General features: G+C 32.6%; 4 protein-coding genes across 5 annotated transcripts in view; 3 read left to right on the top strand and 1 right to left on the bottom strand.

Moving 5' to 3' along the window:
* The first annotated feature begins 6,858 nt into the window (after positions 1–6,858).
* LOC7487796 (probable pectinesterase/pectinesterase inhibitor 7) lies at positions 6,859–8,835 on the top strand. Its single transcript, XM_002302690.4, has 2 exons — positions 6,859–7,897; positions 8,021–8,835. Exons 1-2 carry the CDS (start codon positions 6,913–6,915, stop codon positions 8,710–8,712), a joined length of 1,677 nt encoding a protein of 558 aa, XP_002302726.1. The 5' UTR covers positions 6,859–6,912; the 3' UTR covers positions 8,713–8,835.
* Positions 8,836–26,116: 17,281 nt separating this feature from the next.
* On the top strand, positions 26,117–29,079 carry LOC7478848 (uncharacterized). The gene is made up of 3 exons (XM_002302688.4): positions 26,117–26,674; positions 28,009–28,247; positions 28,614–29,079. The coding sequence occupies exons 1-3, from the start codon at positions 26,210–26,212 to the stop codon at positions 28,858–28,860; spliced, it is 951 nt and encodes a 316-aa protein (XP_002302724.2). The 5' UTR covers positions 26,117–26,209; the 3' UTR covers positions 28,861–29,079.
* A 7,770-nt stretch (positions 29,080–36,849) lies between these two features.
* Positions 36,850–39,411, bottom strand: LOC7487794 (60S ribosomal protein L18-2). Its single transcript, XM_002301449.4, has 5 exons — positions 39,253–39,411; positions 39,063–39,152; positions 38,839–38,967; positions 38,534–38,716; positions 36,850–37,227 (listed from the first exon to the last, which is right to left on the bottom strand). Exons 1-5 carry the CDS (start codon positions 39,253–39,255, stop codon positions 37,069–37,071), a joined length of 564 nt encoding a protein of 187 aa, XP_002301485.1. The 5' UTR covers positions 39,256–39,411; the 3' UTR covers positions 36,850–37,068.
* A 31,775-nt stretch (positions 39,412–71,186) lies between these two features.
* Positions 71,187–72,089, top strand: part of LOC7487791 (exocyst complex component SEC15B) — a 3,621-nt gene continuing 2,718 nt past the window's right edge. For both annotated transcript variants that reach the window (XM_024595436.2, XM_024595435.2), the window contains exon 1: positions 71,187–72,089. This exon is cut by the window's right edge. In XM_024595436.2, coding sequence (XP_024451204.2) covers positions 71,464–72,089 — 626 coding nt within the window. In that variant the 5' untranslated portion in view covers positions 71,187–71,463.

Here is a 72,089-nt window from a genome sequence, read left to right on the forward strand (position 1 = left end):
GGAATATGGTTATAAATGCGATGAGAATGAATCAGGGTCATGTCGGTCAATATCCAATTATAGATGAAGAACTTAATGCAGATGCGACCAGGTTTTTTGATCTTTTGAAAGATTATGAGTAACCATTATGGGATGGTTGCACAAATCACAATAAATTATCGGGTCAATGCATAAGTGTTCAACATCCAGTCGGATCATGGGTTGAGTGAGCCGGTTATGACATAATTGTTGAATGGATGAGAAGCATTTAAATTGAAGGGAATAGGCTAAAAAAGAACTTCTATGCTGCAAGTCCATGATGAAACCCCTTAGTCTAGGGTACCGGAAAATTTACATGTCTTCAAACTTCTGCATGTTGTACTACCTTAAAAATGCAGAGTTGACCGAGTGCAAAACATGTGAGCATTCTCGTTATAAACCCATGACTGACAGGGAAATGACTCTTGTCGTACATAGAAAACTTAGATGCTTCTCATTCACACCTAAACTGCAGAGATTATTCATGTCACTAAAGATTGTTAAGCATATGATATGGCACCAATCAAATGATGTAATGGATGAAGTGATGGTGCACCCTTTTTATGGTGGAGACTGGAAACACTTTAACAACGTGCATCCTCAGTTTTCATTGAAGATAAGGAACGTATGTCTTGGGTTATATTCAAATGGATTCAATCCATTCAGGTCATTTTTTGCTCCTAATTCTTGTTGGCCGGTGATACTCACAATTTACAACTTGCCACCAGGGATGTGTATGAGTCCGAACTTTATGTTTTTATCTATGGTCATACCCGATCCTAATAGTCTAAGTCAAAATATAGATGTTTGTATTCAACCGTTGATTGATGAGTTGAAGCAGTTATGGTCATCCGGGCCTTTGACTTATGATATATCTAGGAAATAAAATTTTCTGATGAAGGTAGCTTTGATGTGGACTATCAATGATTTTCCAGCTTATAGAATGGTTTCTGGTTGGAACATGCATGAAAAATTAGCATGTTCATACTGTATGGAAAATAACAAGGCATTCACGTTAAAAAACGATGGTAAAACATCTTTTTTTACTGCCACTGGTAGTTCTTACCAGGGGATCACAAATTCAGAAAGAATAAAAATGACTTATTTATTGGCAGAGTTGAAAGGGATGTTTCATTGCCACTTCTTTTAGGTGGAGAATTGTATAACGTGATGTTGAAGTACAATGACATTGTTTAGTTTTCAATCCGATAAGCAAAAGTTTTCTGGTTTTGGTTTGACCTATAATTAGGTAAAACAAAGTATTTTTTGGGAGCTTCCTTATTGAAAGACCAATCTCTTCTGCCATAACCTTGATGTCATGCACATAAAAAAGAACATCTTTGATAAAATTTTCAACACGGTCATGGACGTGAAGGAGAAGACAAAGGCAATATCAAGGCTAGAATGGATATAGCTTTGTTTTGTCATCGGCAAAATATGGAGTTTGTTTATGTTGGGTCACGGGTCGCAAATCCCAAAGCCAACTTCATCTTAGACAAGAATGCACAGTTACTTGTATACCAATGGCTTAAAAGTCCGAGTTTTCCTGATGGACATGCCTTAAACATATGAAGGTTGGTGAATTTGGAAGAGTGCAAATTGTATGGAATGAAGAGCCATGACTTCCACGTGTTTATGCAAATACTCATTTCATTAGCTTACTGTGATTTATTGTCAAAGGGTATATGGAATGCACTCACGAAGATCAATCACTTTTTTAAATATATATGCTCTAACAAGTTATAGACACAACACAGGAAAAGGCTTGAAAACAATATCATCCAGACAATATGCAAATTTAAGATGATATTCCCCCATTGTTTTTTGACTCGATAGAGCATCTACCCATACATTTATCATTTGAGGTAAAAGTTAGAGGCTCGATCCAATATAGATGGATGTATCCATTCGAGAGATTAGTGTTTACATATGCATTATAATTAAAATTTTTTTTATCTTTCTTAGCATATTTCAAAATATTCATTTAATTCCATGCAGGTACTTATTCAACCTTAAGAGAAAAGTAAACAAATAAGGCACATGTTGAGCCTTTGATATGCAAGACCTATGTTGTTGAAGAGATCTCAACATTTATCTCGTACTATTTCAAGCCTCAATTGAGAACAAGAATCAATCGCGTTCCAAGGCATGAAGATGATGAGGAAGTGTCTTTGAGTGAGAACTTGTTAATATTCTCCCATCCTGGACCCGTACAAAAAAAAGCTATGAGGAGAAGATATTTGTCATAAATAAAATTAAGAAAACATATAATTAACATGTTATTCAATATGTATACTACTTAACATGTCATTATTTTCTAATAATTTATCTTTTATAATATCATAAACTGATACATTGTTGAATTTCTCGCAGGCAACAACGTGAATATTTATTGTCGCAAAACTCATAGCTAACTATATCTCAAATCTTTTGATTAAATTTTCCACGTGATTCAGAATACATGTAAGTGTTGTTTAATTATTCTTATCTCTCGGGATACTTAATTTCATTACACATTTCTCATTAACTGTTCATGGTTGTACTTTATGTACCAAGATTATCAATCGGGAGAGAATGCTAGTGTTACTTTGTCTTTACTAAGTCTGGGTCCTAAAAGAAAGGTGAAGTGCCACAATGGGTATTTCATCAATGGACATGTGTTTTATATTGAAGATTATGAGTATGGAAGAAAGAAATAAAATAATGGAGTTTATGTTAAGGGATCGACTTTTAATGAGTTTGAAGTTGACTATTATTGAAAGTTCGAAGAGGTCATTGAATTCCAATATCATAGCGAGCATAATAAAGTATTTTTATTCAAATATTATTGGTATGACACCACTAACAGAGGAATAAGAGTAGATCATCATCATTGTTTGGTCGAAATTAATTCAAAAGCTAGACTTTACAACGTCAATGATGTCTTTGTTTTCGCCAAGCCATGCCAACAAGTTTATGGCACATACAATTCTTTCTTTAGAAAGGATCGTTCAACAACTGATTGATTGTCCATAGTGAAAACCAAATCCAAGGGTTATGTCGAGGTTGTTCAGGATGACAATGATGAATTAACTATGAGAGATGATGTTTTTCAATTTGGTGAGTTAGTTAATCCATATCAAGTTGCTCTGTCTAATTACTTAAAAAAATTCAAATTTTTATATTGCCGAGAATATTTTTATTGATGTTAATGCTGAGAAGTTTAATGATATTTTGAATTCCAGCCAACATACACAAGTCGATGAAGATAATAGCAACAAAATAAACATACAACATTGCGATGGAGATGATGATGAGTCAATTGACCAAATAAACATACAACATTTGGTCGAATGTGTATTGCCATAAACTATAATGTAATATAATGCAATATTTATGGATGAAAAAAATAATATCATTTAACGAATGCAATTTCAATTTTACAAAAAATAAGGTTTCTATAACAATAACATCGACCTTTAAATTGTCGATGGAAATTCTATTGTTTCAATGCAGTCAGGTTTCCAAACATCTTGAATGGAAACCACAGGTTGATGCATGGTTTTCAAGGATCAAGGTTAATATTAACTTCAATATTTTTTTATGTTAATTTTGATAGTCTATTAAAATTACTGTAATTTTCCTTTTATAAATTTTTACTTAAAGGGAAAATTTGAATGGGAGAGAGCTGATGATGATGGTACGAGGGTTTGGAAGAATCATGCTGTAATTAGGTAAGATCGAATTCAAGATAATTTTTTTATTCCAAATATTAAAATTTTATTTTTCATTTACTTGTGATTTTTTGTTCGAGGCATAAAAGAAAGCCAAAAAATATGCGAAAAAAAGAGAGCTTCTAAGCTAAAATGACATGATAGTTTGGAAGGATTTCAGACTGTCGTACGTCTTAGAGGTTGTATGGGTGGAATACATTCAACATGTGATGTCCGTACATTTCACTCAACGGTCATAGTCTGGTACGGATAACTAGAACTAGCGTGTTCATGGTTCTGTTACCACGTACACCAGTGGCTTCATTACGTTCATTTTGCATGCGAAACGGATGATATGAATTTTTTTATTGCATCTATTTTTTTATTATTTGTTTTATATAAATATATTTAACTGACAATATTTTTCTTATTGCAGGCTATGGTTCTTGGACGTGAGTCAAGCCCAAATGAGCTTTTTGTTGAAACGTATACGCGGTCTTTTTTTTCTTAAGTTATTATTTCCTTGAATTTGATGAATTTATTGTTTTCTTTCCAAGATACATATAACAGCCGGTTGAAAGAGAGATACGATGATGATCCTTCGACCCATCCAGATATTGATCCAGATTTGTGGTTGGAGGCATGATCATCTAATGGGCCCAATAGAAATTAGATACACGAACTCTTTAACACTACAAATGAGAACTTGCAGACGACCCGTAATGCTTCAATAGTTGGATGCTCGTAATCGATTTTGAGCATTCAAACTTCAAAGTTTGTGGCAATGTTAAACCGACGGGTACAGGATCAGACGACTCATTTTAATGATAAGTATGATCAACTCACTTCTGATTATGAAAAATTACCTAGCTTGGTTTCAAATTGAATCATGTGGAAGTTACCTCGAGGTGACACAGTTGACTTGATTGGTCAAAAAACAATCTGGAAAACTAGTAAAAATGTGGTTTCACTTTGAAAAATTTCAAGATAATATCTTTTTTTAATCAACATATTAAATCGACCCGGGATTTGTGACTTAATTCGTCAAACCCGCAACTCGGATCATGGATTCCATTAAGTTTAAGAACTTTCTTTTCTTATACTATTTTTCGCTTAATGATATGATAACAAAAATAGAAACTCACAAAATTGATAACCAATCAAATACCAGGATGTTTATTTGAGTCTAAAATAACTTCATAGAAAACAAACCAAAATAAATTATGAATACCAATTCAAAATGTATAAAATGTTGAAGGATCAAATTGATAAAAAAAAAAGTAAAAAAGAATTTAATTGAAAGAAAAAAAAATGGAAGATGAAATTTAAAAAATAAAACTATTTGTCATTGTTATTAAATCTGCTCGGCCCATGTTTAAAATTAACCCGCATGGGGGTTGATTCTAGGTGACCCAGTCGATATCGCAGGTTCAAAGGTAACCTGGATAACCGATAAAAGAGTGTCTTGACTTAAAAAATAATAATCAAGATGATATTTTTTTAACACTAAGATAACGACATATTGGATTAATTCGGGCTCGCGGCTTAACTCGCAAAACTCACAACTGGGATCATGAACACCACTAGGTTTAAAAATATTTTTTATTTAATTATATGATAACAAAAATAAACATTTTTAAAAATTGAGCACAACTAAATGTTGGGGCGATTATTAAGATTATGATAATATCATAGAAAATAAATAAACATAAATTATATGAAATGAAAATAAATAAAATATTAAAGGATAAAATTGAAAAAAAATAGAAGGTAAAAGAAATAAAAATAAAAATTGATAAAAAACTTTAATTATTCACTTTTATATATGAATAGTAAAGCACTATAAAATTCTTATTTTTTTTTTAGTTTAACGTGGGTGTCCGGGCCAGCTTGCGCGCACCTCGACTAATCCCACGGGCCCCGAAGTTAACGACCATGTAAGCCTCCAGTGGCCATCATATGAGCAACCACAGGGCTCGAACCTGAGACCACAGAGGGAGCAAACCTCTTGGTCCCAAACTCTTACCACTGGGCCACCATCTATAAGAGATGTTATATATATATATAGTAGTGTCTTTTTTTCTATGTTTACATCTTACATAAATCATCCACAATTTAAATATACTTTTTTTAATTATCTCCCGTGAGATTTGAAGATCTTACAGCTTAATGTGCATTTAAGTTTGCATAATCTAACTAGAAGCAATCGGACCGTCATTAACTGGAGTTTTCTGGGCCCAGCTCTCCTAAAAATCTAAATTTCCAAGAGGACTTTAAGATTTTTTCAGCTTATTTGGAAGAATGATTATAGTTATTTTTTATTTAAAAATATATTAAAATAATTTTTTTTATTTTTTAAAAATTATTTTTAAAATCGACACATCAAAATAATCTAAAAACATTAAAAAAATATTAATTTGAAACAAAAAAATAAAAAAAAATTAAATTTTTTTAAAAAATACTTTTAAAATACAAAAACAAAAAAAATATAATTTTCAAATCTAGTAGCCTTCTAGCTGCAACCAGCTTTGTTATCGTAACTATGAGACAGGCCAAACCAATGATTTGACTATAAGGAGATAGAGAACAAATCAATTCTTTGACAATTTACTCTCCCTTAACTTTTGTTTGCAATTTGATTGCTGCCTTCCTTGAATGAAGAGCACTTGGACACTCGGATTCTTCTCATTATATCTACGGTAACTCATTCTAGTAGCAACTCGTTACTGTAAACGAGATGATAATAAAAATTAATTCCAGCTGATTAAAGAAAGAAAGTGAGATAGACTTAGTCAGCTGATTAAAGAAAGAAAGTGAGATAGACTTAGCAGCATGTAGAGAACCGTTGAAGAACGACTAGCACCGAATAGCAAGTGGAGTTAGGGATAGACTACGTTTACTCAGAATACTCCTATATTGTAACCTGCATGGATAACAACATAATGTTCGTGGAAAAATTAAAAAATATTCAGCAAATATCCTTAGGCAGCATAGGAGACCTACGCGTTTTTCAGAAAGTCATGAAAATTGACTTCGTAAAATACAAGATTGTCTGCATACCAGGCAAATATCACTAACAGCCATGTTGTAATATGAATCCAGTCATAAACCACTTAATTTCCAATCCTCTATAAATAAAGCGAACCCATTTACACAATTTCCTCAAACTAGCTACTTATAGTTCCCCTTTGTCCGAAAAATAATGGCTTCTAAACTCATCTCTCTACTAGTAATAGCTGCTGTTCTTCCTTTCTTTTCCTCTCCATCTTTAGCAAATGTCTCTCCAAGTAGTCTTGTCAGCCCTGGAACCCTTTGCAACGACACCCCAGACCCTTCCTATTGCAAATCTGTTCTCCCTAAGCAGTCTACCAATGTCTATGACTCTGCCCGACTTTGCGTCCGCAAGTCTCTATCACAATCCCGTACATTTTTGAACCTAGTTGATAAATATCTCTTACGCCGCTCCAGTTTGTCTATTACTGCAACTAGGGCTCTTGAGGATTGCCGGTTTCTAGCTAATTTAAACATAGAGTTTTTGTTGAGCTCCTTTCAAACTGTCAATGCTACTAGTAAAACTTTGCCCGCTTTGAAAGCTGATGATGTACAAACTTTGCTAAGTGCCATTCTAACAAACCAGGAAACCTGTTTAGATGGCCTGCAGGCCACATCTTCTGCCTGGAGTGTAAGGAACGGTCTCTCAGTCCCTTTGTCTGATGACGCAAAACTTTATAGTGTTTCTCTTGCTTTTTTCACCAAAGGTTGGGTTCCTAAAATGAAGAAAAGGATCACATGGCAGCCTAAAAGCAAGCAGCTTGCATTCAGACATGGACGATTGCCATTCAAAATGTCTGCCAGGAACCATGCAATTTACGAATCAGTCAGTAGGAGAAAGCTTCTCCAGGCAGAGAATAACGATGTAGAGGTTAGTGATATAGTGACGGTGCGTCAGGACGGACAAGGGAATTTCACAACCATCAATGATGCTATTGCTGCAGCTCCAAATAAAACCGACGGCAGTAATGGCTACTTCATGATTTATGTCACCGCTGGCATTTATGAAGAGTATGTGTCCATTGCAAAGAACAAGAGATATTTGATGATGGTAGGAGATGGCATAAATCAGACGGTGATTACTGGGAATCGTAGTGTTGTTGATGGGTGGACTACTTTCAATTCTGCTACATTTGGTAAGAGCTTGATACCTTCGACGTGGTCTTAGAATAGACTAGCAAATTTTATAATATTTAATTACCAAACAATTATATGGACTTAATCTAGCTAATTAATCAGATCTGTGATCCATGTTGCAGCTGTAGTTGGACAAAACTTTGTTGCAGTGAACATAACATTCCGGAACACAGCTGGGGCAGTCAAGCATCAGGCTGTAGCTCTTCGAAGTGGAGCTGATTTGTCCACATTTTATAGTTGCAGTTTTGAAGGGTACCAGGATACCTTATACACCCATTCTCTGAGACAATTCTACAGGGATTGTGATATCTATGGTACTGTTGATTTTATATTTGGCAATGCTGCTGTTGTTTTCCAGAATTGCAACTTGTATCCGCGGCTACCTATGAGTGGCCAATTCAATGCCATCACTGCCCAAGGTAGAAAAGACCCGAACCAAAACACAGGCACTTCTATACACAATTGTAATATTGCAGCTGCTGACGATTTGGCTTCAAGCAATATGACGGTCCAAACATATCTTGGGAGGCCATGGAAGGAATATTCAAGAACTGTTTACATGCAAAGTTCCATGGATACATCGATAAATCCTGCTGGTTGGCAAATATGGAATGGAGATTTCGCACTCAATACATCATATTATGCAGAGTATAATAACACTGGACCGGGATCTGATACTACAAACAGGGTAACATGGCCAGGTTTCCACGTTATTAACGCCACTGATGCTGCTAATTTCACTGTCTCTGGCTTCTTGCTGGGGAATGAGTGGCTACCTCAAACAGCAGTTCCTTTCTCTAGTGACTTGATATGAGCAGCTTCTATGACAAATTGTTACTAGTTCTTTTTTTCTATTCTTTTCTTTTGTCCTTTTCTTGTAGGATATTTAAAGGTTGTAATTGTTTGGTTGTAATTGCATACAATTTTATAAGTACTTAAACTTGCGTTGGAACAAGAACAAAATCCTAGTATACATATTAAACATATAATAGAATATTCAAAATGAATCAACCAAGATGCTAGCATATATCCTAACATGTACTAAAAAAATTATTATACTTGAAATAAAATTAATGCAGAACATATTTGGACGAAGAAATGAAAATGTTGTTGCCAATAATTACACCTTTTATTTTTAAGATTAAAATTGTCACTTAGATGATTTTCTTGCAAATAATCTTTTAAGATTTCAATAACTTAACTTTTAAAAGATCTTATTCACTAAAAAAAAAAATTAAAGATTCACTTTCTTTAAAAGTTTACAAATCAAATGAATAATAACTAACTTTTAAAAGATTTTATTCACAAAAAAAAAATAAAAAATTAAAGATTCACTTTCTTTAAAAGTTTATAAATCAAATGAATAATTCAACTTAATATTTCTCTATAAAGTACTAAAATTTAAACTCTAGAATAAAGAGAGAAAAGAGCAAAAGACTAAGCAAAACTAGAGGCAATAAAAACAGTAAAGAAAAAGGCAAAAGAGCTACAGCAAGATATGCAGAACACCTCCCCTTCAACCATTTTTTATCTCCCCTTCAACCCTTTTTTATATTGACTTTTAAAACCAAAACTAAAGAAAGTTCTTGCCATTTTACCTTAATTATCCACCATAAAAGATAAAAAGTTAGTTTTTGCCTTTAAAACTAGATGATTTTATTTAAAAAATAAAATTGTTCAAACTTTTCATTCATGGATTAGCTAAACAAAAATGGGTGGCAAAAACAATTATGAATTAAAAAATTATTTTACTTCAAACTCAAACTCAAGCAGAAGATCATGTCCAAATCTTGGCTCAAGACTTAAGACTTGAGATGTAAGGATCAAGGTTCGAGCCCAGGTAGTGTTGTTTTGTGCCAAGTGGAGCCAAGTAAGTATATATGTAAGGTTTAAGCCCAAAACCCACTTCCCTTAAGGCCTATCCCCTTTAAATGTTTTGGTGCCATACATGCTCATTTTCATTTTATTTTTTAACTTTCTATTATATCAGCTACAAAAAAAAATTATCTTTTTTCTATGTGGGATATAGAGTTTTGGATTTCACAAAACATACTAACCGAGAGTTTTATGAGAATTTTTTTATCCATAATTTGTTTTAGTCATAATAATGTTTCATATTAAAGCACTTATGTTGGGGAGTAATTTCCAATAAAATTTTAACTCTAAAAATGAGTAAACTCCATTTTTAATTTGGCTTTGAATGTGTTTGTTAACCATGTTAAAAGAAAGTTCTAACAATCTTCCGCATGAATGTTCTTAGTGAAATACTATCATAGTTACTCAACTAATTAATGACACAATATATTGAATTATTTGACTTGTGTAAATTCACACAATAGTATTCATAGAGTTTTCTATCTTGATATTTCTTTTAGTTCGCATGTTTTCTCCCCCAAAACAATTCTCAATACATAAGTGTTTTAGAGAATTCATATTTTTCAAATTTCTCAAGGAAATATCCATGTTTTTTCACTCATATTGGTTATCTTTCATTAGGAATATTCTATTAAACTCCATTCAATATACCTAAATATGAATATATCTAAGAGCATTGTAGGTGACACATTTTTTCATCATATGAATAGGCAAAAAAAATATTTTTTTAGTGCTATTGAGAGTGTCATATGACTTAGTTTTTCATTTGAATCTAGATCTTGGGATCTTTATTCACCAAGGTAGGATTACTATCATTACACTCTGTATTTGATGGCTTTAAGCTCATTTTCTTCAATAAATTATACACAAGCTCTCTCTTCAAACCTTTAGTTAGCAAATTTGTAATATATACATATGACTTTACATAGTTAATAAAAATTATCTTATTAGATAACAAGTGTTTAAAAATATTATGCCTAAATGTTTATGTCTAGAGTTACCTTTATACTTGCTACTCTATGCCTTTATATTGCTAACTAATTGTTGCAATTGACACAAATTATTATTAGCCATAGTTATAACTAATATGGAATATCCTTTAAAAAATTTCAAAACCACTTCCTTTCTAGCTTTATTGAGATTAAGAAACTTTTTTTTCATCATAGGTTTTGTGATGCACATTTTCTTAGAGCATTTTTATGACACAACTGTTCCACCGAGTATGAAGATATATTAACTAGTCGGTTTTGGATTCTTAGTGTTGGATATTCAATTTGCATCACTATACCCTTCCAATGTTATTAGGTATCCAATGTCTGAGTACATCTTAGATTACGAGTACAGATTATTTGGTGTTATATGGTTCATAACATATATCAAACTCCAAATTATTCAAGAATATTCTATTTGGTTTATTACTATATTTTTAGTTTTGAATAGATGTGCACTTATATCCATTGGTGTATTGATACTGCTATTTTCACCTTTAAAAAAGTTGTCAAAACTTTTCTCAACATGATGAGATTAGAACAATACTAAACTATTAGATATCCTAGTAATTTTTATTCCTACTATGACATATATTGTTGTTACCTTTTTTATATACAAAAACAAAAAAACCAGAGAAAACAAAGAAAAATACAAAAAAAAAAATATACAATGGAATACGCATGTAAAAGGCCTAAAAAGGACCCCCTAAGTATGTTGGTGAAAGACTAAAAATCCAAGTAAAAGTTGATAGACCAAAATTTTCAAGATTAGCAAAATTAGCAACCCAAATTTTGATTAACAAAAGGGCCCATTAGTGAAAATGCTTTTTTTTTTTTGTTTTTAAAGACTCAATTTCAAGAATGAAATTGGGATTGCAATCAAATTCTGCAAATACTACTTTATCAAGCGATCTCTGTCTAATTTATGTATTGTCATTAAATAATGTTAAACACTAGTTTTTCGAATAAAAAATAATTAAAAAATTAAAAATAATTTTTATTTTATTGGGTTGGACCTGGTTCAATGTATTTTAAGTTTTGAACCGGAACCGGTTTGGCCGGAACCGGTTTGGCCGGAACCGGTCCAACCGGGACTGTATGCATGTTACACTGTTCATGTTAATTAATTAGCATGAACAGTGTAACATGCATACAGTGTACAGTGTATGCAAGTTACACATACAGTGTATGCAAGTTACACATACAGTGTATGCAAGTTACACTGGCATGCTAATTAATTAGCATGCAGTGCGTAAATATGTTGGCCATTGTTTACTGTTGAAACAAAAGCAGCCGGATGCTGCTTCGCAATTTCTGAGTTTGCAACGCAGTAAAAGGTGGGATCCATGAACAGTTAACAACGTTTTTTTCTATAACCAAACAGATGTTTGCTGCGTTTTATTTCAACCGCAGCCACAGCCGCGTAGACAAACGGAGCCTGAAGTTGACACTATTAGATAAGGGGTCTCCTTGACGAGTACACAAGGCTCTGAGCAGGTATCTTCACATCATCAAGTTTAATGGGACACATTGTTTTCTATCTTTATATGAAACACAACTCCAGTTTTTGTGGGGACTAAGTGGCTGTGTTTCATTCACATATTTTGGTAAAACAATTGTGAGCTTCATTCACTTTCGTTCAGACGTGTTGAACCAAGGACAAGTCTTCTTTTGCTCCACCAGAAGTCTTCAAAATCATAGACCTAAGCTATATACATTGTTTTCATGCTGGAAAATCATAGTCCATTACAGTACTTTCAACTTCAAACTACTTCAAATATTGTATCTTTTTCCCTAATTAAGGAGATCATTCTTCCACCCATGGAAACAGTTAGATGAACCCATAGCTCCTTAAAGTCTTAATTCCAGGTTCAAGGACACGGGAAATGGGTGCCAACTCTCTCACTGGCTCTAATACAGACAGCTCCGTGAGACAATTCATGTTGGGGCATCAAGACTTTAAGGCTTAAAAACTTCAAAAAGCAAGACATGACAATCTTTCTATTATGGATGGGACTTGGAAGTTGGATCTGCACCAAGCACATAGCTTTGATGTTGCCATAATTTCCAAAACCCCATTAATGGGATGAAAAAAGTCATGCGGGCCTAGCACATGCATGGAATTATTGTTATTTGGAAAAAATATGGAGCCTGTTCAATATATCTTTCAAACCTCAGACAGAAAAGTTGATTTGGTTCCTATATATTAATTTCACTTGTCAATACTTTGATCTACATTTTCTCTCTATTCAACCATGAAAATCACGTGCCCTAGCTTTTCTTCTACTCCACCATGTCAATGGCATTATCCTCTCCCACTAATAAATCCATTCAACCATAGAACAACCCTCTTTATAGGCTTTCAAAAATCCTTGAGAGCATGACACACTATCGAAGGTCAAGACTCTTGATCATTCCCCAACCCACATTCAAGACAACATAAAAGTTAGAGGGTACTTCACTCACATCTTGGACCCCATAGAGCCTTGCATGGGATTCAAATTTCCCGCCTGGTTCTGTCTACTCTATCTCCTTTGGAACCCCATTAATTCAAATGCATGAAATCAACATGATATATAAATCTCCATTGATAAGCCACTTTTGCATTATTCTGCCCCTTCTGTCAGGGACATGCAATGATTTAGGGACAAAAAGATGGACCAAGTTTGAGAGGAGAACAAAACAGAATTAAGCGGGCCTGCAATATCATTTTTCATGGAGGGTTTGTTGGTAGATACTTCGTAGATACAGTCATGGGTTTTTTTATATATATAGTTTGCTCCCCTACTTGTTACTGCAAATTTAAGAAATTATTTATGAAGAGGAAAACGTATTATCTCGATTGAGAAAGTGAAATCCCCTGAACATGACAAGAACCTTGCTATAAGGCCTTGCTGCTTACATATTTGTCTTTCTTTCTTCACCAAATAGCATGAGAATAGCTATATGACCGGTGTTCCACCACGGGTTAAATATTTTTATTTTTCATAAAAAAATATATATGCAGTTTTCTCAACGTATTTTATAGTTCAAAAAATATAATAAATCAAAAAATTTATCCACACATATAATCAAATAAACTAAAATTTATGTGCGCTAATAAATAAAAAATTATTAATGACACTTAAAAACAAAACTTGAAAAACTGAAAGAAAAACATAGATCAAAATATTTAATCTTGAAAAATAAGATATTAAATTGATTGAATAAAAAAAAGAATAACATGTATGGCTACACATTAAAAATATCATCTGAAAATAAATATTTTTTTATTTTTAAAAGCATAGTTTATCTATATAAAAAATAAAAACAAAACCATAGATGAACCAGAAAACCTCTTTGAAAATTAAAGACATAACTAAAAAATCAATATTATTTAAAAGAGACCCTTTGAACAAAATAAAAGAGAGGAGGTTTTGTTCATTTTTTCAGTTTTTAGTTTTTTAATTGATCACGTTACTTTATCTCTTTTTAATTACATTATTTAAAGTTATATTATCATGACAGTCATGTCAGACCTAGGCACCTTGGGTTTGACAGCCATATCAGTAATAGATGATGTGTCGCCTGTTTTGCCTAGATTCTGACTACTGTGGTGATCGGAAAATCAGGGCCTATGCTTTTTTGACCCAAAAACCTATTTTGCAACCCATTTTTGACCCAAAACACCATAGAAATCATGACAAATCCATTCATAGCCTTAAAACAAACCCAAAAAACCGCCTAAAAAACCAAACTCAACCCAAAACCAAAAATCAACCCGAGTTCAGATCTGTTTTTTCATAAACTTTTAAGGTACAAAAACGCCTAATATGAACTCCCAGCATCAAATGAAACAATTTGACACAAAAATCTTTCATTTTGGTGGCCTAAATTGGTGCCAACAACAAGTTTCTCTCTCTACTACTGAAATCTGGCAACCCCTCTCTCTCTTCTCTCTTAAAAAGGGACCAAAAAATAAGACTTGTTTGCCTAAAAATAAAGCTTGAGGACCAAATTGAAAAGAACAAAATTTTACACAGTGAAAATGTATAGTGAAAATCCCACGCATTTTAGTATACAAGTAATAAATAATTGACATGAAGGGAAGGATTCACAATATTTGTCGTGATTGTGAAAGTGCATTTTTTTTATACAATGTGGACTTACAGAGTTTTTACTATAGACCATTCTGAAACTTGAATTTGTAGGGTATTTGATTGGCATAGAGAAATGGTGATTTTGGGTTTTCATAGACATATTCTACTAGTCCATAAATACATGTATTAGGTCATTCAAGAAATTTGTTTGGTGCAGATCCCCTTCTAATTATAGTATACTCGTAACTGACTGTTTAGAATCATCTATTATCGTAGGCCCGATAATGTCATGTATGCATGGATGACTAAGATATAGCTCTTGAGCTTCGCCTCATCAAAACCACTTTAAAACGCAAGTTTTATCCGCCTAAAAGTCTCCAGCCTTTTATTCATGCTATGCTTTTTATTCATGCCATGCATTTAATTCATCATTTATTTTATATTGTCAATGTTGCTTACTGTAACGTAAGCCCATATTTTGTGTTACGATAAACAAAAAGCATGTGCGACCAAGCTTTACCCATGTAGAGTGAAAGTAGAATTTGTTAAACACATCCTAGCAGAACCATTGCAGCTCTTAGCACTCCAAAAAAAAGTATCATCAAGTTTATCATTGGAAAAGACATTGGTGCATTAAAAAAGTATCTCAAAAAAATAAATATTGTCATTGCCTTGATGTTTATAGCTGTTGTATAACACCAAAACCATAAATAGATCCTTTGACGTATTGGTAGCTTTTCGAGTAGATCATCGCGTGTTTATTGGGGAAGAATAGACGAAGACTATGATCAACTCCAACTCCTATCAATCTAGCAACTTCATATGATAGGGGGAGGAAGCTTTAAAGTGAAATTTATGATAGAACCTGATTGATTTTAGAGTCAGTGGCATTGCCTTCAGGCTTAATATGAGATGGAAGGCATCCATCCCATATTTAAAATGACCAAGTAAAAAAAATACACATACTACTGTAGAGTAGGCATTGCCAGGTGATGTAAGATATAGCCGAAAAGGTTATCTCATTGAGTGCTAGATTCCAACTCGTGTTCACAGGCACTTTCTATCACTGTCCCTTTTTTTAGCGATCACATTATAAGTCTCAATTGCATCATCATCAATTCAGAGAGCTTGTGGCGTCATTCCACTTCATTCCAGTAGTGTTGATGCCTTGGAGTAGGTTTTCATTGTGTCACACTCTTATAAGATCTCTTTTTATCTTTTTAGTATCAGATCCCAATTTTGATTATGGGTTGTGTGAGCACGTGATCACAAGGTTTGTATTAGTTGATATTAGAACAAGGCTTCGAGAACATGTCATATCCTTCTGAATTTTTCATTTTTCTAGTGTTCGTTAAGTTTTTTTTCAGTGTTTGCCTCAATCCTCTTCTTCTTCCTTGTGTTTGCGGCATATTAGTAAAAAAAATTATTATTTTGTTTTGTTACTTTTCATAAACATATCAGTAGCATGAAATATCAAATTGTCTTTCCAAATGCAAGCTATGAGCTAATAATTAAACTCTTGACTTAGGTGACCAAGGAGCTGAAGGAGGAAGTGGACTCAATTAAGCAACAGAATAATGGGGTTGATCACTAAAGAAGTGATGTTCGAAGGTCTATATAGGATGATAAAACTGATTTTGATGAGTTTGTTGATGATAACATAGATATGGGTGATGATGACTATGAGTTTGCATTTGTGGGCAAAGGAAACAGGTTCGGGCCAAATAGAGCAAGAAGGAATGTAAGTGTTGGATATGGTGGAGTTTTTTGTTAGAGAGAGAATTCCCAAGATTTTAGGCATTGTGAAGATTTAGGTATAAAGTTAGGTACCATTAAGTTGAAAATACTTGTTTTTCGAGGGAAGAATGATCTTAATGCATATCTAGAGTGGGACAAAAAGGTTGAGTGGATCTTTGACTATTATCATTACACAAAGTATAGAAAGGTAAAACTTGTTGCCATTAAGTTTATATATTATGCACTAATATGATGGGATCGGCTTGTTTTGAGTAAGAGAAGGAATGATGAAAGGCCTATTGAGTCATTGGATGACATGAAGGTTATATGAGAAAATGATTTGTTCCTAACTTTTATTATAAATAGCTCTTTTAGAAATTGTAAAGTTTACATCAAGGTTTGAAAAGTGTGAAAAATTACCACAAGGAGATAGAGATTGCAATTATCAAGGCTAATATGGTTGAAGATAGGGAATCTACTATGGTTAGGTTTCTTAATAGGCTTAATAAAGAGATAGCTAATGTTGTTGAGTTACAACACTATATGGAGATAGAAGACATGGTTCATATGGCTATAAAAGTGGAGAAATGACTTAGAAGGAAAGGACATGTTCAACCAGCATTCAATTTGGGTTCTTCATCATCTTAGAAGCCAAATTTGAGGAAAAGGAGGCTGCCCAACCAAAACCTTTTGTCCCTACCAAATCTGAACTACCTAAAGGTAAAGTTGAAGCCTTTACGGGTTTCAAAGGTAAATATGACACTCAACCTAAATGTACTCGTGATTTTAAATGTTTTAGGTATTAGGGGCTTGGACATTACACTTCAAAGTGTCCAAACAAGAAGATAATGGTGATGAGAGGCAATGGTAATGTGGAATTCGAGAGTGACAAATCAGATTGTGAAGACATGCTACCATTGAAGGATTGTATTGAGGATGAATTGGCATTACATGTTGAGGTGTACTTGGTTATAAGGTGTATACTTCAGGTTCAGGTCAAGGAAGATGATAGTGATCAGCAAAGGAAAAACATCTTTCATATACGATGTTATGTACAAAACAAGGTGTGTAGTTTAATTATAGATAGTGGAAGTTATACTAATATGTCTAGTACTACCCTTTTAGTAAATTGAATTTGTGTATTGTTAAGCATACTAGACTTTATAGATTGTAATGGTCGAATGATAATGGTGAAGTGAAAGTGACTAAACAAGTTGTGGTTTTGTTTTCAATTGGAAAATATATTGATGAATTTTTGTGTGATGTGGTAGGGCTGGGGTTATTTAATGACAGATTGGTTTTTAGGATCATTAGGTAGCATTGTAGGCTATAAATAAGCATTCTATCAAACTTGTATTGTTTTCTTCTCTTATTCTCTTCTTCTTTTCTCACAGCAGTATAGAGAATTAATTTATAGGTTTTATTTTTATTATCTCAACTATAGCTCAAGGCTTGTTTGAGCTTAATTATAATTTTGTTTTCAGCTAGGATCCATGACTTATTTGGATTAGGGTTTGGGCTTACTAGTAAAGATTTTGGATCAGTTTTTGTAAGTGGATCAATTCAGCCCACAAAGGTAAATCCATTAGGGTTAATTTCTCGAAACTATTTAAACATATATAAACCTAAATTCCAGGACCTTTGATGAATAATACTTCTGAATTTTTTAATTTAATGTGTGAGAAAGATTCTTACATTCTTTGGTTCTTGAACGAACTAAATCTGACTTTTCAAAGATTAATTGGCTTCGTGGCATCATTCGACTTTATTCCGATAGTGCTGGTGCCTTGAAGCAGGTTCTCATTATGTCATACTCCTATCAACCTCTTTTGGTTTTCTGATATCAGATCTCAATCTTGATCGTGGGTTGCGTAATCACGAGTTTGTGCCCCTTAAAATTTTTATATTAGATCCTCCTAATTTTTATATAATAAGAGGTTTTTAACAAAGTGGTTTCCCATATATGTTTCCCCTTGAAAATTAGAAGGATCTAATATAAAAATTTATTTAAAACCTCTTACTAACATGTACTAATTGAAATCATTCTATATATGATTCATTTACAATTTTGACTCAAATCATTTTTTTTTTATCAATAACTAGATCTAAAATAACAATTATTGGATTAAAAACTTGACATGTTTTCTTATTTATTAGAATTGATAACTCGATGAATTATATAAAATATATTAAAATAATAAATTGAATTAGAGTTTATACAAGTAAACCTTTAACATGAATTAATTTAGTTTTAGGTACAATATTTTTTTAACATTGATAGATGTGATCATCTAATAAAACATCCTACCTTCCTAACTTCTCAACATAAGAAGCTTGTCTATGAATCATTGATTTTATAACTCAATTCATTTATATGAACTATAGAAAGTGACTTAGGTTAGGTATGTTGGAAATTTATTTAAATAACATGGTTAATTAGAGTTCATTTTTAAAGTTAAAACTTTATTGAAATTTAATTTTTAACATATTCTATTTACATAAAAATTAACATGATTAAGATAAATTGTGAGTAAATGAGAAATTAATTTCAAATAACCCGTAGCTGACAAGTTTTGATGAAACCCAAAACTCTTTAAAGAACTATATTCCATATTGGAAAGATACAAAACTTTTCCAGTGTTTATAAAGTGGATGGTTGAAAAGTTAAAATTATATATAAATAGCACTCAAGCTTTTAGAGGGAAGAAATCATCGGTAAAGTGAGCTATGAGCTCAAACTCACATGCGCGCGTGCTTAGGCCTGAGTATGGGTTTGGGTTTATTATAAAATAATATTTTAGGCAACAAAATATTATTTTTTTGCCAACTAAAATTTTGACTTTGGCTAGCCCGTTGTTTGTTCAATCTAGCCCATAAATGTTAACAATCTCTTCCTTGCAATTCTGAACAGTTTTTTCAACTATAAAAATACAAATTTATGACCATTATTTTCATATTTAATTCTTGATTTATGATAGCTAATAAAAAATAAATAATGTAGAAAATAATTATGATTATTACCAAAATTAATTATTCAACTTTTTAACTTCCAAAAACCATTATAAAAAAAGGGTCAATGAAGGAAAAGTTTAATACAATTTTTTTTTCCAAATTTTTACACTCTTCCTCTCCTCAGTTTTTATATTTTTTTTCTTATTATTTTTATTCTTTGATTTTCCTCTAAAAAAACCTAAAGGTTATATAGGTTCATTTTTTGAGAGATAATTAAGTCCATTATTTTAGTTCAAAGACTTCAGTTTGAAAGTGAATTAAATCAAGATGGTGTCGTTGGAATCTTGAGAATTATATTGCAAATATCCTAATACACAAGTAATTAGCAATAAAACCTTAAAGATAAATTATTCATCCCTAACAACAATAAAAAATTCATTACTTTAAAGTTATTTAACAAGTAAATATCATTCTTTGTTTTAATTTAAGCATAGTTAATTTTATTATTAGTATGCATGGTAGGATTTTGATTTTATATCAATTGCAAGTTTGAATATATGCTTAGTATGTATGTTAGTATTCTTTTAGTATATTTATGTTGAAACCATATTTGTCTTGAGTTTAATTTTTGCATGTTTACAAATTTAAAATTGTATGCACTTTAGGCTTTCATTGAATGATTTTTTTTTTATATTTTGTATGCTCTTGTTATAATAAATTTAACATCTTTTCTCATTAGTCTAATATATTTACAAACTTTAAAATTAAGGTGGCCCTTAAACTTTATGTCTTGACTCCACCATTGTATGTAATGACACTAATCATTAATTAGGGTGAATTATTGAGTTTTAATAAAATAATTTTTTATTTTTAAATCACATATAGTATTAATATTTTAAGGAAAAATCATCTTGACGCTCCTAATATTTAAATGTTATAACACTTTATATATTGAGTCAAGTGTGTGCAAACTTAGTCCAAAAAACAATTTCAAAGATATTATAAAAACATAATTATAATTGATTTAATGTTCAAAGTGTCTTATAAATAAAATATTACATATAGACAGCTTCTTTGGAAACATTTTATTTGCAAAAAATGCATCAATAAAATATATTACAAGCCCTCACCTTTCTCTTGTATACTATTTAACTTCTTTTTAAACATATTTGTAGTAAATCAATAGCATAAACACCTCCATCAAGATTGCTAAATGAGTCATTTATATCAAATTATAAAAAAATCTAAATTAATAAACTAATAACATTAAATCATGATTCCCGCATAGACCATGAAATGAACTGAACATAGGTATAATCATGATTCAAACTTGGATTATTGATGATTTTTTTTAAAATAACATAATTGAAAAAACAATTGGCAAAATAGCATAATTTATACTCGTCGCGATTGGAAAACAAGATATTTATAGCATATCGCTATTTAGAATAGCGATATCTAAAAACATTATTAAATGGGAGAGAGAGAGGAGAGAGAAAAGGAAAAAAAAACTCGAAAACACATCACAACTCCAATTTCAACACCATCAATACCATCAAAAAGATCTCGAAAAGATAAATTCAATGACACCAAAAAAGATCATTAATGGTGACCCGAATAAGTCACACTTGCTACAAAAAATAAGTGAGCCACCTGCCACATTAAAATTTAATATTAAATGTTTTTATATTTATATTTATATCCAAAAAATATAACTAACCATACAATTTTTTTTTTCTTTTTTTGTAATTAGAGTTATTGTTACCCACTTTTAACCCCATAAAAAATCAAGAAAAAAATAGAAAAATAAATTCCAAAATACAAGAGGATATACATTAAAAAAGCCTAGAAGATTGTCCAAGTTGGTGGTGGAGGATCAAAATGACAAGTGGAAAAGTTGAAAGACCAAAATATATAAGATTGAAAAAATCGGTAACCCAATTCTAATTGACAAAGGGTCCTATTGGTGAAAATATTTATATTAGCGGTTAAGAAATACAAATTTGGATAGGTAAGGACTTAATGAGAATTTTGAAAGGCATAATTAATTTTATTAAGGACTTGATTCAAAGAAAAATCAATTTTTTTTAGTTAATTTTGGAGTTAATTGGAATAAATTAAAGTCTAAAGACTTAATTGGTTTTGTAGGAGGTTTAATTGGACGAATAAGGGATTTAATTGTTAGAATATTGAAGTTTAATGGGAAATTAGGGACTTGATTGAAAAAAATTCAAAACTAAGGACTAGATTGAAAAAGGAATGTGATTGTAGGGGCTGAAATTGATCAAATCAATGGCAAAATTGAAGAAAGTTGAAAGTTTGATAGTCAATTAAAGGTCCAAGTGTACAAATTAAAAACCAATGACTAAGATGAAAATGGCGCTGAATTTTAGGGATAATGATTGAGTTTGACATATATGAAATTGCATAAAAGTAAGAGTTTAGGAAGCAATTACTGGTGCAATTAAAAGCAATTGAAAGAACAAAAACTAAAGTAAAATTTGTGAAATCCCAAATTAAAAACCCTAGTTTCTAAGGTGTAGCGTAGACAATGCATCATTCAGTCATTATTTAGCTTTTTCTTTGACAATTCTAGTTGATCAAGTAGGCATCTTTAAGCAAATGAATATGACGTCTCCAACCACCTCTAGAACTATAGCCACCATCATTCAATTGTGAAACACCCCCTCTATAAATATCAGTTATTCACATCAAATATTTACATTCTATTTTCCTCAACGAACTCAACAACATCTTGTCCTTGATCAACCATCAATGTATTTTTAAATTCTCGGCTAATCGAGTTGGCACCTTCAAACGAATGAATGTGAAGTTACAAACTTTCAAATTGAGTAAGAATAGATCTAATCGAATGGTATGCTTCTCTTATACCAAGCTCAGGTCGTCTCTAACGATGTTTACATTGGAGTTGCTCCGATGATGCCTCGAAATTGGTTTACTCAGTCAGCCTTGATTAAGATACCCATTTGTGCAAAAGCATTCAACTTTTTCATGAGTTCACACTTTAAAATTCTCAAAGGATTCTTATTAAGGTTCATGAATTTTTTATCTAAAATCAGAAGGTGAAGGATGCATACCTTTGTCTCTAAGAAAAAAAAAAATACCTAGGTAAATTTGTTACAAAATCACCATCCCAAAGCCATTGAAAGATAAAGGTTTCAATTATTAAAATTTGTCCAGAATCCTCTTATTTTGATCAAAGGGCTAAACTTTGATCAATTTATGTTTGAATCCATCAATAACCTTAGCAAAACCCTATAAATACCCCTTGAAAAATGAAAAAAAGGGAGAAGAGAGGAAAAATATAGAGAAACATATTGTGAAAAAATCCTGATGTGAAGGTTCAAGAGCCTAACATAAAAGGTCTAACAAGCTTTGAAAGGAAAAGATAGTGAAAAGAAAAGAAGAAAAGAAACAACAGTCCATAGTCACTAAGGTCAGAGAAGGAAAGATCCTGGTATGAAAACAGCAGTCCATGATCACCAAGCTCAGAGAAGGTACAACCATGTAAAAGTTCAAGGGTGGAATCTATGTGATCTACCTATTCATGTTTTCTTAATGTTTAAACCTATTTTGATGTTGTTAAAGCTTATCTTGTATTTTTTGGTTTGATTTTGGTGTTGGATTAATTTGATGTTTTTCGGTAGAGTTTGTTTTATTTTTGTTCTTGTTTTAAACATGTTTTAGATTGATCAAGCTTTTGTTATGATATTTTGTTTTAGTTTTGGTCAATAATTTGTTAAGGAGGCTTGCACTAAAGGCATAATTCTTGGTTTTGATGCTTGTCTAATTCTGTATTTTTAACCTAATAGCTTGTTAATGATGTATTTGAGGTATTTTGATTGGTGTTTGAATCTGTTTTGTAATAAAACAGTAAGTTGCTTTTGTTTGTGGGTTAATGATTTTGAAAGTATGTTGATCAATTTGATGTATTTTAGTGCAAGTTCATAGTTCATACAAGTATGTTTTGACATTTAGATGTTAAAAATATCAAGTTTTGAACCCAAATAGTATGGATATGTTTGCTATTTAACTTTGATAGTTTTGAATTTTAGAACATTATCCATGTTATTGATGATTTGATGTTATTTGTTAGTTCTTTGGATTCAACTATGCTTAGTATTGGTAATGTAGTTTGTGGGGGACCAAAAACAGCATGTTTCAAAAGCCTAAGAGGCTAGTTCTGGGTTTAACAGTAAGTTGTAAATTTTTTTAGTTGTTGGGTTCGGTTCTTTCATGTTCTTGAAAAAAACATTGTCTTAGCCCTATGATTTGGACCAACTTTGGTCCAACTCTTTGCACTAAACCATTCAGTCAACTTGACTAGTAGATAATATATAGTTTATTTGCATCAATAATAAGTTTCTAGGGGTTTTAATCCTAGAGTTTCAATTTTGAACTGAAACCTATTTTGACAAAATCGTGTGATTCTTTGATAACTGAAGTGAATGAATGCTAGATTATGAATTCTTGCATAACTTCGAATAAAACCCTACCTTTGATTGCATGAAAACTTGTTTGGATTGAGATTTGTGTTTGCTGGGTTCTTGATGAATGTTCTTCATGTTCTTCACAATTTAAGTGTTTGATCTATTTTTCTGTGAAATATTTTATGTTTTATGTTAATTTTAAACTTTGATGTTTTTTTCAATTTAAACCTTTGTTTTGGTTTAGTTTTAAGGTCAAACCTTGGTTTTTAGTTTGATTCATGATTGAACCAGTGTCTTTAAGTCGACCTGTTTGGTTTTGTTTTGGGTAAGTACTTAAGGCTTTGTTTGTTTAGACAATTTTTTGTAAAGGATTTTTTTTATCTAAGAGGGTGTTTGGCAAATACACATTTAAGTTCATTTTGGCAATTTTCTAGGGAAATAAAATAAGGTTTTGCTAAACATGGCCTTATAGAATAAATAAATAAAAAATAAAATAAAAAACCAAAAAATAATTTTTGTTTGTTGCATGCTGTCAAATCCTTACAAAGAATTGCATTTTATTTATAAAATGGAGAGAAAAATATTTTTAGCATTGTTTTAGATTATTTTTTTTGTTGTATTTTTTTTAATTTAAAACAAATGTGTTAAATTCCTTAAGGATTTAACAAATATTTCAATAACCCTAAAAAGTTTAATTCTTGAAAATTAATTGTCAACTTTCTGATATAAATATTGGACCTGCCAGTAGGTTGGTATTTAAGTACCAAGAGTTTACTAGAAAATTCTCAGAATTATTTTGGATATTCACCAATTTTAATTGAAAGTATTTTCATCATAATATGCGAGTTGTGTAAAAACATTTTCGCCTTCTAGGATAGGTTTCTTGTTAGGGCACCTACATGGATTCTTCCTATAAGAATTTACCTAGGCATAAGAGCTTATAATAAATTCAAAATATCAGATTTATTCATGAGCATAAAGCTTTGCTCTGAGTCATAGACGGACCATCGGTTAGAAACCCATCAACATCTTTAAATCATATCCATACTACACAATGTAGTTTACCTCAGGTAAGATGCGATAGAGATGCTAATATATTCCTTAGTCACAACCAATCACTTATCCTGAAATTTTAAATAAAACAAGTTTACTCGGGTCTCCTAATGACCCTGGACCAAATAATTAATTAATGACTCCTTGATCTTGATACGACAATGCTATATGGGACGTGGGATAAAAGTATTCAAATTTTACACCTTTTTTTTATCATTATGTATCACCAAATTTATTTATTTTTTAAATAGTCACACCATTGTTTTTCCTTCTAGATATGAGTAATTGATAAAATAATTATTTCAAAGTTTTTTAATAATGTAATTAAAATTTTAAAAACTTCAATTTTTATTCACTTCTTGTTTCTTTTGAACTAATTTTAAATTTTAATAATTAAAAAACAATATCTTAATAACATTTTAATTAAGTAAAAAAAATCCATAAACCAAGCTCAATCTACTTTCTTATGAGCATCTCCAATAAGAGATGCTATTTAGATAAGCCAAATTGATAATATTGTTTTTTGAATAGTGTAAATATTTTTTTTTTGTTTATGTGTACTTCAATAGTAAAAAACTATTTAGAATAGGCAATTGTATTTTAATATATTTGATACACAAGTATTTTAACAACCCAATATGACCTGGTTGACTTAACGAGTCGAAAAACAACTCCGATGATTCTCAATCAATCAGATATTAAATAATAAAATTGAAAATAATTAATAAAAAAATAAAAAATTGATCCGATTTAACCTAAGTGAACTCGTCAAACCCATGATATGGGTCATGAAACTACAATAATCTCATAAAAAAAAACATAATATAAAAAAAATAAAGGAAAAAAGACTAGTAAAAAATATCATTACAATAAATAATAGTTTTATATTTTTATAAAACATGTAGGAATAATATGGTTTTATAAAAAAATAGTAAAAAGTATTTTATTTAGCACTCCTTGTAACATGTAAAATAAACGTAGGAGAGCTAAAATAATATTTGTTTTTTTTTTAGCTCTTAATTAAGCGTATGCATTGGATATGCTCTTATGGTCGCTTCTTTTTGTCCTCTCGCCCACCGTAGTCTTCGATTCCGAAAAAATAAAATAAAATAAAAGGTAACACCATCACTGACCCAACACTAACACGAAAACAAAATCAAAAGCCAAAAGAGAGGATGGATAAGATAGAGCACCAAACTGTAGCCACAAATGGCATAAACATGCACATAGCATCAATTGGTACAGGCCCAGTAATCCTATTCCTCCATGGCTTCCCTGAGCTCTGGTACTCATGGAGACACCAGCTCCTATCTCTCTCCTCCCTTGGATACCGTTGCATAGCCCCTGACCTTCGTGGTTACGGTGATACTGACGCGCCGAAGAATGTTAGAGAGTACACAATATTCCACATCGTGGGCGACCTTGTAGGGTTGATAGACTCTCTGGGCATTGATAAGGTGTTTTTGGTGGGCCATGATTGGGGGTCAACGGTGGCTTGGTATTTTTGCTTGTTGAGGCCTGACAGAATTAAGGCCTTGGTTAACATGAGTGTTGTGTTTCAGCCCAGGAATCCACACAAGAGTTCTGTTCAGATAAGCAGAGAATTATTTGGTGATGATTTTTATATCTGCAGGATTCAGGTTTGTGAATATTTTTTTTAAAATATATTTGATTTTTTTCCCAGCTTCGAAGCTTCTTCTCTATGGTTTTATTATGTTATTTTGGCTGGTATTCAACTCTTTTTTTTTTTTTATTAATGGCTTTGGTGTTAAAGGTTAATCTGGTATTTATTCAATTATATTTTTATTCTTGTTTGGTGGTTTGTTAATAACAAATGTTACACATATGTTTCATGTAATTGGGTTAGAATAGAATCGCTTTATTGATTTGATAGTTTTTAAAGTGGGAGTTTTGAGCTGTAGTGTATTAACTGGATTCATATTTGGAATATTATGGTTGTACCTAACTTTAGCAGTAATTAGATTCTTATCATGCCCTAAATGCTATTGCTGTCCTTGGATTCTGGTCTTTAAAGTTGAGTTCTAAGTAGTAAAGCAACTCAGTGACCCAGCACAGAGTGAAAAGTAGAGTGGAAAGCTAGTGTCATCTTGACCCTCATGTGAGAAAAAGAAATTTGGACTCTAAGCATATGGTTTCAGACCTCACATTTATAATCCTGCTGACCACCCATGCTAGGTTGCTAAACGGTTTTAATATCTAGACTAGAAGAGGTTTGGCAAAAACTGTCATTTTCTTAGTTCAGTAGTCATCTTGGACTGAAATGTTGTCTGCTTGCCAGCAGATGAGCTCAAGTTTGGATGAACTTGTGGTATTCAGTATCATTTGCGGAACAAACTTACCTTTTCTTGTTAGTTTGCTTTTTCATGTTGATATTTTGTATAACTGTGTTACTGAAAATAATAGTGCTTAAGTAATGGTAGTATAATGAACCCTGAAAAGAATTGTTGCTAAGGTTCAAGATCCCAATTATCACACTTGTGGATTTAAGGTCAATTTGTTTGAAGGAAAGAGATGCGTTCTTTCTTATTTTTATTCTTCTTCTTGATTCAAAAATATCACAAACATATACCGGTGACATCAACTTCCGAGTTTGAAGTTTCTGACATGGTTAAAGGATCCAATGCATGTTATTGCATATAATTGTGAAAATATCTGTGTATCAGACTTCACTAGAATTGCATTTGCAAATTCAAACACATTACACATTTCATACTCTGGAGTTGTCTGAAATAAGGATTTCTCTTGCCCCATTTCTTGCTCTTTGAAAATTTAAGTGCTAAAAGTTTTATAAAGGCTTTACTGAGAATTATCTTGGACATATAGCCTTCTGGAGCACTACTCTTATCATGATATAGTATACATTCTCCACCTGATATTCAGTTGTCTTCTTTAGCTGTTCATGGTTCTGTCTTCTGATTTAACCATCAGAAAAGTTGCAAAAATTGTGATGCAGGAACCTGGAGAGGTTGAAGAAGACTTCGCTCAAATGGATACTGCAAGTATAATTACAAGATTTCTGACCTCTCGTGATCCAAAGCCGCCTTGTATACCTAAAGAAGTAGGATTCAGAGGTATACCTTACAATCCAAATTTGCCTTCTTGGCTGTCAGAAAAAGACATCAACTATTATGCTGGCAAATTCAATCAGACAGGCTTCACTGGAGGATTGAACTACTATCGATGCTTGGACCTGTATGTCTACTTATTCTTTTTATTGACTTTTATACAAATATATGTGAAACAACTCTATGACATTAAGATTCTTGTGCATTCTCATTGTAATTAGACACTTCGCTTGATGCAGGATTAATCTTCCATGTCGTTGTTTGGTGCACAAATCTATTTCACCTCTAATTCAATAACTTTGTTAGTCTCAGCAGAGCAATCAATTTCTTTCACTGTTTCTACTTGCATGTTTTGAACAATTTTTTGTGTTGGCATAGACTTTTGCATTCTGGATTAAGTGACGAGGTTTAAACTGCCGAAGGCATCATAAGGTGCTACTTCATTTCTGGAAGGAATTGATTTCCTCGATTCAATTTTTGTTGCTTGTTGCAGAAACTGGGAGCTGATGGCAGCATGGACTGGGTTACAAATTAAAGTACCCGTTAAGTTTATCGTGGGTGATGTGGACCTTACCTATCATATTCCTGGAGTTAAAGAATACATAAGCAAAGGTGGCTTGAAAAAATATGTTCCCTTCTTGCAAGAAGTAGTTGTAATGGAAGGAGTAGCTCACTTTCTCAACCAAGAAAAGCCAGAGGAAGTTAGCGAACACATATACGATTTCATCAAGAAGTTTTAATCAGCAGTGATATCTCCTGCATGCTTCTTTCAAGTTCTTAATCTGCAAGGCTTGATTGTTTGCTTTTACTGGACGTGATGCTCAACTCGACGGGGTGGCCTTAAAGTTAGCACATAGGTTGTACAAAATAAATAAGCTGACAGTGAATTAAACCACCTGTTCCTGATGAGTTACTGTATCCCATAACAGGATTATTATACTCTTGGACTGTTCTGTCTCTTTTTCATCTCATCTAGAAATAATTTCACGCATTACACATAGGTAAGACGGCCGACAAGCATAGGGTCGTCGGGTGATTGAGGGCCATCATAACCAGAAAATTAATTTTTGCTGACACTAGTATTGTGCTCGTGCGAGATTTTCTGTGTTCTTCCGGTTTTAGCTTCTGGTCGTATTGCTGGCAGTAAATTAACATTAAGCATTTTACTATAGCAATGGTGGAATGTGAAGTTTTTTTTCATTTTGGTCCTCAAGTTTTAAGGATTTTATTATTTTTAATTTTTTTTTAATTTTATCCTTCAACATTAAATTTATTAGGTATTGGATTTATAATTTGTTTTGATTTGCTTTCTATTGAGTTATCACGGTCTCATGACTCGGGTCGTGACTTTTACGGGCTAGTCATGTTGACTCGGGTTATTTTTTGTCCTTTTTTAATTAATTTTTTTCTCAACTCCTTCCTTCAACATTTAATTGATTGGGAATTGAGCTTTATAATTGTTTTTTATTTGCTTTTTATATAGTTGTCATGTTCTCATGACATAGGTCGTGAGTTTTATGAGTTAACCAGGTTGACTGGGTTTTGTTTTTGTTTTTTTAATTGATTTTTTTTTATTTCATCATTCAATATTGGTTTGATTGAGAATTGGACTTTAAAATTTTATTTATTTATTTTCTATAGAGTTATTTCAGTTTCCTAACCTAGGTCGCAAGTTTCGCGGGTTAGCTATGTTTACTCAAGTTATTTTTTGTTGTTTCTTAAATAATTTTATTTTCTCAACTTTATCCTTCAACATTTAATTGATTGAAAATTATATTATATGAGGTTATATTAGTCTCATGGCCCGAGTCATGAATTTGTTCGGTTGACTCGGGTGTTTTTTTTTTAATTTCATCCTTCAACATTATCCTGGTCTCATGATCCAAGTTTGGTAGGTTAACTCATGACTCAACTCATTCTTTTAGTTGAATTTTGTTTTTAATGTCATCATTCAACATTGAGTTGATTGAGAATTGAGTTTAATATTTTTTTTATTTGCCTTCAATGGGGTTAGTAGGGTCTCATGATTTGCGTAGCGGATGTGACAGATTAACTTGAGTTGATCAGAATTGATTTAATATATTGTCGTTTCAATATTTAAAAAAAGATATTGCTTTGATTTTTTTTAGTCAAACTATATTTTTATTGGTTGTCTGGGTTGTCTTTGAACCTGCCAAGTTAACTAGGTCACATTAGGTTAATCTCATGTAGTTTAAATATTTTTCTACTATAAAACATATTAACTACACCTGAATATTTTTTTTACATTAAAAAAATTGATCTGACCCATAGCATAGCGCGAAAAATAATCCAATCAATTGCTATTATAAAGAGCCATGCTTGTCAAAATATAGGAGTTTTTCTTCATGTTATTGTTGTGCCTATGTCTTTATAATTTCAAGTGTCTTATTCAAGATTTAGGGATCAACATTACAGAATATACTAAAATGTATAGGTATTTAACTATAGCAATTTGTTCTCAAACTTTTTTTTTTCAATTACCAAGTTAATGATCATTTTTTATAATTTGTTAAAGAAAGAAAATTTTAAAAAAAAGATGAAAGTGTAAAACAAGGAGAAATCACATTACCAATCTCAAATTCACACAAAACAATACTTTTTAGTTCACCTATCTTTCTTTTTTTCTCCATTTCAGTCCCTTTATTTTTTAGAATTTTACTTTGATTCAAAAGTCTATTTATTCATCTTTTAGGCCCTATATTTGAGAGATGAGAGAGAAACTTGTTGAAAAACAACAAAGGAGAAAGAAATTTATTAATTGGCCAAATTCCAACTACTAAAAATTATGATCTTGGCATCAATGAGTTTCTATTATATGAAAAAGTTCGATAAAAATGGTTTTTTCTTTAAATATACCAAAAAAAGTAGATCGAGATCCATTTAAGTGTGCTTTAATCATTTGATTTTCACTTTTAGGGTGATTTTGGGGTGTTATAGGGTTGGTAAGTTTTTATTGTTTTTTTTCAAGATTTATATTGTGTTTTGAAGGTGTTTTCAAGTAAAAATGAGCTGAAAATTCAGTTTTTAAGGTCCAAAAACTTGGATCCGGTTTTTCGATCACTAAAGGTGCCTGTAAAATAGACTTGTTGGCTTATTTTAAAAAACAAGAAAAGAAAAAGAAGTGGATGACCTGAGATAAATACTCTAGGAGCGATCCTGAGTTTTTTGGTTAAAGCCAAGCACATGGGCTTGGCCCATGAGTGCGTTGCCTCTTCTTTTTTTTTTTAACCCTTTCCATTTCATTAATTGTTTCTTTTAAATTATATTTTTTTAAAAATAGTGATTAATTTTTTTAATATTTTTTTAGTTGCATGATATTTCAAAGAAAATAGTATGATTTGGCTTGAATTGTTTTCCTTTTATATTTTATATGAATTAGCTATATTTGTTATTAACAACAACTAGCTACTAAGATAAAATGAATAAAAAAAATTAAATAAAAAAGGATAGTTGATGAAAAACATTTACAAGTGCATATATCTTTTATTTCAGCTATGAAGATTAGCTTCCCGCTTTAATATTTAATTAATATTAATAATTTTTTTTATTTATCAGCTCATATATCTCTTTATTAATTCTATAAATGAATAACATCTTTTTATTTTTTAATTAAAGAATTATGATACATGAAAACATATTCATAAAGTAATTATTTTATCCTTTTTATGTTTTGATCTTGATGTCATCCACTTCCATTCAACAAAAGAAGTTTCATTAAGGTGTTTTCAGACCTTCATCTTACCATAAAAATAAATCGGGGTTGTGAGAGCTTTGTTTCCGATTTGATTTTGTATTTTTGGACCAATTTAGGGGTGTTATGAATTGAGAAATTGATTTATTAACATTGTAAGAATGTTTATTAAGTCTTGTTAGGTAAAAATAAGTTGAAATATAGATTTCTGAATCCCAAAAAATCAAGCTTGATTTTTCAACCACCGAAATAGTTGTAAAAAACTAGGAAAGTAGTCGATGATTATTACTCATATATTTTTTAATACACATATGACATAATAATGAAAACATTGTTTTTTTTAATTTGTTTTATGATTATGATAATTCACAAATATTAATCAATTTAGAATAAACTAATTTCCAAAAAAGGAATTGCATTAATAGGATAAAAGATGTTGTGCATTAATAGGGTAAATATGTTTTGATGAATTATAATATATTAAAACATGATCATAATGTATTTTTTTTCTTTTTGCATCCCAATCTTTATGTTAACAAATTGCATATTATGAGAGGAGTTTCATTGAAGTATTTTTAGAAATTCATTTTACCACAGAAAATAAATTGAGGTTAAAAGATTATTTTTTCCTATTTGATTTTGTGTTTATGGACTAATTTAGAGGTGTTTTGAATTGAGAAAATAATTTATTGATATTATAAGGGTGTTTATTAGATGTTTTTAGATAAAAATAAGTTGAAAGATGGATTTTTTGGTCCAGAAAACTCAAGCTTGATTTTCAATCACTGGAACGATGGGTGAAAAATAAGAAAACAAACAATGAGTATTATTCATATATATATTTTTTAATACATATGCGACATAATAATAAAAGCATTATTTTTTTAAATTTGCTTTTATAATTATAATTTGGGAAAATTACATCGAGTCTCATATAATTTAGTCATATTTTTCACTTTGCCTACATGATTTCAAAAATTATACTTTATATCTCATAGTTTATAGGTTGTATAGAACTTTACATTTGCACAAAAAAATAACAAAAAAGTTGAAATTATTTACAAAATTGCCATTTTGTTTTAATTAATAACTAAAAAAAACTATGCTATGTTAAAATAAAGAAATTTCCACTATTCTTTTCTTTGTCAAACATAAAACCTTAGCCGCTAACCTCTACTATACTTGTCGGAATCTGGCCACCCAAACCTAAAAAGAATTTGGATTATAAAATCAATTTACATATCTAAATTTAAATCTCTTGAATTCCTAACACTTTTTTAATCCACAATTAAAAGACAATTAGGTCCTCTAAGATGTGGCTGACACTTCTTAAATTTCTTAAAGAAACACTATAGAAAGTGTAATTCAAAATTTGTAAAAATATTAGACTATTGAGTAATGATGTTTTAGTTTATCATAATAATGCATGCCAAACATAAAAATATTTTCAAGAAAAGCCTAGAGTTCATACAAGTTTAAATCTATAAGCATGCAACTCATGACAAACATGCATTCAACAAAACATAATAATAAATAACTAGTATGCAAACTAAGCATATATTCAAACTTACAATTGATATTAATTCAAAGCCTTAGCATGCATACTAATAATAAAAATATTTCTCCTCACTTGTTGAAGCGTTTTAAAGTAATGAGACTTTTATTGTTATTAATGATGAATCATTTATCCTTAAGGCTTTATTTCTCCTCACTTGTGCAATGAGGATGTTTGCAATATACCTCTCAAGATTTCAACAACACCAGATTTGGATGCACTTTTAAATAAGATCTTTGAACCAAAGAATATGAAACTCAAATATCTCTCAACAAGATGAACCTAAGCTATAAATATGGGAGGAAAATCAAAGCTTCAAATGAGAAGAAAACACTAAAATATGATGTAAGAAAGAGTATGTAAAAATCTAAGAAATTTGAGCTGGAAACTCTTCTTTCACCTCTTTTTTATAATGAATTTTGGAAGCTAAAAAGGTTGAATAATTAATTCCTACCATTATCAATCTTTAATTAGTCATCATAAATCAAGAATTAAATCTATAAAAATCAATGATTCTTTTAGTAGGAAAACTAAGAGTTCTTTGAGACTAATTTCTCATTTACCTGAAATTTATTTAAATAATGTTAATTAAAATAAATTTCTAACAACAATTATGTTCATATTTGTAACAATCGATCCTGACAATGTGCCTCGTATTATACAACCACATTGTCAGAAGTACCTCTTCAACAAAATTAAAGATGGAGTTATTGTAGAAATAAATTTTGGTGTTTCATATTGTACAATCATGAAGTTAGAAGTACCACTTTAGCAAGGTTAAGAAAACATATAATGAGGAGAATCTTGATGTTGAATTGGATGTCCTAGATTTGATTACTTAGAATGCAGACGATTCACTTCGATATGCATAAATAATGTTAGACCATTTGATTTTGCTTAGGAAGAAGATAACTACTACTGATGATACCTTAAAAATCCAAGTAGCTTAAGAGGCAAGACTTATGTTTTGGATAATCAGTTAATCTCTTGGTTCTAACAATCTGACTTATTCTTATTAACTATGATGACTAGTAGTCAATACTTGCAAAAGTTCCCTATTGATGAATTTGAAGACTCTCAGATACTTAAGTAAATATATTTTTTAGAGAAAAGACTGATATTTTAGGGAGAGACTTTGAAAATAAATATGTAGTGAAGAATGAAGATTATGAACCTATTTTCATTGAATGATTCATAGGGTCTTTATAGCCCATAAGTCTTGTTTTTTTATGGAAGGGCTGGAGTGTTATATTGCCTTGATAGCATTAATGAGAGAAAAATATTCTTGATTCATGCATTAAAAATAGATAAATATCCATTACACATCATTAATGCGAGATAAGTGGCATGTCCTTTTGAAAACTTTTACACACCTAAGGGTGTATAGAGATGAGTAGCATTGACATTAACATTTTATGTTAAGGGTCATGAGAAAGAAAAAAAATAGAGCCTTACGGCTTAATAATAGAACTAAATAAATCATTAGTTTTACATATATCTGGGCTTGGTGAGATGTTGATCCTAAAAATATTGGTCTAACAGCTCGCCAAACCCACATGTATTTGGGTTCAGCGCATAACTGAGCCTAGGGATTGTTAGGTCCAGCTGCTCATCAAACCTACATGTATGTGAGCTCAGCTCGTAGTTTGAGTTTAGGGATTGTTGGGTCTGACAACTTGTCAGACTTACATGTACATGGGCTCAGCGCATAGCTAAGCTATGAGATTGTTGGATCTGACAACTTACCAAATCCATATGTACATGGGTTTAGAACATAGTTGACCCTAGAGATTGTTAGGTCTGACAGTTCATCAGATCTATATATACATAGGCTCAGCGCATAGTTGAGTTTATAAAGGTTGGGTCATTATTTTATATTTAAACATAGATTTTAGGTAAAATAACATGTATAAAACACATTGATTTGTCAACTATTCTTGTAAATGAATTGGTGAGTTTTGTTAACCAATGTATTGTTTAACATTTTCTAGTTCCACTGGTTCTCTTAAAGCATTTTCAAATCTTGCTAGAAGTAGACTAATAGGTGAATAGTTTCATTAATCTCACTCTAATGTATACATCAATCATTTGAAATCAATTATGTACTTTCAATCTTTTCAATTGGGGGATGTTTCATTGAACAAATTACTTTAAAATAAATATATTCTTTCATGGATTTTGAAAGTGAATATTACGTGTTATCATAGGATTTTTGAAAATTCTAAAAAAAAAAACTCTAAAATTGATTTTCATTAGTTATAGAATCCTAATTGAGAAGGGAAGGGAAAGAGAGAAAAAGAAAAGATTGGAAAAGAGATTGACTTGATATTTTTGTATTTGTGTTATATTATATATAAGAATAAATTTATTTTTTTATATAATTTTAATTTTTAAGTTGACTAATTATGTAAAGTGTAATTTTTTAAACCATAGAGATAAAGTGAAGAAATGACCAAACTACAATTATGATAATTCACCAATATTAATTAATTTAGGATAAACTAATTGCCATAAAAAGGAATTGCATTAATAGGATAAAAGATGTGTTGAAGAAAGAGATTTTTTTATTTTTTATTGATTCTTTTGAATATTTATATTAATTGCCTTTGATTTTTATTAAATGATGTACATTGCTCAGAAAACTATGTTTTTAAGTTGAGAAAAATAGACTAATAAAAAAAATTATACTAGCAAATTATTTTATTTTGATAGAACTTAAATTATTACTTTTAAAAAATTATTGACATATACTTTAATAAAGGAATTTGAATAATTCCTCACAAAACAAGATCATAGATATATATATCTATCACTCAATTTTTCAATTTAATCATAACATTTATTTGCTAATATCTATTTGCATGTATAATTTTATTTGCATGTATAATTTTTTATTTAATTTATTTTTATTTTAAACACACGCATCAATTTTTCGACTCATAATAAAAAAATTTCCTGAAGCTAAAAATCAAGATGATGATTCTCATGTTTTTTTTTGAAAAATAACTTTTAATCCAACTTCCAGCACAGTGCAAGTTGGCTTGTATCTTCTATTTCTTCTGAAGATACATCTTTTCTTTTAACGAAAGAGCAAATCTTCTATTTAAGTTTTCTTGGTCACTTTACAAATTCCCCCCAGTAAACTCAAATTGTATTACACTAATAGATTGTGTATGTACATGAAACTTATGCTTGTGGTAGATTATCTTCAAGTACAATGCTCATCTAGTTTTAGCTTTTAGCAATAACTTCGCAGTGTCCAAGTGCCGTCCAAGATCATAGATCTGTAAGGCCTTGTTCGTTAAGAGCGAACTACAATTATGAAATCATAATTCTTGCATTTAACAGAACTCCATTTTTGTACCAATATCAACTCCTTAGGTTTGCATTCAATAAGCCATCTAAAATGAAAAGAATCATCTCAATAACCTAATCCACATACAGACATCAGGCACGGTAACATTGCTGAAATTCAGAAGTAAACCATTAATTACCAGTTGACAAACAAAATCATTTGCTTAGATCAAAATATTGAAAAGAAACTGAAACCTTTTTAACTTTCTAAAGACAATGTAATTGTTCAACATGAGAAGACAAGGAAAAAAGAGATCAAACAACCAATTGCATATTGCACCTTGGATTTGGAAGGCTGATCTGTATTTTCTGCATGAGGTACTGCATTCAAACCCTAAATCCCTTGCTATTCCTTTTACCCCTAGCCTTCTCAAATTTCCTTCCCTTTGACCGTATGTAGGGCTTTGTGTGGCTGTGTGGCACACCAGGAGCTGGTCCAAAGTGTTTCACAGCCTCACGAGCATTCTTGGGACCTCTGAGGAGAACCTGTAAATTGGACCACGATGCTTAATTCCTCAGAGTGACAAGGCTCCAAGCAAATCAAATTCTTGTTAAACCAAAAAGGAATGGACAAAATCATTTGCACATGCAAAATAGTTAAATAATGTATACCATGGAAGGCATTGAAAACTAGGAGTCTAGGAAAGTGGAAACTATATACATGTTTCAAAAGAAAGCTCAAGATTAATAAGCATATCTTATCATGTTCCTTCCACTGTTCTTGCATCATCTTATATCATCCTAAGAAAAAATAGTGGCAAGAGGAGTAAAAGTGCAACCAGAGCTTAATGCTCAAATAAAAGAGAACCATCTGCACTGTGAACACAGAAAGAGGAAATGGCATCTCTAGGAATTGAACCATCCACTACTATATGGTTGGTAAATGAGGTGGAAGGCAATCTTGTAACCTACATGGTGGATCTAGGAAATCGTTGAATCTACATGAGAAATGCATCAAAAGTACTTACATAACCTGCGAACAAACTTAATTCAAAACCCACCAGCAATGCCAGGTTCATAATCCAAACATCAAAGCATCACAGGACAATCCAAGTTCATCCCAAAATTTAGAAGGATTAATTTGGTGGTTAGTTTTGTAGGGAACTGACGATGTTTACTTCCATAAAGGTGATACATTACAAGAGAGCCATATTTCAAACTTATAGAATTATGAATCTCTTGACAGCAGCAAATGCTTCTTTACACATACATCTATCAAGGATGTATTTTATCTAGTAAATCACAATTCATGTTTGGGAGTTTATAAAGGTGATACATTACAAGAGAGCCATATTTCAAACTTATAGAATTATGAATCTCTTGACAGCAGCAAATGCTTCTTTACACATACATCTATCAAGGATGTATTTTATCTAGTAAATCACAATTCATGTTTGGGATAAACTCCCCACTTCTAACACTACTAGGCTATATCACCCCTTGTCAAATTACAATAAACAGTATAAGAAGCATCTTAGATAAGCCAAACCTTTAGCTTAGTCTTCAATCACAATACTGGTTTCAAGTAACATGACAATAATAATCAAGCTAGACAATGATGGCGCTAATGAATAAAACTAGGGACCCTCAAGCTTTAAAATAAACTCTGCATTGGAACTTCGTATGAGCAGTTTTTAACTCTACAACCAAATTTATGTTCACCATTAAATGCCAACAACATGTTCAAATTACCACTTTTTTAGCTACCATATTTGTGAATAAAGACAACCCAAACTGCAATTCTGAATGCAGCCCATTACATAATTGACAAAAGGGAAAAAAGCAGGCATACCGTGTTCTGACCAAGAGGAGCACGAAGAGCAAGTTGGTCAAAAGTCAAGCATTCTCCACCTGCCTTCTCAATCCTAGCACGAGCAGTTTCGGTGAACCTCAAGGCAGTAACCTTGAGAGCAGGGACCTCATAAACCCTAATATCATCAGTTATAGTCCCAACAACAACGGCAATCTTGTCTTCCTGATTGACAAAACCAATAATATCATTATTGGTATATGTATATACAGAGAGATATATGTAAATACCGAGAAAAAAAGAAGCCCAAAAACCAGAAAGATGTATGTATATAAAGAGAGATGGACCTTGCCCTTCATGAAAGTGATCAAACGAGAGAGAGAAAGAGGAGGCTTGTTGATCTTGCTCATGAAGAGTCTCTTCAGTATCACCGCATTGAACTTGCTGCCTGTCCTCCTCACCAAAAACCGGTACAACTGTTCACAGATACACCCACTTATTTATCATCATTATATATATATAAGAGAAACGGAAAGAAAAACATAGAGGGAAAGAGAGATTAAAACCCTACCTTGACGAGGAGCTTGAGGTAGATATCATCGGACTTTGGAGCTGTTCTCTTAGTCTTCTTACTCTTTCCACCGGCCTTCAAATCAATACCCTGCAATTACGTACATACAATGGAGTGTGTAAGAGAAGATAAGGTTCTTAGCATTTTTTTCCATCTTTATTGCCGGTGAAGGAGATAGGCAGATAGATACCATTGTTGTTGTGCTGTTACTGCTCGACTGCTGGGGTAGAGGCAAATCAAGCGTCCTTGAAAGGGAAGAGAAGCAGCGAGTGGGGGAGGCTAGGGTTTTAAGACCCTTCGGTAAAAACACACGTTTGGGCCGGGCTCTTTTTGTTCACCAAATCTATTCCACGTGGTCAACGGCGTCGTTTCCCGAAGTTTATTGTTTGGCAAAATGACCCTGGAAACATAATGTCGTTTAACACGTGGCAGATTAAACGACAAAAATCCTTGTGAATTCAGAATTTTAGAGAGGATAGGAGAGAAGATTCTTCTTATCTTTCCTTCCTTCCGCTTACGTGGTCCGGTCGGTAGTTGAACTTGCTTCAGCAGAGAGCAGAGAGCAGAGAGCAGAGAGCAGAGCAGAGGAGTGAAGATGGAGAGCAGTAACAGAGCGAAGAGAAAAACATTGATGGTAGTTGAGCTGATGGAGCGGCCATTATGTCACGTATTGCAACTAAAGTATATGGCAGGAGACAAATATGAAGAGATGATTTAGGCGGAGGCATTTTGAAATTATGGGAATACAAAACACAATGTTTTGTTAGATTTCACCTAGATATTAAAAACACACCTTTAACTTTTCTGTTGTTTTAGTTTTGTTAAGGAACATGTGTAATAATGCTAGCTATTCCTACAATTATGGGGCAATTAATTACTATATAAATATATTGGTTATAACAGAATATGAAAAGAAAAAAGAAAAAAATATAATGAGTAGATGAAAGAGCTCTATTTCTATCCACTTTTCTTCTTTTTATTTCTTATTCTTCTTTTTGTTCTATTCTTGTTGCCTGATTTCATCGGCTATTTGTTGAAGAATTTAGTTTCTCAATGGGTTTTTTAACTGTTGGTAACATTTCTATTTCAATCATAATAAATAGTATCAGAATAAACCTTTCTTGGATTGGGAACATGGTTCCTGACACAAGAATAGCTAAGATTAAAATGTTAGAAGATTCCATTGACTCGGCTAAAAAGGAAGCCAACCAAAAGTATGATCAACTGATAACACTCCTGAAAGAACAAGGCCAGAAGCTGGACCATACCACTGACAATCATAGAGCTCAGATTGGGGACATAAAGAATATGATTAGTGGCCTGACACAACAGATAAACAAACATCTCACTAAAATGAGTCGACCTTCAAGATTGACCGTACCAATAAAGGGAGACCAACTGCTTATAAGGTACATAAACCCAAACATCTATTTTCATTGTTTGAGGGGGAATATCTACATAGGTGGTTGTATAAATGCAACCAGTATTTTGAGATAGAAGACATTGATGATTCAGAGAAACTGAAATATGCCTCTTATTACTTAGATGGTATAACCCTTTGCTGGCACTAGAATTTTAAGAGAAGCATAGGTAATCAGAGGGTGAGTTGGGAGGAGTGTGTAGAAGCTCTTTGCTATAGATTTGGGGGGCAAAAAAACCTTGTGGAGGAACTGATAGATTTGAAATAAATGGGAGATTTGGATAGCTATATTCATGACTTTGATATTTTATGGAATAAAGTTGGCATTGAGAAGAGACAAGTCTTAGTCCTTTTCTTATGGGGTCTTGAAGTGAAAATAAAAAACACCGTGAAAATGTTTGAACCTAAAGATTGTAGACAAACCTATAACCTTGCTAAATTGCAAGCAAATACCTTAGCTAATAAACAAACTTCTGGCTACCTATAAAAATACTCAATTTCCTTCACTTCTCACATAATTCAACCTAAAAACATCCAGCAATCAAACTCTACTAAAAACAACTTTACAGCAACAACCAACTTACCCAAAACAAGCCCTTCCAATTAACACTACTCAAAACTCATTCAACAAGAACCCCATTAAACCTACCAAATCTATTAAAAAACAGGAATTTGAAGAACATAGGCTAAAGGGATTATGCTTTTGAAGTGATGAGAAATTCATACCTGGTCATAAATTTAGGAATAAGAAGTTATATTCCATGAGTATTCTAGAGGAAGAGGCTATAGGAGAGGAGATTCAAGAAGAAAGGTGTCCTGTTGAAGAAGTCATACCTCACATTTCATTAAATGCTTTAGAAGGAACTGTGGGGTTCCACATCTAAAGGTCACTAGGAAAATAGGAAAACAAACCCTTCATATTCTAATAGACTCTAGGAGCACTCACAACTTCCTCAACCCCTCTTTAGCTTTTAGGCTACAGTGTGAGTTAACTGCCATCAATCCTATAACTATACAAGCTGCAAATAAGGGGAAAATGGTATGCAAGTTAGTCAGTAAGGGCCTCAAATGGAAAATACAATGGGTGTGCTTCGAAGCAGATATTTTCATAATGGATTTGAGCAATTATGACATGGTGTTAGGCATCCAGTTGTTATCTATGTTATAGGACATTCTATACAACTACAAGCATCTTTGGATGTCGTTTGATTAGTAAGGCCAAAGAGTATTGCTCATGAGGGAGAATCCAATCAAATTTCAAGCTATTAAGCTTAAGCAACTATACTGTTTATTAGGAAATCATAAGCAAGTGGTAGAATTCCATTTATACAATTTAAGAATCCTGGAAGAGGATGCCCATTCTCTTAGTTCTCTAACAATTATACTGCCTCCTTATCACAACAGTGATACCACATTAACATTCTTGCTAGAGAATTACCAAGACATATTTAAAGAGCCTCAAGAACTACCCCCTCATAGGGGTCATGATCATGCTATTCCTTTAAAGGAAGGGAGCCAAACAGTAAATTTACGACCCTACAAGTACTTGGAGCTGCAAAAGGATGTTTTAGAAAAAAAAATGGTAGAAAAAAATATTGGGAACCAGAATTATAAGGCCTAACAACAATCCTTTTGTATCTCCAATGGTGTTGGTTAAGAAAAAAGATTTTGCCTGGAGGTTGTGTGTGGATTATAAGGCCTTGAACAAACTCACCATCAAGGACAAATATCTTATTCCTGTGGTAGAAGAGTTATTAGAGGAATTAACAATTATCTTTTCAAAAATTAATCTTATATCTAGATATCAGCATATTAGAATGGTTTCTAGAAAGGAATTCAAAACAGTTTCAGAACACACAATGACCACTATGAGTTCTTGGTCATGTCATTTAGGCTAACCAATGCCCCAACTACTTTTTAGAGTTTGATGAATAAGGTTTTTAGAGAAGACCTTAAGAAATTCATCCTGGTGTTCTTTAATGACTTTTTGGTGTATAATAAGACACCTACAAATCATTATGAACACTTAAAGACAATTTTTAAATTGTTAAAAGCATATAAGTTGGTTGCTAAGGCAAGTAAATATAGCTTTTGCAGTGAACAAATAGAATACTTAGGTCACATTATATCTAAGTATGGATTTTCTACTGACCCTAACAAAATCAAAGTTATACTCAATTGGCCATTGCCTAGGAAACTGAGGCAAATGATAGGATTTTTAGGGCTTATAGGCTACTATAAAATATTTGTTAAAGGGTACGATTCCATTTGTAAACCTTTGACACAACTATTGAAAAATGATGCTTTTTATGTGGGATTATGAACCTATCAAAACATTTTACTTGCTCAAAGAATTGATGACTAAGCCTTTGATCTTATCTCTACCAGACCTGAATAAATTGTTCATTATAGAGACAAATGTGTCCATGGTGGGGGTGGGAGCAGTACTTATACAGGATGGACATTTTATTATCTACATCAGCAAATCTTTAAGCCTTAAACAAGTAATGTCTATTTATGAAAAAACAAATACTAGCTATCATGCATGCAGTCACCAAATAGAAGCATTATTTGTGGGGAAAACATTTTAAGATTCACACAGATCATGTGAGTCTTAAATATCTCTTGGATCAAAAAATAATTACTCACATGCAGCATTAATGGTTAGTTAAATTGATGAGGTATGATTATGAGATAGAATATGGGAGGGGAAAGGAAAATACAATAGTAGATGCCCTCTCAAGAATTTCTAGTCAAGAACTCTACACAATAGTTGTCTCCCCGGTCTCTTTTAGTATCATGGATGAGATTAAAAGGTCTTGGAAAAAATATCCATACATACAAACCATCATTTAGGACCTACAAGATACTCTAGGGTTATACCCTCATTACACTTGGGTCAATGAATATCTGAACATGAAGGATAAGATTGTTGTAAGACGTGATTTAGAACTACAAGTTAGGTTAATTTCATTATATCATAGCTTAGCTGTGGGAGGACATTCAGGAATTACAACAACTGCAAAGAGTGTGAGGGAGTTTGTTATATTGGAAAGGGCAACAGAAGCGCATTCTCTAGTTTGTTAGAGAATGCACTATTTGTCATAAGAACAAACATGAAAACATGGCCACTCCTAAGCTACTACAACCCCTGCTCATTCCCTATACTCCCTTCATTGACATTAGCATGAATTTCGTAGAAGGGCTACCTAAATCTGAAGGGAAGGATGTTATTATGGTAATAGTAGATCGTTTTAACAAATACACTCACTTCATAAGCCTGAACCACTTGTATTTAACCCTTACTATTGCTAAGTTGTTCATGGACAATTTGTACAAACTATATGGCCTACCACTATCAATAATTAGTGATAGGAATCCAGTGTTTTTTAGCAAATTTATAAGGAAATGTTTAATATTCAAGGGGTTAATTTGCTCTACTCGTTTGCATACCACCCTCAAAATCGATAGCCAAACAGAGATAGTCAATAAATGCATTGAAAACTATCTTAGATGTATAACTTGGGACAACCCAAACCACTGGGCAAAATAGTTATCATTGGCAGAATGGTGGTATAATACAAAATTCCATTCTTTTATCTAACTAACACCCTATGAGGTATTATATGGTTTTCCTTTTCTTATATATGTTCTCTATTTTCATAAAGACTCTATAGTGGAATCTATTGATGATGTGCTGACAAAAAGGAAAGAGATGATTAAACAAGTCAAGATCTATTTTTGAGCTGCACAAAACATGATGGCTCAACTTGTCAATAAGAAGAGAAGTGAAATGAGTTTTTCTGCCGGGGATTATGTCTACATTAAGATACAACAATCATTGGTTCACAGATCATCATAAAAATTATTAGCTAAGTTTTTTAGGCCTTACTTGATGATAGACAAGATCAGAAATGTGGCATACAAGCTGTAACTCCCACCCTACTCTTCCATCCACCCGGTATTCCATGTCTCCCAACTCATGAGGCACATAGGGAACCAACTAGTGTAAAGTAATCTGTCAAATCTACCTTTGACTCTTGACTTGCAACCACAAGCAATACTGGATAGAAGGATTGCAAAGAAAAAGAATCAAGTTATTACCCAAGTGTTAATTTATTGGAAGAGACTCTCACTTGTGGAATCTACATGGGAAATTACTGAGGACATGGTAGTGCATTTTTATCAATTCAACCTTAAGGACAAGAAGGTTGTAATGAGGGAAGAATTGTCACGTATTGCAACTAGAAGTATGGTAGGAGACAGAGAATAAGTGATGATAAAGGTTGAGGTATTTTAAAATTATGACCGTTGCTGGAATAAAAAAAACACAATGTTTTGTTGGATTCCATTTAAGCATCAAAAATACACCATTTAACTTTCCTGCTTTTTAGTGTTGTTAAGGAACACATGTAATAATGCTAGCCACTCCTATAATTCTAGGGCAATCAATCACTGTATGGATATATTGGTTGTAACAAAATATGAAAAGCAAAGAGAAAAAATATAATGAGTACATGAAGAGATAGAGATTCGAATGAATCTCTCCATTTTAATCCACTTTTATTCCTTTCTTCTTCTTCTTTTTGTTCTATTCTTATTGCCGGATTTCATGAGTTATTTGTTGAAGAAACTAGTTTCTCACTAGGTTCTTTAATTGTTGGTAAGATTTTTATTTCAATCATAACACATTACAGTCATCAACAACCCACCTCTCAATTTGTATGGTATCCAATCCATCCATTCACCAAACATATAATGTTTTAAAAAGAATTAACAGGTTTCTTATATAGATTATTTTGTTTCGGTGTTGCTAAGATTTTCATGATGTGTTTGTTGTCTTCATTTAATTTGGCAAGAAATGTTTATTATTGATAAAATTATCCAATATGTTGTTAAAGATAAATAGATTGTGGGGTTCTTTCCTTTGCAAAATTGTTGTGAGACAAACAGATTCTTTTCTTTGAAGTATTGAAGTAATATGATTAGACATAACTTTTTGCCAAAGTTATCTATTTTATTAACATTACTATATCTATAATGTTATAGTTCATTTTACAAAGCCATTAGGGTTAGTTATCTTTTATATATGTTATGGTTCATTATACAAAGCCATTAGGCTTATAGTGGTGAACTCATAGTTGTTGGTAAACCTCTTAATTTCAACCTTTATCTATTCAAAAAATTAGTATCCCTTACTGAATTGCACTCTTTACTTTTAAGCCATGAGTTTAACATTAACAACACTTTTCAGCACCTTTTTATTATGCAAGATAGTGATGTTGAGACCCTCTATCCAACAACATACCTTGCCTGATCCATTGCACCACAACAAAGTCTAGGAGAATCTCCCTCTTATTATAGTAGTGAGCATCCCTAGTAATACTTTCTTTGGTGATTGTAGGGTTTAATCATCATGGTAGAGGTCCAACTGCAATACTTATCATTATTTTAGATCACGATGGCCTTGGAATTAGTCCAACTCGTAATCATGTTTATGATGTCAATTATATGGTAATTGGGATCATTTGGTCACTTCCTACTCTCTCTAGATCAACAATAGAGGCAGATTGCATAAACATAATGCATGTTGTAGAGGAAAAGACTGATGTTGATGCTAGAGTGGTCCCCATAATATGAGATGTTGTACAACCAATAATTAAAGACAATATCTCAGTGGAGAGAGAGGTAATTAGTGTTCTCAAAAGTAGTTGATCCTGTTGTAACCACATGGTATAGGTTAGATTGACTTCTATAGTGTTATTTGTGATGATGGTTTTGGTAGGTTAACCATCATGTCTTACCATCGACAAATTTAAATAATCTTAAGCCAATTAAGAAAGGCTGAACATAGCTTTCCAAAAGATATAGTTCTTGTTTATAACTTTCAAAGAGAGATAGTGGTGAACATGTTAAAGGTTGCATCTGCCAACTCATTAGGGTTGATAGAGATAAGACCGACACCATTAGGATTGATAAAGGGTGGCCGTGTTGAACAATGACTTTTCATGGGTTGTCATGTAGAAAGCATGTCTTCTAAAGTTTCCATGTGTGCAATTATGCAATGGGCTCAAAATAGTAGTTGTATAATAAACTGAAGAAGAGAAATAAAAAAAAAAGACTATTGATGTAGATTGGAAAGATTAACAATTCAAAGGTTTTATAAATCCGGCTCTAATACCATAATAGAACAAGAAAGAAAACTAATAAAGAGAAGGAGAATAAAGATTTTCTTATCATTCATTATGTACATAAATGGATTCGTTTCTATAGAAAAAAAAAGCATGAAACTTCACACATAAATGGATTCGTTTCTATAGGAAAAAAAAAGCACGAAACTTCACTTCAGATGGTTAACAGCTGGTTTGTTATTGATTTTTTCTTGCTTTTATGAGAAATTTAGCAAAATGTGTTCTGCAAAATATGCAAGGATACAAATTCCATAAACTTGGGTTTCATTAAGATTCTACTTTTCAGAATACATAAATGACTTTTAAGCAAAAAGATCAGACAATTTTGACTCTAGTACCCTTTTGCTACTCTCTCAGCTATGTGTTTATAGCATGAGCCAGTAAGCTAGTGGCAAGGATTTTTCTTAATCTATTACACACAGCTTTGGTTGTTTGACACTTGGTTTTTTTTGTTGCAACTCGCCTTTTATTTTCCTTTTTTTGTAGTTAAGGAGAACATCGAGGAGGTTTTGCAAAAAGATGATTTAAAAGCATTAATTATTAATAGTAGACTCAAATAAATCATGATATGTGTTGTTGTCATTGGATGACATTGCTAATAAGTGTGACTATTATCTTGAGTTTTTGAGCAGGTTCAAATGACAAGCTCTCATGAGGCTTTGATTTCACAACTTTTAGACGAAAAGGTTGGATTACACTTTTGTTTGTCTTATTTCAATTGCCTTGAAACCACTATAAGGGGATGAATTGCAATCACTATATGCGAAAGTGCATATAACTTCATAGTTTAAAGGTATAAATTTGCTTTCTCAAGTTTTGGCTTGAATATTGTTGTAGTGGGGTGAGAAAAGATAGGCCTTTTTTTCCATAGATATCATCACAGACACCTTTGAAGGTACTTCATCTTTTTTACTTCATCTGATTTTTTCTCTCACAAATATTATTTCCCTATATTTTCTATGATAATTTTTAAGATGCTCTGTTATGATTTGGATGGAGAATAGCTGAAAGAAAACCATTAGTTGGTGATATAAGTGGCCTTACTTTAGGTGATAGATTGGAGATAACAGATTTTCATCCATCTAGGGGTAAAGTAAAAAGTGTATATCTATAAAACTTTAGCTTATCATATTATTCTGAGATTTCTTATAGATGACATAATTCTTTTTCAAGCTTGTTGTGCACGCATATCATTTTCTTTTGCTCAATTGAGCCTGCTTGAACTTTGGTATGAAACTCTTCCTGGATTTTGAGGTAAATTTGTTTCTCTACATGAAATAACCAATTATTGGGAATTGATGAACTGTGATCTAGTGCTACAACCCAAAGCATGAATAAAGATCATTAAATCGACAATTGACATGGAATTAAAGCCATTTATTGATTGAAATTCAATTACAAATCGTAAAAAAAAAAAAGTTAAATAAGAATGCAGATGAAATCTAGAATCTAAATATAAAAAACAGAATTAAAATCCAGAGGGAGAAACCTGAAGAAGAGATCAGTTAGAGGGAAGTTACAAATGGTCAAGATAACTCCTTTAATTTGATTTTTGTTCCTATAAATTGATATCTAGAAAGGTGTATTGACAGCTAATCCTCTAATGTTTTTTCATGCCAAAATAATTGTTCTTCTAACTGATCCAGGTAACCTAGCTAACTATACCCTCACTTTTTGTCACTTGTTGCTTGTTAAAATTTCTTATAGGCCATTTTGTTTTTGTATTTTATTAGAATGAGTTAGAGTTTCACTGAAAAAGGGAATGAGTATAAGTAAACCTATCTTAATGCAAATGGTGCATGTTATGTATATGGCATGCATTTGGCTATTACCATTTTTATTTAATAGAAAATTCAAAATTTTCATATTTCTTTAACTAACTTCTTGTTTCAGGGACACAACAACTCCCTCACCTTGTGGGCATTCTAAAAGCTCTTGAGATTATATTGGTAGACTGTTCTCGTTCTTTCTCTAAATGAAAAGGCAATAACCTTTTATATAAATTAAGTCTTTATTTTCTTTTTAAGTATTTCATATTATGCTACTTTGATTTATTCTTTTACCCATAAAGTTTTCTGAATCTTCTCCATTTCTCTCTAAATGCCAAAATTGATGAATATGGATAGTGCATAGAGTTCAGGCCTAGTGGATGCCTTAGCTGCTTTATAAGAGATGGTTGATATTGCTTGCAACTAGGCTTTAGATATATACAACTATAAGAAACCTTGGGTTTCTTATCTATACAGAATTGACAAATTAGAGCCGTTAGAAGAAGCTAGGATGATGTTTAATTTTGTTAGACTTTAGGCCTAAAAAGGGACTCTAAACCTCAGGCACCCTTTGGTTTGCATTGATGTCATTGAAGAGGGTGTGGTTTCTTGTCCCAAAGCAGGACTCTAGAAGGTTCTTTTTTCTTTCTTTCTTTCTTCTTATCTATCTTTTATAACCCTATTTTCTATAACAATTGATTCCCTCGAAACTATTTCTCCTTTTTCCTTTTTTGTTTTTTTTTTTTTTCTGGTTTTCATTCAAATTGATTACTTAAACATTACACATCACATGATTGTGTTCTGATGGCATGAGTCGGAGGCTCTACTGGAACTTCGACAATCAGACACTTGCAAGAGTTTGGTTCACTTTGCTTTTTGCTTAGCGTGGAACTGCGAAGGTTTGAACAAAATAAAAAATAGTTATATTATATTGATCAAATTGAAACAAAAGAAATGCTTTTATAATTAGCAAGCAGGTAAAATGTTTTTGGCATCTTGTAACTTAATTTACATGTGTAATTCAATGAAATGATGTTGAATGCACATGTTTTTCCAATACTTTTTTTTGTTTGACTATGTTTGGCAGGTCCTCCAAACGAGTCTAAACTCATGTTTGAGCAGATAAAGAGTCGACTCTTAATTAATTGGTGTTTCTCTTAGAGTATAGCGTTCAAGTCATATTCTAGTTATGACTGAAAGTATGTCACAGTCCTAAACGAAGAAGAAGGATGAGCAATAGTGGCAATTTGAATTTAAACAAGTGACCGTTGCTAAACGCATCGTTTGATAAAATGATTCGCAGAGTTTTATCTATCTTTTTAGTCTTGTACGCACCATTTTATTTTGTTCAATCTCTTAGTCACTAAAGGATTTTCTTTTTTTTAGGCACAATATATAGAAGGAATGGTCTTGGCTATATAATGTAACAAATTTTGTCAGGATGTTATCAGAATTAAAAATGATAAATTGAATGCATTCCTAAAATCCAGGAAATCCCAACGTCTTGCGCTACTTTGTTAACCATTTTTATCTTTCATTATTGCTCCCTAATAGCAATACTTCCATTTCCTTCCTATCCAAGTTACTTCTTTAGTAATAGTTTACTATACTTCCTGCTAGATCAAATCCAGATTGAAACTCTTAATATTCAACTCACTCAAAGTGGTATCAGAGCTGATCTTTGAACTTAAAGGATGGCACCTAACATGAGGTTTCAAGATCTTAAAAAGTTGGAGAACTCTCTATAGTCAGCTAATAAGGAGAAATCTCTAAAATATGAATAAGTGATGAAATTATTGGAAGGGTATGACCAAAAGTTAGAAAGCATCAAAACCAATCATGAAATGAAGATTGATGTGTTGAAGAACCTTATCAGTTGATCGTCATTCCAACAAAAGCTCTTTGACACGACCAAAAGATTGATGTCTTCTCCCAAGTACAGGAGTGTCGAAGTAATAAATAACCCGGCAAAACCGGGGTCGAACCATATGGAGGTTGACTATATAAATTATAAATAATAATAATAATAATAATAATAATAATAATAATAATAAGTTGAAGAGAGCTTTGAGATGTGATATTGATATAAGGATTAAACAATGATAAAAACAATTGTCAGGGTTAGAGGATCCACTAATGGTATTTCAAACAAGTATAGTATAAACTCTTATTACTCAATTGGAAACCACACACAAAGGAGGTTCCAATCGGATTATAAATTGTTAACATGATTACATTAGTTATCTTATTCGAATAATGCTAATACTTGTAAATATTGTCAGGTATTCATGATTATAACTTATGTTAACAACAAATCAAGTTCCTTTCATAGCACAGGTGTCGGTTATACCATACGGTTTGGGCTATGAAAGTGTCAAGTATTTGTTGTACCAAGGTTATACAACATAAATCTAGATTAACCATTTAACAAGCAAAGTATTAAGAGTGAATAAGATAACAAATACAAAACATGTTAGTATCAAACATTAAAGTCCATGTTGAGTTTATACTATAGTTATTCTTACATCATTAGTGTAACCTTTTCACATTGACATAATAAACTTAGCTAAACATAATGAAGAAGAGAAACATAAATAAACAAGATAAGAACATAAATAAGATATAAGTTAACTAAGTAAAGGAAAGAAAATGAAAAGCATAAACAAGAGATTAATATAAACAAAACTTAAGCATTACAAAAATATAAAGAGAGAGCAAGAACATGATCTTGATCTAAAAACCAAGATGTCTAAATGCATGGCAAATGCCTCCTTTTATAGGCTAAAATTTGGAACTATTGATTTGATGACTAATTATTGAGTGGGTGGCCACATCTTGACTTGGTGACAATCCTTATCTTCTTGTCTGAATAAAACGCCATTGCTAACATCAGAATTTGAACAGATTATCCCCATGAAAGTTCTAGAAAATTGTCTCAGATTTCCAACAAAACAAGAATTGGTGCAGTTGTACTTCTAGAACTCGAGATATGGGTTGAACACTGAACAGTGTGTGGGCTGCAGGACAGATTCTGACTTCTCTGTTGATGTTGAGATTTGGACTTGCAAATAGCAGAATTGAGTCTTGAACTCCCATGAATGTTTTAGGCCTATGTCTTAGCTTTCTAGCCATATAAACCAAATTGAAATCCAAGATCTACAGCTTCAGATATGACCCAATTACTGAATAGTGTTCCAGTTTGGACTGAACCAGCATCTCTTTTCTAAGCTTAACCCTCTCTTTGTCTTCTCAATTTCAGTAGTTGAACTCATCAATCAATCCTTTGATTTATGTGATAGGCCTGCATTTAAGATGAACATTTACCATAAATTAAAGGTATCTTATAGTATCAGACTTGTTATTATAAAACATGCTTTAGTTAAGGAGTTATTGATACTTCAAGTGCAAAATGATGATATAAAACCTTGATAAAAATGCACTTTTAAGTATTAATCATTCTTTTCTACAAAGTTGCAACTACCTATTAGAGAATTAAGTGCACACATGGAGACTCATGGTGCAAAGTTGTAACTATATATATAATCATCGGCCTTATAAGGTTTTTAAACCTAAAGGAGACTTCCTAAGTTTTGATGGTGATGATGTTTACAAGTGGCTTTATTAGTGCAATCAGTACTTTGAGATTGAAGAGATTCTAGAGGTTAATAAACTCAAACTAGCAACTTATTATTTAGATGGGATGGAATTATATTGGCATGAAAATTTTATGAGCATGGGAGACTAGGGTGTTATATGGAATGAGTATATTGAGGTCTCATATTGTAGATTTGGTGGTCAAAAGGATCCCTTAGAAGAGCTCAAGGATTTGGAACAAAAGGGTAACTTGGAGGCATATATTCAGGATTTTGATATGCTTTGGAATATAGCTGGTATTACTGAAAAGCAGGCTTTAGTTTTTTTTCTTGGAAGGGTTCGAAGTAAAGATAAAAAAACTTGGTGAAAATACTTGAAGCCAAGGCTTTATATCAAACTTACAACCTAGCTCGATTAAAGGATAATACTCTTTGTCATAAATGCTCCCTACAGGGTCTTACCAAACACTCAACCTTAGCCTTTAGTACAACCAACCAAATAAAAATGATCCCCCCTCAAACATTCCATAAAAATCCATCTTTCCTTGTCACCACTACCTAAACACACATCACAACAAACTAGGGACCACTATAACCTAAATTTCCTAAACAACACCAACACAAAACCTACCAAATCCATACATAATAAAAAAGTTAGATGAAAAGAGGGCTAAGGGATTATGTCATTGGTGTGATGAGAAGTTTATCCCAAGGCACAAGTGTAAAACTAAAAAGTTGTATTCCATGTGCATAATAGATGATGAAGATGACATTGAAGAGAATGACAATAAGAAGGAAGAGTTTAACCTTGAAGCCATGACACCTCATATATCTCTTAATGCATTGGAGGGTACTACTGGGTTTTATACTCTTAAGGTCACATGGAGGGTGGACAAGCATTTCTATTCATTATAGTGGATTCTAAGAGTACACACAATTTCATTAATACATAAATGGAAAACAAATTATAGTGCAACCTTAAGTCTATCAAGTCTCTGACAGTGAAGACTATTAATATTGGTGCTATGATTTGCACTATTATATACAGGGATTTTAGATAAAGAATGCAAGGAGTAGTATTTATGACATATGTGTTTATGGTATATTTGAATAGCTATAATATGGTACTTGGTATCCACTAGTTAGTCGTTTTAGGCAATATAGTCTCTAACTATAAAGAGCTATAGATGTCTTTTAATTGGCAAAGAAATGTTGCTTAAAGGTGATAGCCATGTTCCATTCCAAATTATTAAACTTGAACAACTCCAGGGCTTGCTTGATAACAACACTCAAGTAGTTACAATTAAGTTATATAGCCTCAAGATTTTAGAAGAAGAGGATAAGAAGTTGAGTTCATCAATTACTCTCTCTCCATGGCAGAAAAAGAAGATTCCTGACCTTATAGCTTTGATAGCCACTTATTAATAAATATTTAAGGAACCTCAAGGTTTACCCCCTAGAGGGCATGCCTATTTTATCCCTTTCAAGATGGGCACTTAACCTGTGAACTTGAGGGCTTACAAGTATTATGGCCTACAAAAGGATGTTATTGAATAAAAGGTCAATGAGATGCTACAATCAGGTATAATCCAACGAAGCAACAATCCATTTAATTCTCCAGTGATGTTGGTCAAGAAGAAAGATGATTCATAGAGACTATGTGTTGACTATAGGGCTTTAAACAAACTAACTGTTAAAGATAAATTCCCTATTACTATAGTGGAAAAGTTATTAAAAAAACTAGTCGGGGCTACTTTTTTTTTTCCAAATTGGATTTAAATGTAAGGTATCATTAGATTCATATGGTTCTTGATGATGTATACAAAACTGCTTTCAGAACTCACAATGGACACTATGAGTTTATAGTGATGCCTTTCGATTTAACAAATGCACTTGCTACCTTCCAAAGCTTAATGAATGACATATTCAGAAAGTATTTAATGACGTTCATCCTTGTATTCTTTTATGACATCGTTATTACAATAAATCATGAGAATATCATCTAAAACATTTGCAGGATGTCTTTCAATTACTAAAGGACCATAGCTTGTTTGCAAGGATAAGCACATGCGTTTTTGGGAGCACTTATATTGATTAATTGGGCCATATGATCTCTGAGAAATGAGTGACAACAAATCCTCAAAACATACAGGTAATTTTAGATTGGCCAACACCTAAGACTATCAAGCAATCAAAAGGATTTTTAGGTCTTGTAGGGTATTATAGAAGGTTTGTAAAAGGGTTTAGATCTATTTGCAGGCCATTAACTTAATTATTAAAGGACTTTTTTGTGTGGAATAAAGATGTTACAGAAGCTTTCAACCATCTCAAAAGAGTTATGACACATCCACCAATCCTAGCTTTACTCGATCATAATAAGTTTTTTTACGGTGGAAGCAAATGCTTTTGAGGATGATATGGGAGTAGTGCTGATGCAAGAGGGGCACCCTATAGCATACATCAACAAGCCATTAGGGCCTAAACAACAAACACTCTCTATTTATGAAAGGAAGATGATGACAATTCTACTAGCAATAACTAAATGCAGGCATTATTTTTGGGGAAGGCATTTTAAAATTTGCATAGATCACAGCAGCCTCAATTAGAATAGAAGATAACTTTTTCATCTCAACATTTGTGGTTGTCTAAGCTACTAGGGTATGACTATAAGATTAAATATAGAAATAGGAAGGAAAACATAGTAATTGATACCTTGTCTAGGGTATCCAATAATGAATTAAATGCTTTAATAGTATCAATTATATCTATTAACCTTATGGAAAAAATCAAGAAGACTTGGAAGAAGGATAGGAGTGTGAAGTCCCTAATCTAAGATTTAGTGACAAACCCTATTTCCCACCCTCGGTATCAATGGAGGGAGAATTTCTTCACAGAAAAAAGGAAGATTGTGATGAGAAACAACCCTGACCTACAAAGAGAATTTATGACCATGTATCACAGCTCAATAATTAGGGGACACTCAGGTTTTACAGTGATAATTAAGAGGGTGGAAGGGTTATTTTATGGAGAAAGCAATAGAAGAACATTAAGCAATTTGTTAGAGAATGTTCCATTTGTCAAAGGAACAACAATGAAAATGTCCTGACACCAGGGTTGCTATAACCATTGCCAATTCCCCGTGCCCCATTTACTAATATTAGTATGGAATTTATTGATGGTCTACCTAAATCTAAAGGTAAGGAGGTGGTTTTTATGGTAGTTGCCAGGTTTAGAAAGTATACCTATTTTATGATCCTAACTCATCTCTATACAACAATATTTGTGGCTAAAGGTTTTATGGATAACGAGTCAAACTATATGGGTTTCCAACTACAATTATTAGTGATAGGAATCTAGTTTTCTTGAGTTAATTTTAGCATAATCTCTTCAATCGGGAAGGGGTTGATTTGCACTATTCCATAGCTTACCACCTTCAATCTGATAGGTAGACTAAGGTAGTAAATAAATGTCATGAGAACAATCTCTTTTTTTTTAATCAAAATGTAAGTATGTATAAAGATCAAAAGTAACCATGCTGGAGAACCAGCAAGTCCATATACATATACAGATAAAAAGAGGGAACATGCTCCCTTAATCAACAGAGACTGAAAAACAACCTAACCTATACAATAATAGCCAACTACTCCAAAGCAGAGATTAAACCAAAAACAAAACCAAAAAGGAAACAAGCTCCCTAGCGAAACTGTTCAAGCAAGGCCAACAACAACAAAAACTATGAGAGGTTAAAAACGAAACCAAACCATGATCAATGGTGCCAAAATTAACCCATTCAAAGAAAAGAAAAGATGCAATAGAGGCACAAAAATGGTAGTTGTGACAATATGCATAACCTAGAGGAGAGGCCATCTGGATTGTAACAGGGTGGTGAAAGCTCACCAACTTTACCATTAGGAGTAGAGGTGAGCAAAAAAACCGAAAAACCGATTAAACCGAGAAAACCGAAAAAAATAATCGAAAAAACCAAACCGTAAAAAACACCCAATTAAACCGATTAAAATTTTGAAAAAACCAGCCGGTTCGGTTCGGTTTCGGTTTTATAAGCAAAAAACTGAAAAAATCGAACCGAACCGAACCCAAACCGGAAAAAAAAAATCGAGCCAAACCGAAAATAACCGAGCCAAAACCAAGAAAACCGAGTCAAAACCGAGCTAAACCGGTTTAAATCGGTTTTTGTCCTAAAAGAATCGAACCGAACCGAACCAAAACCGGTCGGTTTGAACCGGTTTCGGTTTTTTTAAAAAAAATTCAGTTTGGTTACTTTTTTTGATAAAAACCGAACTGAACCGAAAATGATCACCTCTAATTAGGAGAAGCAGTACGGAAACGAGATCCAAGTAACAACAGAACTAGTAGATGACAGAAGCAAGCCTATCACCTACAGACAGCAACCTGGAGGAGTAGACATGCTAACCAACATTAATACGAGAAGGGTCTTTTTTATGGAAGTAAAAAATGGTGTAAAACTGAAACTGGAACTTACAAAACATGCGGTCGACAGAGTTGTAATTGTTGTCAAAGACTCTTTTATTTTTTTCTTGCCAGATAAGGTAGACAATTATGGCAAGAGAAACCCTTCTCATTCTAGATTTCAGCCCATTATGACATGAATTTAAACCCCTCAAAACACTATTAAGGGTTGGCATATGCCTTGTAATACGTAGCCACGACCTGATTTTAGTCCATAGTGAAGATGCCCATGCACAAATAAAAAATAGATGACCATGTGACTCCTCACCTTGAGAGCATAAGACACAAGTCATGTCAGGATTCAAGAAAGATAGCCTGTCTTTGGTTTTGAGTTTGCCCATAACAACTAGCCATAACACAAAGTTATGCCTAGGCAATGACCATTGTTCTTAAACCACTTTATCCCAGCAAAGCATACCACTTTTAAATCTGAAATGTTCATAAGCAACTACCAAGTACATAATAGATGAGGTATCCTAGTTGTGCAATAAAGAGAGGACCTAAAGATGCCCTCCACACTCTTGCAGCAGTTCACTCTTGAGAGAGAGAATCGATTTATATAATGGCAAAGAGGTTTTCTGAGCCGTAGCATCCCATATGAAAGTTTGATGCAAATAAAAGTGGTGAACCTATTGGATCCAAAGAGAATCAATTTTGGAATTGACATTACATAACTGCTTAGCTAAAAAGCTTCTATTTCCAGCCTTAATGTCAAACAACCCCGAACCACCTTCTTTTTTAGGAAGACAAACCATGAGAACTATCTTAAGTGTATGACTGGTGAACATCCTACAAGGTGGTTTAATTGGTTGTTACTTGCAAAATGGTGGTACAACACCAATTTTCACTCAGCAACACAATCTACTCTCAATGAAATCTTGTATAGGGTTAGTCCCCTTGTTCACATTCCTTATGTTTCCAAAGATTCACTAGTGGCAGCAATAGATGAGTTCTTATTTAAAAGGAAAGATGCGCTCAATCAAATCAAGGGAAATCTATAAACTGCTCAACACAAAATGGTCCAGCAAGCTAATCACAAATGCGGTGAAAGATCATTCAACACAGGAGATTTAGGTTACTTAAAACTACAGCTTTATAGACAGAAATCAGTGGCAACAAAGAAATCACAGAAGTTAGCTACAAAGTATTCTATTTGATACAGGAAAAGATAGGCAAAGTGGCTTACATATTGAATTTACCTCCATCAACAGGAATTCACCATGTGTTCCACGTGTAACAGCTGAAGAAACATATGGGTAACAAAGTTATTCAGGTTGATCTTCCTAGTACTCCTCTTTAGTAGGACTTCCAACCATAAGCTATTTTAGACAGGTGTTTGGAAAGGCGAGGGAATTAAGTTGTGATACAAGTTTTAATATACTGGAAGCATCACTCTCTTTCATATGCTACTTTAGGAATTCGCAGATGACTTCAAGCTCGGGTTTCAAGGTTTCAACCTTAAGGACAAGGTTGATATACAAGGGAGGCAATTGTCCTAATCCTAAATGAAGAATAATAATGAGCAACAGTAGCAATTTGAATTTAAACAAGTGATCAATGCGTAAAAAAGCTATTACTAAATGTAGGTGTGTTTGTTTTTGTGGTTGAGGTTGAGTTTTATGCATGGAGCCCACTAAAAAAGCTAGAAAAAGCAAGAAAAACTAGATTTTATGGTTGAGTTTTGTGCATAATTGGGTTGTACCCAACCTCAACCCTAACCACAAAAACAAACATACTCTTAGTGATTCACAACATTTTGGTATCGTTCTCATGTGCAATGTTTTGTTTAAATGGATGGTCTCTTGGGGTTTGTACGCAGGGTTTTATCTAGTTTTATTTCACTCTTGTACGCACCGTTTTATTTTGTTCAGTCTCTTAATCACTCAAGGATTTCCTTTGTTTATCGAGGAACATTATCTAGAAGGAATGGTCTTGGCTATATAGTGTAACAGATTTTGTTAGGATGTTATAAGAGTTAAAAATGATGAATTGAATGCATTCCTGAAATTTAGAAAATCCCAACATCTTTTTCCTATTCTGTTAACCATCTTTATCTTCCATTGTTGCTCTTGAGAGCAATACTTTCATTTTCTTCCTATCCAAGTTACTTCTTTAGTAATAGTTTGCTATACTTCCTGCTAGATCAAATCCAGATTAGAACTCTTTATATTCAACTAGCTCCAAAGTATGTAAGAACATAGTCTTCACTATAAGATTAGGGTACATTTATGCTCTCAAATTTTGAATCTCACATGGAAAAGACTATTTTATTATTCAAAATGTAGTTTGACACAGTACAAAGTATCACACTTAGATTATCCTATTTTTAGTAGATAAACCTAGGTTCAATGTTTAACAGGTTCCTAAGATTTCTGACTTGGGATTGGTACCCAAAAAAGTGAATAAGGTTATTGTTGGAGGAGGATGATTGATGGGCTTTGGAATAGCAACAACACTTATTATAAGCAAGTACTCGGTTACTTTGAAAGAAGTAAACAAGAAATTTCTAACAGCTAGGATTGAAAGAATCAAAGGTGAGGTCACGTGGTGAAATATTGTTTTAGAAATTCTCTTAAAAATCTTTTGTTTATTTGAATTTCATATATTTGTAATGTATTCTAATCTTTTTAGCAAATTTTCAAAGTCATGTCAAGAAAGGAAATATAACCCTGAAGGAATCTCTAAGGATTGTTCAGCGGTCTCCTTACGAAAAACATTTTAACTACCTCTCTAGGGATAACACTTCCGACTACAATGAACACCAAGGTTGTTGTTGGAGGAGGAGGATTGATGGGCTTTGGAATAGCAACAACACTTATTATAAGCAAGTACTTGGTTACTTTAAAAGAAGTAAACAAGAAATTTCTAACAGCTGGGATTGAAAGAACCAAAGGTGAGGCCACGTGGTGAAATATTGTTTTAGAAATTCTCTTAAAAATCTTTTGTTTATTTGAATTTCATATATTTGTAATGTATTATCATCTTTTTAGCAAATTTTCAAAGTCGTGTCAAGAAAGGAAATAAAACCCTGAAGGAATCTCTAAGGATTGTTCAACAGTCTCCTTACGGATAAAATTTTAACTACCTCTCTAGGGATAACACTTCCGACTACAATGAACACCCTATTATCTAACGTCATAGGTCTCAACAACATGTAGATTACTATCTAACACAAAAAAACCCTTCTCCATCCCAGGTCGGGGAGTAACTTAGATATTTGAGTGTAGGTTGTTGTGATATAGCCCTTGTTGGATGTTGATTGTTTAAAAATTTAAAACTTTCCTTGTCGAGGTTAACATTTGCATAATAATTTTTCTAAGTATTGGAGATCTATGTTTTTAATAGTGGGTCTTCGACCTGTTTAGACGCATAACACAACATGTTAGCATACTCAAATACAATAATGATGTAAGTAATGCACAAGCCTTACGACCAAATTCTAGGCTTGAAAAGCCCTAGTATTCAATACATTGTAAAAAAAAAACAAACAACCCAAAAGGAACCTACATCTTCATGCTAGGTTCCTAGGCCAGATGAACTCTACTCATAGCTAAGGCAACTCTAACTAGGAAGACATCAGCGAAGTCTAAAACTTGGCTATCTAGAAAACTCTAGCTAAAGTTAACTTGTACCTCTTTAGTCAGGTTGAAGAAATACAATTTTGATATGGCTAAGAAGAGCTTATCCCTTATTGTCTCTGTTAGAAACATGAACTCCCCATATTTAAACCAAAATATTTGAGAGGAATTCTTCAGGTTTTCCATTCTTGCACGAGAGTTTTAAACCTTCTCCCTTATTATCTTCGACTCTTCTTTTAAGGTGTCTTTTACCCCTTTAAGCTCAACTATTTTTTTCTCCAAGTCAGCCATCCCTCTTTCTAGGAGGTTAATACGATTGTAAACCTCTGTCAGCAGTTGTTTAGTTGACTCCAAGACATAAGTCTGAACTCCCATTTGCCCCTGTAGCCTAAAACACTCAATCTTAAGAGAGTCTATTTCAATATCTTAATCAACATTTTCTTCTATAAGTTTGCATACTGCAGATTTATCTGCACAATACTCTTTCATGACCTTCTCAATGCCCATTCTCTATTTAGCCAACCTACTCTTGGAGTTGGCACACATCATGAAGGTCTAAACAACAAAAGAGATAATATAAGATATCTTTAAAAATAACATAAAAATAAAATAAAATTAATTTGCTATCTTACCTAAAAAGTCATATATCCAATAATGGTCAGATGGCAATGGAAGCTTGGGTCGGTCAGTCCTTCCACATCAGAAGGAAAGGTGAAGAGTTTTTTCAATGTTTCCATCACGTCCAACCCATCAGGTCCTAGCGTGGACCTCCCCTGAAGAATAGTCTCCATTATCCCCCTCTCTTACTCATTTAAAGTGGGGATATGAATGTGGGCATGGTCCAACTTGAGATTAGAGAAGATGTCATCCACCTTAGAGGGTGGAGGAGCTTAACTAGAAGACCCAGGAAATAGGTACACTATACTTGTGGGAGTAGGACCGCTAGGTGGAGGGGGAATAATCTCCATATCAAAATCTAAATGAATAGAGAATCTTTTTCTCTTCCAACGAAAAGCAGCCTCCAGAATGACCGAGGTTGGCGTTGGCACCCTGGGACCCCTTGATAGGGGAGAGTGAGACCCCCTAATGCCTCTTAACAAACCTTATTAGCATGAAGATCAGTTATAGGGATGTCTTCAAGAACATCCTCAGCTTGAACTTGGATTATAAGAATCTCCTTAATGTTCATTTGAAAGGAAAACCTAACCCTTTGTCTTTGCTTTAATGGTTGACTTTCTTCATAAAAGGAGTCACCACTAGGAGAGGGCATGGACATAGGACTAGGCATAGATAGGGTAGACCTATTGAATTCAGATCCAACAGTTCTAGGTAAAGACCCTGCACAAAGAAACGATTAGGGAATGAAAGGTATTGATATGAAAAAACATATGAAAGTGAAATTACCAAAAACACCGTACAGCCCTTTGGCCATACAATTGATGTCATATCCAGTATAGAGATTATCCAACCTAGTGAAAACCCTCTCCTCCTTTGAGCCTAAGAATGGTTTTTCATTTACACTTGCTAGGGGTGTCCTCCAATAATGGGTACAATCTCAAATTAGGCTATACTCATCTTGAGGTCTGGCTAAGCCAATATATCTCATTATTACCCATTACGCCCTCCACTTTTTCTAAACGAGAGGACTTTCCCCTCATGGTATTTTTCATTGGTTCATTTTGTTTATCGATGAAAGTAAAAAACCAAGGGATTGAAGGCCCCCTTTCAGTGTTACTGATCAAGGTATAACACTATCTAAATACCCTAACCGAAGGCTCCTTGTTTAAAATCCTTAATAATTTTTCAAATAAGGATAGAATAGTCCATCCATTGGGATGAATTTAAGCAAGACTAAGGTTGTAGTATCTTAGAACATCCCTTACAAATCCTTATAAAGAAAACGAGTATACAAACTCGTATAGATATACAAGGGCTATAATGATAATATTACCCCCACCATATTTGTTGGTGAACTGAAAGATACGATCATTAACTTTAGGGACGACCATAGTATAATCTCCTAGCTGACTAGCATTGGCTAGGGATACTTGGTCCCAAGTCACTGAACTCTATATGTCATCCACAGGAGTCCTAGGTAGTCTTAGTTGTCCCATCATATTTGAAACCTCCTTGGGAACATCCTCATCTTTTCTTCTAGCAGAAGAAGGTTGGGCACCATCCCTCTCAAATCTAGGGCCAATTCTTATGGCTGGAGATCTTTAACGAGTGGCTTCAGTTTGAGGCTTGAAACTAAAATCACCTTCAAGAGATATATTTCCTTTTTCCTTTTCTAGAGGACATGATGGTAAATGGAAGAAAAGATTGAAGAAGGTTTTATGAAAGCACAGGAAATAAGATCTAATTTACCTAGTCAATGAATTCCTTTCTACTGTCAAATTGCTATTTTCTTGTAAAATATTGGAAATATCTAAGTCGGGAAATCCTGGAAAAAAGGTTTAAGAAAAGTACAAGAAGAGGGGAAGATGAGAATGCAAGACAGATAACACCTCATCTATAACCCTAAGAAGGCCAAAAGTTTGTAATATTTATTATGCATCGTAAGGTGGTCTTACCAAAAACCTTTTTTCTTTTCTCTAGAAATCTTTTTGGATCTACGAAGCCCTGTCGCCTTTTCCTAAAGAAAGACAAGACTTCTACTGACCGATTGTCTCCCTCAAAATCTCTTAAGCCTTTAATGCAAGATTACGCATTAAATGCTTGAGAGGGCAACTATTTGGGCTTGGTAGTCAACCAAGTCCAAGGTAACGTGGGTCTGGTGAACATGCAAGACCTAAAAAACTTGGATTTGGCAGTCACCCAAGCCCTAGATAACATGAGTCTAATGAGCATGTCAAACCCAAAAAACTTAGACTTGACCGTTAGCAAAGTTCAAGATAACATGGGTTTGGAAAACATGTCAGACCCAAGAAACATGGACTTGACAATTAGTCAAGTTTAAGATAACGTGGGTCTAACAAACATGTCAGACTCAAAGAACTCGGACTTGGCATTCAGCCAAGTCCAAGGAAACATGGGTCTAGTGAACATGCCAAACCAAAGAAACTTGGACTTGATAGTCAGCCAAGTCCAAGGAAACATGGGTCTGACAAACATGTTAAACCCAAAGAACTTGGACATTACCTAGTTCTGATGAGCATGTTAAACCCAAAGAACTTAGACTTGACCATCAGCCAAGTCCAAGATAACATGAGTTTGGAAAACATGTCAGACCCAAGAAACATGGACTTGACAATCAGTCAAGTTTAAGATAACGTAAGTCTAACAAACATGTCAGACTCAAAGAACTCGGACTTGGCATTCAGCCAAGTCCAAGAAAACATGGGTCTAGTGAACATGCCAAACCTAAGAAACTTGGACTTGATAGTCAGCCAAGTCCAAGGAAACATAGGCTTGACAAACATGTTAAACCCAAAGAACTTGGACATTACCTAGTTTTAAGGCTATATGTTTGATCCTGGACAATAATCTATAATATAAGTATTAAAGATATTATAAACCGTCATCTCTTTCCATCTAAAATAATCATTCATATTAAGGTAATAATTTCCCTGTACTTTTATGTGTATACAAGGTCTTTAAAGGAACCTACCATACTTATTATCTCATTAATAATATGTAAAAGATATTTGCCTCCCATTAATGTTACCGCAAGCAGAGGACTTTCCAGTCTTTTTTTTCTTTAAAAACGTCAAGGTTCAGGGGGTATAAATACTCATTGAACCATCTAAGTAAAAGGTTCATAATTTTTTCATCTCTTAAGATAAAGATACATATATTTTAGAACATTAATCAATTTAAAATTAAAAAAACAAACATCTTTGTTCATTAAATTTAAGGTTCTTTTAAATCATTTATTACCTTAAGTCATTTTATACATTTCTCATAAATATACTAACTTTATTATCGGATGGTTTTTAAATCCCCCAATTGAGACTGCTTTTACAGGTATTCAAGCTCCTACTATAAATCTGGAGTTCCTTAGATTAAGAAGAAGAAATTCAAGCACTTGAATATATTAATTAACCACTATCTGAAAAATTAAATAACCTTTAAGTTACATATGAAACTTTTTGGTCCTTTCACAAGAAAAAACAGCATATGCTATCCTTTCCAGGACGATCATATTGCATGTCTGTCTGTCATTCCCTCACTAGATACTATCCAGTGAACTCATCTTTTGAATGAAGCCAGAATAGTTTTTTCTTGTTGCTTGAAATTCTGCAGTGAAGAAATCATGGATGTTTTGCTTGTCTAAAATGATTGTGGTGTACTTCTAAATAGTGGCAACCTAGACTTGCTTCATCAAACACACATTTCATCGCTGTTCTTCCTCCGCTTAGAACTCATTTCACATGTGTTTGTATCATTCTTTCAGTTTCCTGATTTTGAAATCCTTGCACAAAACAATTAAATCATGTGATTGCCCACTGTACTAGATTATTTCAAGGCTTTTTCGTGCTTATTTCCTTCTGAATATTGTATTCCACGGTGATAAATTCCCAGTTTACTGACATGGTAACTATAGCTGATGCAGGAGGACGTGGTGCATGCCAAGTCCCAGCTATGCTGGCTGTGCTCGAGTTCCATGGCAGCCTCATTGTTTTCTAATCATTCTTCCATTTTTCTGATGTGCCCAATTCTAGAATTGATCAGATGAAGAAGATAATTGTGGCGGATGAACCACAGTTGACAATAATACGCCATCTTCATTATTTCGTGTGAGTGTGACTAAAGTTGTATGCTTACAAAATTTCATTAAATACTAGTTACGTTACCCGTGCAATGCTGCGGTTTAATTTTTTTATATATATATAAAATATCAAAAAAACTAAAATCTAAAAGTGTTAGGTCTTTTTGTAAAGCTGTATCTAAGAGTAATAGTTATAATATTAATAATAACATTAAACTTGCATGACTTAAGTTTAAGTGGGTCTAGCTGCAACACCAGACCCAATAGCCTTGGATGTGGGTCTGGCTGCAAGGTCGTGTCATAAAAGTATAATAATTAAATAGATTAATAAAAAGAAAAAAACAAAGAAAAAAAACCAACAGGAAGAAAAAAAATAATGAAGAAAAAGAAAAAAATCTGAATTAATTGGGTTAACCTTTCAAACCAGGTTAACCCGTCAAACCTGGGATTCGCGTCATGAAAATTTGATAACTAAATAGAAAAAAACAATTGACGGTTTAACCCAGAATTAACTGGGTTAACCCGTCAAACCAGGTTAACCCGTCAAGTCCGGGATACATGTCATGAAATTCTGATAATTAAATAGAAAGAATTTAACATTGACAAACTAAACTAAACAAAAAAAATTAATTAAAAAGAAAAAAAGCAAAAATTCCGGGTTAACCCGTCAAACCAGGTTAACCCGTCAAACTCGGGATCCGTATCATGAAAATCTAATAACTAAATAAAAACAATTTAACATTAACAAACTAAATTAAACAAAAGAAATTCATTAAAAGAAAAAAACAAAAAGAAAAAAGTAAAAAAAAAACCATAAAGGCAAAAAAAACAAAAAAATAAAAATAAAAACAAAAAAAAATTAAAAGCGAAAAAGAAAATAGACAATTCAGAGTATTTTAGTATATGTTATTATTATTATATTATTATAATTATTATATATAAGTACAACGAAAATAAAAAGGCATGGGGAAAGTTATAGTAATTTTCCATACCTTTTAGAGTATTATTCATTATAGTATTATTATAATTATAATATATAAATACAACGAAAATAAAAGGCTTTGTGAGCAAGTAAACTACTAACATTGACAGCATAATTTGTACCTTTTCTTTGTTTATTGCTAGATAGCATCAGTCCATGCCTGGTTTATTTGTGGGCCAGTTCTTTCGTGTCTTTTAGTTTGCCTAATTGCTTTCCAAACTGGTCTTCTCCTTTTCTTTTCCTTTTTTTTAAATAAAAAATAGTATATGCACCCACCGTACATCTGATCAAGAATTTCTTTCAGCATATCCTTAAGGATTTCACAAATGAAACTAAGATATGAATATTTCTTGTTACGAGTGCGTTAGGTAATAGCACTATCAAATTTATATTAAAAAGTTATATTAAACTGTTTTGAGAATTATATTTTATATTATTTATTTATTTATTTATTTATTTATTTATTAAGTTATATACTAGATTTATAGATTTATTTTTATTTTTTCCTGATTACAATCTTCAATACTAAATTTATTAGAAGTGGGGTTTTATAATTTTGTTTTGATTTGTTTTTTATGAATTAATCTTGATTTCATGATCTAAATCATAGGTTTAATAAGTTAATCTGAATTAACTCGGGTTGTTTTATTTTAGGTCATGTTTTCTAATTTTTTTCAATTTTATCCTTTAATATTAAGTTGTTAGAAATTGAGTTTCGTGATATTTGTTTATTGGCGAATAAGACTATTTCGATCTCATGACCTGGGTCACAGGTTTGTCAGGTTAACCTAGGTTGACAATGTTTTTTTTTTGTCCTTTTTTAATTGAGTATTTTTTTAATTGGGCTTCGTAATTTTTTATTTTATTTTATTTCTATGAAGTTATATTGATCTCATAACATAGGTCGTGAGTTTGATGAGTTGACTCTGTTAATTTTTTTGGGTTATTTTTTAATTGAATTTTTTTTTTTCAATTTCACCCTACAACTCAATTTTTTTTATTTTTTTTTTCAATTCTATCTTTCAATATTATGTTATTTGATAATTGAGTTTCATAATTTTTTTGAAATTTATTTTCAGTAAAATTATCACGATCTCATGGATTTATTTTTTTCTCATGATTTCAACTTTTTAAAATGAATTTGTTGAAAATTGAGCTTTATAATTTCATAACCCAAGTTGTTTAACAGGTTAGTCAAGGTTGACTTAAGCTAGTTTTTATTTATTTTTTAATAGATTTTTTTTTTCATCATTCAATATTGGATTGGTTTGAAATTAGGTTTCATATTTTTTATAATTTACTTTTTATAAGGCTATCTTGACTCATGACTCGAGTTGCAAGTTTGGCAGGTTAACCTAGGTTGACTCGAGTAGTTTTTTTATGTATTTTTTAATTTAATTTTTTTTTCAATTTTATTTTTCAACACTAAGTTTATTAGAAACTTGATTTTAAAATTTATTTTAATTTTTTTTCTATAAAGTTATCACGGTCTCATAATTTAGGTTATAAATTTGATAGATTAATTTAGATTAATCCAATATATCATAGTCTCAATATTTTAAAAAATATATCATAAAATATATCATGATATCAATATTTTAAAATGATGTTGTTGAATATACATTATATTTTGAATTTATGATTAAAAGTGTTTTTTTATTAGAAAACACAATACGTGTCAATAATCCAGTAAGAACTAAATCTACTACAAAGTTGATAACATGACATAATCTATTGAATTGAGAGCAAATTATATTTGAAGTTTGCATTATTGAAATTTCCGGTTACCGTACCAAATTCGGAATAGTGCAACCAATAGCAAAAAGCGTGGGGGATGATTTAAAAAATACTATTAACTTTGCATCGGTCAGCATTCCCTTTTAATTTTGGTACATTTTTGCCAATGCTATACTCCCCCCATTTTTTTTTACTTCGTAATATACACTCTAGTGTCCTTTGGCTACTAAATAAGATTACAGAATATATATGGTGTATCATTGACAAAAACTAAAGCATGTAGGTTAAATACTATAGAATTTTTTACTGTTTATCATCTTATAATTCATTGTAGATTGTAGTGATGTTTTTTGTTTTTTTTTCAATTTGATCTCCAAATTTTTTTCTTGCATGATTGGGTTATTTTAAGCCTAAATTAGCATTCAATTGCATATTTTTTTTTAGAAGGAAGAGTTGAATTGAAAGAAAGAGAATTTAAGTGAAAAAACGAGTAAAATAAGTGTTGATTTTAAATTTTGTGCTAAAAGTTTATTTTAACCCCCTATCGTTTTTAGCTTTTAAGTAACTGGTCTTTTTAATTTTCAAAAATTCAATTTTGATACCAAAATTTATTTCCCTTATTTTTCACTTCTTTTGTTTTGTTAGAGAAGAGAAAGAGAATCATCAGATTTTAGCATAAAAAAAAAGTTATCGTTGACGATGATCCCTACCATCAAAATGATTGATTTTGGTGTCAATGGGTTACATTTAATGATAGAAGTTTAACCTAGGTTTTTTTCCCTTCTCTTTATCTGAAGAGGTAGATCTGGCCGCATGAATTATTTTGGATTCAAGTTGATTTCAAGTTTTTGAGATGTTTTTTGGGCTTTTGGTGGCCATAAACAAGTTTATCAAGGTATTTAATTAGGGTGTTTTCTTGGTGTTTTGGTTTAAAAATAGGTTACAAAATAGGTTTCAAATTGAAAAACTAAAGGGTCAATTTTCTGGCAACCAAGGGTCTCTATTCTACAAAAAACAAACGATATGTCGTCTGTTATCTTTTACGAAAAAAATAGGGTAGATGACATGTCATTCGCATCTTTGAGGAAAAAAAAGGTGGGTCGAGCCTATATGTGCAGGCTAGGTTGTTTTCTTTAATGTCCAGGCCCACACAATAGAGATTTTTATTTTTTTTGCTATTTTATATTTGGCTTAAAAATCTGTGATAAAATAAATCATTGAACCCAATTTAAAAAATTAGTCGAGTCATAGGTTTAACAGGTTAATTTATGATATTCGGGTTGTTATTTGTTTTTCTTTTATTTTCTTTTATGCTTTTTTTACCCTTTAATTTTTTTAAAAATACAATTTTACTATTTGTTATTTATAATTCGTTTTTTTTATTTAACTCAAACCTAAAATAATGTATTTTCACCCTTTTTATTTAAGTTAAACCTATCATGAATTTTTTTAATTTTAACAATGCATAAATATTTTTTGCAGTTAATTTTCTTTTTTATTATAACCCGTAACATAGCGCAGAACAACAAACTAACATTCACTAATTATAAAAGCTAAAAGGTTATACTGAATTGGTCAAAATTGAATAGGCAGATAAGGTTTGTTTTGAAATATTGTTGTAAATTGATTTAAATTATAATTTATTTTTTGGCTTAAAAAATATAAATATGTTTAGTATAAATAAATTTTGATTTAAATCAAAATATTAATAAAAACATTTAGTCGCAATTTTGTTTTAATCAAAAGTTTTTATTAACTATAACTTATACTATTTTATTTATTTCAAAAAGTTATTTTGAATTTCCACTAATGAACTACCAAAATAGAATAATATAAAATGAGATAAAAATAAAATCAAAATGCCTCACTCCAGCATTCACCCATACATCAAACTATATGGATATCATATTCATGAAATATGAGGAAAACAAATTCTAAACACTTTTCTACTTTAATTTATATTTATTATGATTTATTCTATAAAATAAGAACTTTCAAATCATGATTCAAAATAAAAAATCATTTTTCATAAAATACCTATCAAACTCTAATTTAAACCAACATTCAAATGTAAGTACATTTTTAGAGTTGCAGAGTTTAAATTGATCAAAACCCTAAACCACATGTACCCATATTGATATTAAAAATAATATGTTAAGATGATTATTGTTTTAATAAAATGCTAGGACCTCCTAATTCACGAGAGAAGAAAGTAGAAGAATAGGCTGGAACAATAATTAAAGCGAGAGAGAGAAAATAAAAAAAAGAAAAGAATAAGACACTAAAACCAGTGTTTTAAAACCCGGACCGGACCGGCGGGTTGATCCGGGACCCGGCCGACCCGGGCTTGGGACCGGTCCGGGTGGAGGCAAAAACCCGCTTGGGAATTGGCCCGGGAAAACCCGGTCGACCCGGGACCCGTTCCACCCGGTCAAACCCGGGTGAGACCCGATCAATTTTTTTTTTATATTGCCAATTATGAAACGACGTCGTTTTGGCCTTTTAAAAGACCAAAACACTAAAAACTGAAGACAAGAAGAACAAAGCAATATCAGTTCCAAAACTTACAATTTGCAAACCTAATTGAAACCCAGCTGATCGCAGAGGACGTCTTGATAGAGGAGCAGAGGACTTCCCGCCGCTGCCGCTGCCTCTTCTCTTCCTTCGACCTCCGCGTCCCGGCCTATTGCACCTGCTGTCTCTTTTGGGTAGTATTGCAACTACTCTTTCTTTCATTCTTTTTGTCTCATATCACTGTTAAGCCAAAAAGAAGAAAGCTTTCGATTCAATCCGTCCTAGCTCTTGTCTAAGGATTCGAAGCTGGCAAAGTAGTAGAAGTCGTCTCAGGCTTGTGGTAACTCTCTTCATTTGGTGGTGCTCCGCCGGGCAGTCCCCTGAGTTTGGCCACAGAAAAATAATGACCACTGTCTTGTGTCATTATTTTCTTTCTGCTCCTTTTGCATCATGTTTTAAGTGCCGCAGACAACCTGTAAACCAATACCTATGTAAACTTGGAAGAGAAATCCTAAGCATTACAGTGAGTTTTAGCTTCAAATACTCTGTCAAATAAAAGGACATGAAGCTTAAGTTTCCAGCTAGACTTTTTGGCAGTTGGCTATGCGACTTAATGTTTACCCTTTTTTGTATGGCTCACTTAATTGAATAATTATCTGCAGTGTTTTTTTTTTTGGGTTGACCCGGATCAACCCATCTGACCTGTGACCCGATCACTTGACCGAGTTAATAACTGTGTCGGGTTTTAAAACTATGACTAAAACACCCTGTAGCTTAGATAACGATATACTTATAAATATTAGAAAATTCATGGACACCAAAAGATCACTGTCTCTGAGCTTCCAGGCCCAGGGAGTTCCATTTTTTATTATTTCATGTGCATGTGTTACCGTGGCAGAAAAAAAATAAAATAACAGCAGGTCATGTATATGTGACCGCGTGAACGAGGGTGTGATTGGGTGGAAGGTATGGAAGTTTTTTTATAAAAAAAGTATAAATTAAACTTTTTAAAAATAAAAAAAATATTTTTTTTATTAAAAGAAACCACCGTATCTCCCACCAAACACCAAACACATAGAGTATGCCGTGTTAGTTTAGAAATCCCATGGTGCTAGATTAGAAAAAAAAAAAACACTCGCAAGATAACACTAAAATATTGCGGTAGAGGAGATATTTCAAGATAGTGCTCGTATTTCATACCGCCTCAACCGGACCGCCGCCGTCAAATCTCCAAAATCAGAAAGGTCAAAGAAAAACAAGTCTTCCAGTCAATGAAATGACTAGATTATCCCTTCTCCTTCCATTTTTACCAGTTGTCAAACTAGTCAAACCAAAAATACGCCCATCGTTTATGATCTGTCCAAATAACCGTTTCTAATCAAATCCTCTCTCATTCCCTTCTCCGATTATTAGTTGCTATGCTCTCCGCAAAGGTTCGCCGTAAAATAGCTCCGGCGAACGGAGACACTGACAACTCCGCAGACAAACAAGACCAGCTCCTCCTCTCCGCCGCCATCTACAACGGCGAAGACCTCGGTCCTTCCGTCCGCAAGGCCTTCGCTTCTGGTAAGCCGGAGACACTCCTCCACAATCTTCGCCACTTCGCTCGTTCTAAAGAATCTGAAATCGAAGAAGTCTGCAAAGCTCACTACCAAGACTTCATCTTAGCCGTTGATGACCTCCGATCTCTCCTTTCCGATGTCGATTCACTCAAATCCGCACTCTCCGATTCCAACTCCAAGCTGCAGTCCGTCGCTGGGCCCCTCTTAACCTCTCTCGACTCCTACCTCGAAGCTCAAACGGTATCGCATAATGTAAACTTAGCTCTCAGTTTGATTTTCTCTTGTATCAAGCTATTAGAGCTTTGTTCCAGAAGTAATTACCATTTATCTCGCGGTAATTTTTACATGGCGTTGAAGTGTGTGGATTCGATTGAGACTGATTTTTTAGATAAAACGCCGTCGTCTACGTTGAAGAGAATGTTAGAGAAGAAGATCCCGGATATTAGATCGCATATAGAGAGGAAAGTTAGTAAGGAGTTTGG

This window comes from Populus trichocarpa, chromosome 2 (genome assembly GCF_000002775.5).
Source record: "Populus trichocarpa isolate Nisqually-1 chromosome 2, P.trichocarpa_v4.1, whole genome shotgun sequence".
NCBI lineage: Eukaryota > Viridiplantae > Streptophyta > Magnoliopsida > Malpighiales > Salicaceae > Populus > Populus trichocarpa.

Excerpts from the sequence above, each read along its gene's own strand:
- LOC7487794 (XM_002301449.4), bottom strand. Across the intron at positions 38,968-39,062 it reads ACCTCAAGCTCCTCGTCAAG|TTGTACCGGTTTTTGGTGAG; the intron begins GTAGGGTTTTAA and ends ATCTGTGAACAG. Across the intron at positions 37,228-38,533 it reads CTCCTCTTGGTCAGAACACG|GTTCTCCTCAGAGGTCCCAA; the intron begins GTATGCCTGCTT and ends TCCAATTTACAG.
- LOC7487796 (XM_002302690.4), top strand. The coding sequence starts at position 6,913 with ATGGCTTCTAAACTCATCTCTCTACTAGTAATAGCTGCTGTTCTTCCT. Across the intron at positions 7,898-8,020 it reads TTTCAATTCTGCTACATTTG|CTGTAGTTGGACAAAACTTT; the intron begins GTAAGAGCTTGA and ends TCCATGTTGCAG.
- LOC7478848 (XM_002302688.4), top strand. The coding sequence starts at position 26,210 with ATGGATAAGATAGAGCACCAAACTGTAGCCACAAATGGCATAAACATG. Across the intron at positions 26,675-28,008 it reads TTTATATCTGCAGGATTCAG|GAACCTGGAGAGGTTGAAGA; the intron begins GTTTGTGAATAT and ends ATTGTGATGCAG. Across the intron at positions 28,248-28,613 it reads TACTATCGATGCTTGGACCT|AAACTGGGAGCTGATGGCAG; the intron begins GTATGTCTACTT and ends TGCTTGTTGCAG.